General features: G+C 35.0%; 1 protein-coding gene across 1 annotated transcript; it reads right to left on the bottom strand.

Moving 5' to 3' along the window:
* Positions 1 to 43,501: 43,501 nt before the first annotated feature.
* On the bottom strand, positions 43,502 to 69,144 carry LOC145681786 (uncharacterized). Its single transcript, XM_081753396.1, has 8 exons — positions 69,112 to 69,144; positions 62,939 to 63,051; positions 62,012 to 62,078; positions 58,871 to 59,036; positions 58,169 to 58,359; positions 56,347 to 56,512; positions 53,789 to 53,928; positions 43,502 to 51,514 (listed from the first exon to the last, which is right to left on the bottom strand). Exons 1-8 carry the CDS (start codon positions 69,142 to 69,144, stop codon positions 51,179 to 51,181), a joined length of 1,212 nt encoding a protein of 403 aa, XP_081609522.1. The 3' UTR covers positions 43,502 to 51,178.
* Positions 69,145 to 72,089: the final 2,945 nt, after the last annotated feature.

Below are 72,089 nucleotides of genomic sequence, written 5' to 3'. Positions count from 1 at the left end.
CTGCCGCTGGATCTTAACAAAATATGTCACAAAACCTCATGTCGGATGTTTTTAACGAAATACAATCATATTTTTCAGTCTCTCGTGTAAAGTTTGTGGGAAAAGGTTAATAAATTCAAAAGACTACAGCGTATCGCTTCAATCAAATTATACACTAATTAGTATACTCTAGTATTTACGACAGTGATCATGTATTAGACCAGTGGTGTCCAACTTGGGCCACCATCTAAAGATGCATGTAGAACGTGCAAGGGAACCCCAAGCTATTATAGAAATAAAATGAGATTTAAAAGGTTTGCAATACGCATTAACGCTTTAGCTTTAGCAAATTCAAAACGTTATATTCCATATTTCAATTCAAGATATCTCCTTTGTTAAAAAGTAAATAATTGTGAAAATTAATTTGTTTTATAATATTATAAAAATGAGTACAAAAACATATCGATATGTGATAAATTCGACAAATATAAATATGTTCGTGTTTCTATCTTACAGTTTGAGATCAGTTCAAAACAGTCAGCAATTTATGATAGAGAGAAAATACAAATCTGTCATAAGTAAAAGAAGTATAAATTTCATTTCTCCTGCCTTCAAGGAAATTATCTCCACATCTGACTTACGCTCCTACACTCACCTTAACATATTACCTTTACAACCAACAACCAAAACATATTTTTTCCATTAACCTCTCTTCATTTACGGAAAGACAGTACACTATTATGTGACAGCACTCAGGTATGTCAGTGGAATCATCACCGTGGAGGGGAAACAATGGAGATTATTTTTACCTTTTTAATTACCTGATCTTTTAAATTTCTCTAGTACTCTAGTACGTGCAAAGATAAGTGTCATGACTGGCAGTACTATGAGTACTTGGCACTTCTTCATCGACCACAATATTCAGGAAGATGTTCGAAACTGTACAATGATTGACGTCGACAAACAAATTCAAAATCACGGTTTCATCCTAAACAAAGATTACAAATATCTATAACAACACTATCCATGGCTTTGGATTAAGTATTATAACATAAGAAACGCTGACCAAAGCTTCAAACCCACACTGTACTTTAAACTATAATGTGTTACAGTATCAGATATCTAACGTATTCTTCATCAGGCACTATATCTATATAATGTCTAGATATCAGACTCTATATCTAGATCATGTATATAGTGTCTGATAAAATATATGCTAGATATCCGAAACTGTAACACTATAATTTTAAATACTATGTGTGTTGAAGCTTTGGTTAGTGTTTCTTTCGTTGCAAAAATCCAACTTAAGTTCTAAACCTAAACTAATACTTGAAATATTTATTATGTTTACTGTGTACGTGGTGCGTTTGGCAACATTTATACTAAAGTGAAAAGGCTGTAGACTGATCCTTGGGGCGTAAAGTTGAGTAAAGTGTCGAACATGTTATGTGAGATTCTTAGATAAATAAGCTTGAAAGGCAGTCTTATTATACATAATGATTACAACCTTTCACAAATCCAAAATATGAAACATATTTTCTGTTACTTGGTTCAAATATTTTACTCACGTATCATATATTGAATCTTTTAATTCCAACTTTAAAAATACTAAATCTACTTGCGTAACAATTGTAGTCAAGTACCATTGTACAAGGTTAGCATGAAGGAATTTTATTGTGTTCTCAAGTGGTTGAAATTTAGAATATGTTCCACAATAGTCTAAAGTATTACAATAATAATGTAAACATAGCCTAAAACAAAATACATGAAATACATGAAATATTAAATATTTTTGTAGCAGTGTCTGTGCTAAGTTGTTTCCAATAATCGATGTGTATTCTAATTAGGATAATCATCATCATAATAATAATATAAATAGAAGTGGTGCTTACTTCCTATTTTCTCATTAAATATCGAAATAAAAGAAAATATGTTAATGATATGAACTTATACACACACACACACACACATATATATATATATATATATATATATATATATATATATAACTACCAAAATATAATATTATAGTCATATACTGCCCCGTTTAGAAATCGCATTAACAGAGAACAGAATGAACACACTTACGTCCTCTTTGTTTATACTTTATGAGTTCTGGATTGCTACAAATTTTGACATAGTACCATGGTAGTTCGATTTTCTTTTTCTTGACTGTCCTCTTCCACCAATTTAATTGGCAAACATCGTGTACTCCTCCGTCTGAAAAAAGTAAATTAATTGAGTACTATTCGATACAACATATGTGTACTTGTCGACTTCTGCTGCAAATATAAAGTGCTTTTCATAAAATAATTCATTAATAAATGGATAATTGATAGCTGCAAAATGGGTACATACCAATAGGTGTCTCTATTTTATAAATTTTAATAAAGTTTAATTCTTTTAAAAGGAATGAAAATATTTAGCTACTTCTGATCAGCAATTGTTTAGCTACAAATTTATAAAACTTAAGAAAATTGACAAAAATGAGGATGGATTACTTTTCCGTAAAGGAAGTCGAACAGTTTCAATATAACGTTCTTAACAAGTCCAATTTACGAAAGCTGTATTTGTTAACATTTGGTTCTAATGTGAAAGGAGTATAGAATATTCAAACTATTGGTAGTAGTAAGTTAAGCGGTAAGGTAAAACATGTGAAGAGAAACTGTCATCAAGTATAAGCCTAGAGAGTATTCCTGAGAAAACGAAATTAGTCGTAGTGCAGAGTATAACACATTGGTGTACAACAGTAACATATAATATATAGTATAGTATCGGTAAGATATATGAAGTAAAATAAAATATATTGCGTACTCAATAGAAACGAAAAAACTAGGTAGCTTTCTGATGTATGCCACATTTTTAATTGTAGTAATACGTTGTATAGCTTATCGTTACCATGACGTAGCGCCGAATGGGTCTGTTTCTCCAACACGTAACAGCTTATTGAAAGAAAGAAGATACTGTGATAATTTAGAGTGCTGCTATAGTGAATTATGGTATTGTTATTCGCAATAACCTGACCTGAAGGTAATACCTGGGCGACTTCACACAGGAACAAATCGTCGTGAAACTAGAAGAAGGACGAACTGTAACAAGTATACTTACAAACCGTTTTCCCCTTTCTGAGCAACATTTTAAGTCGCAGGCAATACTCCACGTAAGAATAGGTGGTAGGTGAGAACGATCAACTACAGAAGATGAAAGCTAATTACAAATAATGCTAGAAGGGCTGAATGTCAAGCAGGAGGTACAAGGTACAATCGTAAACGACTCTAACAGACTATTATTTGCGCAACCTCAAACTCAACATTCCCACCTCGACTAAATGTAGATGGTCTTTTGCCCGTTAGCATTTGCGTTGTAATCCTTCGACAGCCGCTCAGTTTCAATAACATGAGGACTGAATACATCAAAAGAAGAGGCTCATGTATTTCTACGATGAGGTAATTTTTTGATTCTAAATTCTGATTCTAAACTTATATTCAACGAGATATGGCAACATGCAATTAACCTAGAAATATAATCCAAGATGATAACTTTTGTTTGTCTTGGCAAGGGAAGCATAATATTATATAGGACTTCCATCGATAGATACTATCAATTGTCATCGTTGTCTTGAGAGTCTGTTTTCTTTCTAAGTATTGTCATGCGAGGCCAACTTCTTCATGAATGGTGCTGTGCCACAACACCAAACAGCGTAGGTGGTGCCGCTGTTCGAATGAGAGAGCATTCGGCGAATGACTTGCTCTACCTATTACCCATTCTTGGATCCCATCAAGTATGTGTGGAATGCTATGTGGAGACATCTTAAAGGAAATGCAACTCCAGCAATAGACATCCATTAGTTACCAAAATCCGCTGATCTAGTAATGAAACTGCATACCATAGCATCTAATTTTGAACACTGGGAACACGTTCCAGAGCATGAATCGCTGTCTTTGTAAATCATCTTTTAATTATCATCTCGCTCCTTAATGTCAGGGATTATAAGGGTTGTAGTCCTTTCAGTCTAATTTATTCCTCTGCATACAAGTATTATAATCACGCGATGCTTTTTTGTTATGTTGTTATTGTGTATCATACTGCAGCACTACGTACTATGTATGGTGTAAGTTTTGCTAGTCAATGCCATTAGCGAGAAAGTGAGGCATACTTTCGTTCTTAAGTCTTGTTGGCCAGGATAATAAAAGTGTTAGAGGTTTCGTAATTTAATATATGAGCCGTATGGCATTGTAACTTATGTAGATGTTATGTACACCGCTAGTTACTCCATCTTTCTGATTTCATTATTAATTTGCTCTTCTGAGTTGAACAGTATGCCTTCAGAAGGAAAATTAATATTTTAGTCGTTCTGTTTCTTATCAAACACATTTGCTAAAACGGTTAACTATAAACAGAAAATGAAAATTGTTCTATTGTAAGTATGGTTTCTGTACATAAAGTCAGTGTTTCTTTTTCTTTTTATTTTTGTCTGTATAACCAATTTCATGGTAGCAACCGACGGTAGTCTAGTCTACATCCTACCAACTTGAGATTCCATTGCCTCTGTTTGTCCTTTTATTTCCATGCATCTTATCGGGTAATGCTTGTTTTTTTTTTTCAATAATATTCTTCGTAGGATAAAAATATCTAATACGGGATTCGTAGTTTATCGTTGATCCTTAATTGTATTCAATTTACGATTTTTTGTGCCTTTAGTTTAAAGAAAGATGCAAATTTACTAACTATTTAAATTACGAAGAAATCACACAGATTACCATAATAAACTTGTAAACATTTAATTGAAAACGGGGAGCAATATAACCCATAATAATAAAAGAGGATATATAATAAGAGCAAATATAGATCTAAACTAACGAAATAGCATAAGAGGTCACATAAATAATTGTGTCTATATTATTTCGTCCGTCCACTTTTTGATTGCCTGTGTAAAGTGAATGCGATCATCACTGGCGTCTATAACCTATTTTTTTTACATTGTTCCAAGTATAATCAAATAAAAGGATAAATCAGTAAAAAAATATTACCCTCTTTCCTATTATGTTCATTAAACAATCATATTAAAATCTTCTAGGAAATCTTTATTCAAGTTCATTTACATTAATTATAACACTTTGCATTGCTGAAACATAATGTTGTGCAACAAGTTATAGAAAAGAAAGTATGATGTTGAAATCGATACTATATCATTAAACCATTTCAAGCTACCTAAGTAAAAAGCTATTTCGTCCATTCTTTATGTTTATATGGGTAATTTAATAGGCCCTAATTCCTTATTACAACGAAGTAATACTAATTGAAGTAGCTTCACTCGGTCTGAGAAATTAAATGATTAGAAAATCTCAACATTTATAGTTCTACCACCGGAAGTATATTATGCATAGTAACATCTTGTATCATGTTAACATGTGCTATTTTTTTAAAAAAAAAAGTCTTTAACGAATAACCGCGTTAATAACACAATTAACTGATTTTGTTGTGAATATATTGACTAAAAAGCTTCGATATTGATTCATTTATATTTTTTGTACATTTCAAGTTTCGAAGAATGTACATTCAGATTTATTTAATTCTTGTCAAGATTTGATCATTGTTTTCGAAGTTTGCATTATACTAGTTTTCACAACTGAAAATGTTAATACTGCATGTTTACTTACGACTCGTTTGATATAAACATTATAGACGTATTCTAGTATGTTAGTGTTCTACTTTTCATTTACTTATCTAACTAAACTGCTTGGGGACTAACACATCTCGGATATAATAATTCAATAGAAAAATTAGCTATGTTATAAACGTTCTGAATAGCAGAAAATTAAAATCACGAGAAACAGAAACCAACTTCAAAAATTGCACAGAAACAGAAAATGATAATATAGCAGAAAATATTAATGTTATCCATACTTTTTAAAAAAAAATCAAGCCACATCAAACAGATTAATATCCTATAAGATAACAATTAAAACAATATTATATAAGGAAATAATTTCTTCGCTTGGCAGGACTGCAACATTGAAAAACCTAATAGTAATGTACTATCTTCATATTTTAAAGTGGTTATTATGATTATTATTATTATTATTATTATTATTATTATTATTATTAATAATAATAATAATGATAATAATAATAATAATAATAATAATAATAATAATGCCTTTTAGTGCTTTTATTATTTTCTACTTTTTAACTCCTTCTTGAAGTATGTTCCATTCCTTTTTCCATATTATATACGTAAGTAATCTCAATCTCAAACAATAGCACATAATGAAAGTATGTTTGCTGCATTAACTCACTGACACATGCGTTTATAATGTTATATCCATTAACTAGAAGCATTAAGAATAATGTTTTAATGAATATAAATTACAAATCCTACTATGAAGTATTTTCTGCATTTGACTTAAGTCTATGTGAGGTTAATAACGCTGTGATACTTCAATAATCAAGAATTTTGTGGTATTTTCCAAATATTCTTCCATACGTAAAGAACCTACAGAATTTTCAAACTGTCATCTATTTTATCTTCTCTTCTTTTGTTTCTGGCACATATTAGACTGTATGGATTTTGTTGCTGAAATTGGAACAGGGAAATCACTCAATAACTTTGATTGTACTCACAAAAGATTATCTGTAAGCAATACGTCTCATGTGTATTGAGTCATGTAGTAATGTAACACTTAGTGTCTACTTTAAGCGACCTTTATTGTAAAATTCAGTACATACTTAGTCTACAAACTTATTCTAAAGTTCTACGTAATTTGCTAGTAGAAGTATTACGGACAAAGTTGTAGCGCAAAATTTCCATAAGTATGCTTTTTGTATTGTATGGGTTAAATATGTGAAAAAAATCCAGAGCCTTATAATAAAATTTATAAAATAGTAATATTAACACAGTGATCAACTCGAGTATTGGGAGCTGCGTTGGCTCAGTGGTAGAGTGTTCACCACTAGTGCATGGAGTCCATTGCGTGATCTCAGCTGGCGACAAGTGAACTTTGTGATGGACAAATATTTTATACTTGGGATTCCTCTGGACTCTCCCGTTTCCTCCCACTATCTTCATTCCACCATTTCATTCATTTCTCATTATCGCCGTCTCCTTTAAACTAACCGGCATGATCGTGGGACCTGAAACTCAAACATTTCATTTCAACTTGAGTTTTATATTGATGCTTTAAAACTGTATAATCTTAGAAATGTTAGCAGCAAAAATCAAACCAAATTGATTATATAGATATTAACAGCTTTTAATTTATGTAGCATTTATAATAACTAAATATCAATTTTATGAAATATGATAACCTCCGAATATACATTAATATCTAAACGTACAGAATATAAATTCATATTTAGTATGTAAAGTCGTTTTAATTTTGAGTAATAAAATAAGACATTGAATTCTTTGTTACTTTTCATTTCTACTTTCAGTGATTAATTACTAGGCAATCTTGAACTAAATAAAAGTATTATAATTTTGAATACAATATATACTACGTTAAATGTAAATGCAATTGAATCTGTTGTCAAAAATTAAGTTTGCTAATTTAAGATAACATTAATATTTTTAAAATAAAGTTTCATAAAAATGTGTCTATTGAAATGCCTTTATGACATTAAATATTGTTTACGGTATTTCCTTGTTGATTCTTTAACATTTTCAAATGAAAGCATTCTTTAATTGTTTCTTACCTTGGATTGTGATTGAAGTTTCCATAAGTGCTAGGTTCTATTGTTACATACTAGTTCTGTAGAGAGAAGAGGGCTCAAAATGCCAACAGAGGGAATGATATTCGAAGTGCATGACTGTATTAGTACAAACTGCTTCTATAATCAAGAGATGGTTCCTAAGGCTCATAAGTAGATTGAATTTAAATGTTGTCAAAAGCCAATTATCTAGGTCAAAGTACAAACCATTATTACCGTCATGTATTACTGTAAATAAATATACTTTCTATTGCTCACGAAATGAACAATTTTGATCAATTTTACAATGGGGAAACTTAGAACACTTCTTTGTTTACAGTGTGGTTTCTCAACCTTGGCACGGAATCGTTACGAGAGATGTCACGAGAGGAGTATAATTGGGCCTCAATGGGATATGAAAAATGCAAATATAATTAAGATCTGGTAGAAGAAAAATTGAAACGATTTCTTTCAGTTTCTTAATTTGAGACATATTTTAGGACCACAGATTTTGCAAAAGAAAGCTAGAATTTTTATCGGAAACTCTGCACTGAAATGGAAATCAAAAAGAAGGCTAGTGTAATTTTCTCGGAAGTTGATACGGTCTTAACACTAATTTGCAGTGGCTCTGCTGTTTCTTGATAATCCAAATATGAAAAACGATTGTATTTTATAACGGTTGGTTTCGTTTCAAATCCTTTTCTTTTTGTAGAGTAGTATCTGTGTATAAGGCGTAGACACATATGCGACTCTAAGCAATTAGTAGCAATAATAAGCAATTATTATTACATAAATGAAGTTATATACTGGGTCGCTGGAACGAAACTGTAATGAAAGGGGATAATGATACAAAATTAGTTGAGAAGGCCTGGGTAAATAACAGCATTGATTTTACGCACTTACTAGAGGTTTGATACTAGTCGGATATAACGCAAGACTTAATATCACTACCTCAGAATGAACTACAAAACTACTTACAAATCCAAATGTCAACTCTACAGATCTGTACATCAACTGGATATAGCGTAAAATCAAAGTCACATTTCATTACAAGGGTTCCTCTGAAAAAGAAAATGAGATCATTCAGAATTATGATATTATTACAATACAATAATGTACGGTGGAAATAATAAAGTTGTTATTTTCAAGTTTGTAAGACGTAAATTTAATCAACCAACTATTCGAATATAGAATCTATTATTAACGACATTTTAAGTTGTTATATTCTACTGTTAATAACTGTATTGAACATGACAAAATTTGTTCGTAAATTGAAGTTTATTTACTATCAAGTGAGTACCCATACTCCTAAATGTACTATATTGGGAGGCGTCAAGAAGAAAGTATAACCGGGAAAGAAGGAACGTGATGCTTTACAAGGTAAATTATTATTAAAACAGAACATGGCCAATGTCATCAAAAATATAGTAGTATTTGTGCCAGTGATTCCGTGGATCTAAAATAATTATCTCTGGTCCAGAAGTTATAGTTCAGGGGAGCGCAGAACCACCACAGGATTGCAAAGGATCACCTAGGGGTGCATAAAATCACCTTCGAAGGCAATGGATACCTTGAACAGCTCAAGTTGCTCGAATAAAACTTTTAAATCTTTCGTTGTCTATCTCGTTTCTTTTTGTGTTTATAAAATTACCAAAAGCTCAAAATTGAACCTTATCGATCATCTGTGATGATAGCTTATTAGCTTATAAACGGTATATGATCCCAGGACAGGAGTAAATTAACGCATTCTCTGAGAGGATATATAGAGCAACACTTAAAAACTTGAAAATATCCATGGTACTGTAGTATAGGACTATAGTATGTACTTCGTGGTTCATCTTGTTCCTCTTCGTGGGTATATTATTTCCAAAATAGAAGGTTTTTGGCCTCAAGAATCCTCCTCTTTAAGGGGGTTTACTATGTTATCATTGAGTATGCTGGTACTTTATAACCCCGGGAGAGTGTATCTATAGGCTTATCCTATACATACATAAAAATCGGAAATTGTCAAATTTTAAAAGTTCTTAACGTTAACGTTGGTCCAAATATGTAGTTCGTGACACATTTCATCCCCTTTTCTGGTTACGAAATTATCAAAATAAAAGGATTCTTGACATCATGGATCCTCTTTCAAATATGGTTTATTACACTGTGTCAGAGTATAAGAATCAAGGATATGGAATATATATTAACATATACTCCTCTAAAATGTCTGGAGGTCTGTATCCGTCCTACGCTTAAATTTTGAAACTTTGTAGCTAGCTATGAGTTGTATTTAGAATTACTCACATTAGAATTTAGAATGTTTTACTAATTTAATTTATTGGCGTTTGTCAATATAGTTCACTGCAATAATATACACTGATTAATATGTAATACTTCCTATACACCTGTCTCCAAAGGTAGGGCTTGATTTTGACTCTAAGAAATACTAATCCTACTGAACAATCTTTCGTGAAACGTATGCTGAGAACACAAAAAGAAACAAACAGGAAACAGAGAAAAAATCATGAAATCCACAAATATATTCAAAACGATGTGGATGTAACATTAAATACTTAGAGAAAGCCTTTAGCTTCAATACGAACTACTGTCTCTCGGAAGGTGATGTTGCATATAAGAGTTACCTCCAATAAGGTTACATTTTACGCTATTCGAAACCTTATTATTTCCTTGGCAATAACATATTTTTCTGTTCCGCACTACATTACATTTAGTCAACAATTTTTGCGTTTTGTTAAAGAATTAAATATTACAACTCTAGCAACTCATCCACGTATTTGGCTCACACGCACATTTTAACTTTCGTCATAATAACATGTATAAAAAGATTAATAAATGTTTTTGGAATAATCGTAAATATTTTCGTAGATAGGAGACAGGATGTACGAATCTTCTTAGTAAGGAGAATTCCTTGATTAAAACTTTGTTCGTTGAAAGTACTTGCTTGTGTAGGAAAAAATGTTTGTGAATATAAATTTGTAAATTATTGAGTTACTTCGCAGATTAGCGTTTCTTTAATTACGCAGATTATATGTGACGTGGATATACATTTTCTGTAAAATCCAATAAACGGAAATGCGTTCAAATAAAATTTTCCCTACCGAGAATCTAATTAGGAGCACAGTAAACGAAGACTCTCTTTGGTGTTCTTACTAAACCAAGATCAATGACGAATTATTCACTTAAGTAGAAACTGATGTAACAAATTAAGTAACAATGACATTTCGAACACAGTGCAGGAAAATAGTAATTAGTTTCGTAACGCATTGAACAACAAAAGATAGTCTTTACTGAAATGTATTATTATTATTATATTAGTGGTAGTAATAGCAGTACTAAAATTAGTAGCAGTAGAAGTAGTATTAATTTTACTTTTAATGTAATGCCCCCATTATAGTATACTTAAGTTATACCAGCATTTTTATACTCACTTTATGTTATATTTCAGTGACTTTTTTACGGTATGTAACATCAGATATCTTGTATCAGTGAGACCCCTGTTTGTTATCAATTCCTTCATGTTGATAATTCTTATGTCGGGTATCCACAGTTTTTCAAGATAAGCTGGACTCAGTGCTTGGATGAAAGTCTTATTATTGGTCTTGATGATATCAATCCTAGAGTCTGCCCAATAAAATGCAATCTCCAAATCTAATTTTAAAGTCTAGAAATAATTAAAAAAAAAGTATTAGACAGTTATTGAATACTTATATATATTTAGTACATTTCGGGAAAGTAAGTTTCTTTATTTCCTTTCAGGAAGTTAAATCTCAGCATCTACTGCCGTTTTAGGACATTTGTCTACAATGCTATGTATCGAAAGTTTATCCGAAAACCTTTATTTACCAGTGTCGTCTGTTGGATGGCCATTTGAAACGAATATATTCTAGCTAACGTTACAAGTATTTGTGATAAGTTATATTAAATGAAACGTTCGTATGTACAATGTATCTCAAAAAAATAGAAACAATCAATTGCATTTCAATTATATTCATAAGTTTCATTCATATTGGATGAGACGGTACTTAAAAGAGTTCAGTGTGCCCTCAGTGGATTTGAAGCAATGATGAGTGCAGAAGCGATTAACGAAGAATGAAATTGAGAAGATTAATAAGTGACAAATATGTCAATAATACTCAGTAAAATTTATTTTGGCAGTTCTAGGTGTCTTCCACTGAATAGGGCTGTGCAGCGAATTCGAAAAGGTACGAACCATGAATCAAGTGTTACCGTTTCTAATGGTAACCAGCTTATCACTTTCATGCGTATGTGTATTAATGAATGTAGTTGCATATAAATGTGAAACAATGCAATGCTATCACAATGAATATTTCAATATTTTCCTTTGAGGTGTTTTCTAAGATAACCAAAAAAATTAAGAAAACGAAATGATATTCTTACAAAAGGGGATCCCTTGCAATACCAAATTTAACAAAGAGAATCAAGTCAAATTTTCGTTAACTCCTCTTAGAGCATAAGAAATTATGTACAGACTTTGCAAACATTTGTTTTAACTGTGTTTTCCAAGTATTTATGCATATAGTAGAAACTACATATATTTCGGCTCACAATTTTAATAATTCGGCAACTTTTCCTTGTGCACTGAAAGACCCATTTATGTTGTTAATGGAAATGAGAATATACACTGTATATTAATCAGTATATAAGTCAAGAGGAATATATATGTAACCTTTTTAAGGTTTCGTTAATAATTTCACTTTTATATTTTCGTTTATAGAAATATGTTAAATCTACTCTTTTCTCCTGAGTTTCCAATTTGTATTTCGGTCGGTTAAACAAATTTATTTCATGGTCTAAAATAAATTATGAAAACTTTCTTCTATGATTTTGTAAAATTCACACTGCAGAACTCGACACTTTATGTGTGTAATGATGAATTATGTTCTTGAAATTGGATTTGATAAAATAAAGTTGAATACAAAGTTCCAGCCAATTGTTTCTAGAGTCCCAGTCTTAAGACGATAATGCCAAAAGTGCGTAGATTGAAGTTAGATATCAGCCAGGTGATATCAAACTAGTTCACGATGAAGATGCGAGATGACACCAGCCTGTCCTTGGTGATCACCATATCGGAAATTTTTAAATGGTTAATTAAGCATGTGATCTCTTCAGGGACTTCAAGGGTTTGAGAGAAAATGATTTGACAAACGAGTAGGAGTTGGACATGCTCCATGAACATTGCCAAAACAAACTTAGAAAACATTATTGTTTATTATTAACTTCTACAGGCTTTATACCAATTGCCCTATGTGCTTTATTATTATTATTATACACATTAAACAATTCTTGTATTTTAACTTGTTTGACCAACATGTGGGGAACGGTGGCCAATTGGCCAGAGCCATTGTTACTATTTGTGTTGATCAATTCCTAGGAGAATGGGAAACATGTTGGTACTAAATAGTAACTGGTGGCCACTGGCCAACTGGCCATAAGAACAATTTCGTTGATAATATGCAGTACAACAGAAAAGCAAACATTTACGATCAACACAAATTAATCACGTTTGCATATTAGAATACATGTCAATGAAAATAAAATTGCCACAAGGGAGGCAAGATAAATTAAGTGAATAAGATAATTTTCGTACTTGAATTGAGCTAATAAGCAAATAAAGCAATATAATTTATAATTTACAGTATAATTTTGTATATTTTCCAAGAATTCAGGATGGAATCTTTTAGACGTTGTATGTTCCCAGGCGTTGTGTATCGCGTTGTGGTTAGAGTCATACTATGACCAGGCTAGAATATTATCTTAGCCATTAGGTTAATATGGCTACCATTTACAGTAGGTATTAGCAGAGTATGCAAATAAGTATTTTTCAATGAATTAGTTAACTGGAAAGTATAATGTAAGTGCAGTACTGAATATAGTGTAGTGATCCTTCTTTAAAATAACGTTTGTCTTTCCTATTTATTGAAGTAATAATTTTAGCAATCTTCTTCTCTATACTGATGACTACTTTTCAATATTTATACCTACAATCACACCCTTTTTCAATTCAACAATTTTGCTTATGTACTCTAGCAAAACACATTTACATTTCCAAAAGCAGACGTCACTTCTAGTGGCAAAATACAATTACTTGGACGTCACGAGCGTCAACCACGAAGAAGAGCAAGGGCCCCCAAAATTTGAGTATAAAAGAAGATGGAGCACACTCAATGGTACTAGGTTTCCAATATTGATAATCCATCACCTCTCTTGGCTGCATTCAGCCCTAGTAATCTCCTAACTACTCCGTGACTGGATTGGTCCCTGGTAAGGTCCTAACTGTTCTCTTGGCTGTATTGCACCCTGACAATCTTCTAACCACTTTCTTGACTGTGTTTGGGATTGTTGTATATACTACTCTACCATTTTTGATCCACATATAGGTCTTTGGACCAACATTGAATACTGTATTATACTATATTTTGCAATAACAAGATGAGCGAGAAACTACAAAGGTTCCGTGTATTCAGTGTGCACCTACAAAACATTACAATATTCACATATATGAATCTGAGGCTGCTAGATTCCCATAATTTCATCATTCAGATGTTACTTTTTTACATACTAAATACACTTTTAACTCGTAGACCCCGATGTTTGGTCCAATTCCTTCCACAACTGTAATTGAAATCAAGTGGTTTCATTATAATAGTTCCGATTTTGATAAATTCAACTGTGTTTGAATAATTGTTATCTGAATCTTGCCACTGCGGTTACTCTCTAATATTTCTCAGCTTTTATGAGCAATATTACAAATACAATCAACATCCAGATATGACAGAAGTTCTAGAAACTGTTGAAGCTTTAAAACGCATGATTTGACATGTGTAATTATGGATTACATTTCCGATATTGGATCCCGGTGTTTGTATCTTAAGTCAAATAGAAGGTCTGTAATAGCAGGTCTACTTCTCTCGCTATGGGAGTGCGGTGGCTCAGTGGTAGAGCGTTCACCTCCGGTGCTTGGGGTCTCGAGTTCAATCTCAGCTCGCGCCGTGCGGACTTTGTGGTGGACAAACACCATGCTCGTGGTTAATAGTTGTCTCGAGGTTCTCCTGTTTCCTCCCACTTTATTCATTCCAACATTTCACTTATCTCTCATCATCACCGTCTCCTTTAGTCTAACTGGCATAAACGTGGGACGTAAAACTTAATGGTTTCATTTCATTTCATTTTTTCTCTCGATATGAATAGTGCTTACATATTTTGTAAATATATTACTAATAACAATAATTTAAAATGAAATTTTAATAATAGATTTAACCATAGTTCGCTCGTTGTTTTGTAGTTTAGCGCCCAGTTCAACACCACTGTCATATAAGAATTGGACTTACAAGTCACGTGGGATCGAAACCACACCATTTCTAACTTATAATCGAAATTGAATATCACGCGCTACAGCCTTGTACGCTACTATAGCCAAGAGATAGTTGAAAAAAGTCAAAACGTATGAACAATATTCTTACTTTTTCTAGTTATATTTATGTTAAGACATTACTATGTATTGGTACAGATTTAGTTAGTATTGTGATAACCCTTTTGCCGTAAATATATTTTGAAAAACGAAACTTAAACAACATTCTTTCAAAGTATACGTTGGAAAAACATTGTAACTTACGCTGTCCTTGTTATCAACACTTGTGACTTCTATGTCGCTTAGTTTAACCGATATGTTCAATGGTTGCCCTAAAAATAAGTAAATAGATTATAATATTAATTTCAGAGCAGGGAAAATATTAGTAACAAATATCTATATATTGCAAGAAATATACCCACACAATAGAATAAAACTAATACAACAAACCTTCACTTATTAGAAATAAAGTGGTTTGCATGTAACGCAAAAGTCCAGACGATTACAGAAATATTAGAAAAATGCATAAACTTTCAGATGAAATATCTTTAAATTCACTTTTATTTTAATTAAAAGGTGGGCCTAAGATAGGTTAAGAATGTGGTCGTTTCTAACTAGACAAAATTTTGAAATATATAAAACTCAAAAGAAATATTAATTTTAACGTGCCCTTAAATAGGATTTTTTTAACAGGAAAATATATACTCTTTTAAACTTTGAAAAGAAAACAAATCACTGTTTCCTAGATTACGAAAGTCGTCACATAATTGTTGATTTCGCACAAAATTGATTACAAGTATTCGTTACTTGTAACGTATTAAAGAGAAACGTTAGCAATTATATAAAATACAATCAATTTATAGTAACGTACAGTGTTATCTTCAAGTGCATACATTGTTGAATATTAAAAGGAAACTCCAAGAAAGAAAAATAGGAGCAACCTTAAGTGTGACAAACTTTAAAGTGAAAGTGATTATCCGTTTTACTGTGTAAGACTTTTAGTAAGCCTCGAAAACTTAACAGTACATTAATTGGTCAATATCGTTGTAGCTCTAGTAGCATTCAACGAGATGTACACCGGATATAAGATGTAATCAAAAGATGTCTCAAAATCATTCGCCTGCTACGTGCTACGCAGAATCTATTATAGCGTACGGAAATCTCTGCCGAACGAGAGGTTGTGAATTATGTAGCAAAAGGTTATCAGTTACCAAGGGATCAAAGGTATCGAGCCAAAGAAGGAATGTAACATCATATTCAACAGTTGACTGTATTACGTGGCTTAACCCGTCATTTTCTTAGAACTTTTTTTTAACAAAGGATACAATAAGGTGACGACCTAATAAAGTACTCCCTCACTGCACAATCACTAAGTCAAAGACCCTAAATTCATATTGCACTTTAGCGAATACTTAATCCAGTGGTACTTTATACTGTAACAGGCAGTGTTAAAATGGTTTTGTGATTCAGTTTTCATACTTCACCCTTTCTACGAGGGAAACCACCAGACACAGATACGACCTCTACATACTACAGAAATGAAAAGAAAATGATTGGAAAAGCTAATTTCATATATATATTTTTAATGCAATATATTTGTAGTACTGTTATAGTTTTAAATACCTATATTGTGCGATCAGAAATGCACAATTTTACTACTCATTTTAGTAATAAAATTAGTGCCTTGCCGGGATAAATGTGTTCGTAAAATACTCTTCTTTCTGGAAACAACAACAACTTCTTTCTAGTAACAACTTTATTGCCCATAATATTTTACACATTTTGGAAGGCGGAGGAAACTGAAAACTATTTAGTGCGAACATTTGTTTAATGACTAAGAGAAAATAATTCATTATCGTATATGGCAAACAGTTTTGAGCGACTACTTATTTTGCGTAAATCCATGGGCATATTTTGTAATTCATTTTTGTACTTTACATGTGGGAAGAATCAAATATCTTTAGTTTATGTTTGTTATAATATATCATACAATTATTTAATCTATGAGGTGAAAGCTCTACCGGAATTTTTTTGTTGTGTTTAGAAATGTTACCTGAAGCAGTAAGATTTTGTACCTATGCTGTAGAGTTCTCCTGATAAATTTTATCTAAATAATTTTGATATATTTCCTGGGTAGAATTTAGTACATTAATGCCATTAGTACAACTGAATATAAATATATGGAACTAGTAATAATAAATACAAATTCGTTATTCAAACGCCTTACACTACATAAGTTCAATGTAAAATACTGTGAATCTTACACTAAAACAAGTTTGAAAAGTTTAAGCGTAGGTACCTCAGGAAGTTATTGTTAATTATACGAGGTGAACACCAAGTGAACGTGGTGTTTCGTTCTAATTTCCAGGAATGAAGAAATACAGGAAGATAGCGTCCGCCAATATTATTACGCAGTTGATATCCTCAATCCATTTAGAGTAGCATATAACATAGTCATCTTTCAGAATATTTTTTATACTGGCAACTAGTACTTCCTAGCAATGAACTACTAACAAAATTGCTTCCACGAATAGAGTTCTTGAAGTTCGTGAACAACCATAAATCATTCGGGGCTAAATCTGGTGAGTAAGGTGGCTTGCAGATGTCCAGTTATGCGACAAACTAAGAATGACGTCACAACATGAACAGAATATGGTCATTCATTGGTTATGTGGAGGATTTGCTAATTGTAATCGTTTCTTAGTCAATGTAGGCACAAATTCTATTCTATTCGTCGAATCCAGCAAGAAGAAACTTTTATTAACCCAAGACCGTTTGTAATTCTCCGTTTTTCTATTCCCGTTGTTAGTCCTCCTGCATAATGACACACTCGTGTTTCTTGATGAAATTTTCAACATGGACAATATTGGCATAAGATGATTTGGTTATTTGGACGTACAAACCTTTGCACATCTTTCACAGTCAACTCACGTTCCTTTGAACTCACGCACATGCTTGTAACAGTTTTCTGCAAAACCAATACTACCAAACGCACCCTGTAATTGGCTATGAATACCGTATCGGGTGGACAACGTACAGTTGGGGTGAGGAATATCACAATTACCCGTTGCTGCTCAACTGGAAATTCCATGTCCCCTGGTAGTGTTCAGGGGAAACAAATCTTATTCATTGAGGCACCGTGACTGAACTGCTGCCACCTAATGAACAAAATTTCTACTGCGTAGAGACGAAGGATGGGAAACTCCAACTCCGCAGTTGTTCTCCTAAAATGTCAAAATGCATGGACCCCAAAACAAGATGGCACATATTCTTGCTGTGGACTTTGTATTGTTAATTATTATATGTTTTCGTTTAAAATTAGTGTCTAAATGCTGCAAGAATAATTATTTTCGAATGTAAACATAACTCAAAAACGGCTTCTATCAATCTATCATTGTTACTTGTTTTGTTGATATACTTTTACACCTCCTGCTACTACAAAATACACTTCCTTTTTCAAATAAATGACCGTTTACCAATCAATAAAGAATTGTCTTCACACTTATATTGCCGTTTTGGACTTGTTGAAAGTTAAAATATAACTTTGGTAGAGTTTCTATATGAATATCTTGTTTGTTCTCCAAATAATTGATCATGTCATCATGTACTTTCCGTATTTCGCCCATAGTCTCTAGTAATCTGAATATTATTTTTGATTTAGTGTTTCCATAGTTTCTGCAATGTCAAGTTAAAAGCAACCAATTTTAGAAGGGAAGGAACCTAAAATGATAACCGTATTACTATACTACATAGCTAAACTAATGAGCTGAAATAAAAATTGTTTACTTCTTGAATTTCACGTTGTGAGACTTAATTTTGACCCAATTTTCTTTTGAATTCACTAGATTCCTTTCTAAAAACTCCTAAATATTTCAGTGGCAAAGGGAATGAAAAATATTATTTTATTTTAGATTGTAATATTTCCTTTGTTTTTGCTTACTGGCTCTCTCAAAATCATATCTCGACTCTTTGCATATTAAAGGTAAATTAGAAGGCGAAAATGTGCCTACAAGTGTGTCGTACCTACAAATGCACAACTTTACGTCGTTCATCTATTTCAAATATTGTAACAAGGCAGGTCTATTTCTATTTTTTGATCTTACTGTACATTATGTATTAGTCTGTTTGTGTTCATCTTTATGTATAGGTAAATGTACAATTTCACTCAGTACCATCTGATTTCACGAAAGACGTTATAGTTCCAAGGTTAGGCTCCTTCTCTCTCTCAAATTATCACATACTGAACATAATACGATTAAGATTTTGCTTTGTAATTTTCTATAACCATAGCTTGGAAAGCACTAATTGGAGAAATTTGTGAGTCCCTTGCCCAACTATGGACGACAGTTGAAATAGAGAATATATATTTCATTCCCTCCATCTACTATTGAATCCTTCCGTACATTCTGTAGCTAGAAATCTTACTGGCTGTTCGAGAATTTGCGGTATTTACTGTTGGAGTTGCATTACTATATACCACATAAAGGGAATGTGAAGTTTCACACCAAATTTGATGTATCAATCGAATACCTGGTGATTAAAGCAAAACTTGATTTAGGTGTTACCTTTTCAAAACTCTCAAATATCACTTACCGTTTTCTCCAGGAGGAAATGAGAATCTATCGTAATCATGGGGAAGTTCTAAGAAGGTGTCTGCTTTTGAAACATAAGGTAGTATAAGCAGGAAAAAGAGAACATTCATTTCTTATTGCATTTCTTCAGAAATTCTATCTTAGTCCAGTTCTGAAATAGAAACGGAAAATTAATTAATATGCCTAAATAAAGAGACCAACGTACTAAACAAGTACAAAATTATAGAATTAATGTCTTTAAACGATGACTCATTATATGACAAATATAAAACTAATTTAAGCTTTTTGTGTGACATAACCTTTTTAGCTGATCTAGTAGGTGGTGCATGTGGTCATAGACTTTGTTCCAAAAAATACAATATGTGGCTTACAGTGGATTGGATTGGCTTACAGCGCATCTTCTAGAAAGCAAACTAAAGATCTCTCATATCTAACCTTGATAATGTAGACTGCGTAACATGATAAGTGTCTCCAGCCATGAATGACATTGAAAAAGACAATGTCAATTTGTTTGGAAGTTGAATATTTTGACAGCATTTGTCATGACAAATTGTATAGATATAACATATAATAACGTTCATTGAAATTTTCCAATGATGTCTTACAGAAGATATATTAGGGCATCTGTTTTAAAAATAAACTAGAAAACATTTCTTCAGTGCAAACCATCGTGTACACCAAGTTTGACTAACTATATGCCATCCCCACTAAATGATTAAGGGTCAATCCATTTCAAAACACGCAGGTAATGTTGCCGAAATTTTTCTATTTTCCTGTTTTTTTATCATGAGTTCCCTATAGGTAGATAATCACAAAACACTGTTTGAAAGAAATAGGAATCATAATTCTTTTCTGGCAGCCATTTTTAAAATGGCGGTTGGGCAAATTTTAATAAAAAACGTGGCTTCCTAACTAACTAACTTACTAGCTAACTAACTCTGTGGCCTATGGAATCCGGAGGTCAATGCCGCGTTCACAAAAGCTCTCCACTGATTTCTATCCTTAGCTAATTGCATCCAGTTTCTACTTTGTATTCCAATCTCTGCGAGATCTATCTTAATATTGCCCTCCCATCTGCGCCTAGGTCTTAATAATGGTCGTTTTCCGATCGGTCTTCCAGTCAAGACTTTGAAAGCGTTTCTACTTTCTTCCATTCTAGCTACATGATCTGCACTCCTAAACCTTCTAGACTTGACTACCCTAACAATGTTAGGTAAACCATATGAATTATGTAGTTCCTCGTTATGAAGTTTCCGCCATTCCCCATTCCCGTTCCTCTTGGGTCCAAACATTCGTCTCAGGATCTTGTTCTCAAATACTTTCAGTCTACGCTCTTCCCTCAGAGTAAGCGACCATGTTTCGCAGTCATACAGAACAAATCCCTAAAGATATTAAAATAATTTCATAATAAGTGAGTAATGTTTTCGGCATGAAATGAACGTCAGGTATGCATTATTTTTATTTTTCTTTCATACAAGAGAGTCAATCAAATTCCTTAGAGTAAGAACTCGGAAAAAATGTATAAATCGTTAATTTAGAAGAATATTAGTATCATGAAAGAAAGGAGACTCACTAACGTTATGTTCTTTCTGTGTTGAATACTTATACAACTACCTCCAGTATAAGTTTCAGTCCTCAAAATGCATTTGTTTTTTCTAGAGCTTTTCCAAAATAGCCGAAAACCTTAAAGCGACAATTTTCTCAGGTGAACATCTAAAACGGGACTGAATGAAAATAACTGAAAATTTTACAGAATGTTCTTTGCACAAATAGAAATATCTCACAGAAAAATTATGATTGGGACCCAACTGTATTTAGAGTAATAGAACAGTAAATTTCAGTAGAAACACTACCCTTCCATACGCCTAGGCAGTGCCAAGGTAGAAAACTAGGCCTTGTTTTATTCATTATTTGAAGAAATAGTTTTCTCCGAGTAATTAATATATATTTTGTTATTTAGGACTACCTTATATTTATAATTAAAACTGATTTAAAACTAGAAGTACTATACAGGGTGATCTAAAAGTGTGGAAACATCCAAATAAAATCCTAACCGTTCTAAATTGGGAATGGAGGAAGAAAGTGATGATAACAGACGACGGAAAAATCTATTGACACATATAGCACCATGGGCTGCCATCTTGAAATGGCGGAAACTTTTTAAAATGGGAAACGTATCATATGGTACATCAAATAGTACTGAAATGTCTCCAAAAGTCCAGTGGGGAAATGTTCTTAGCTCTACAAGCAACCGTTGCAAACTCGTAAATGATTTTCTTTTATTTCAGGGGTCGTAAGACTGAATGGCCCTAAGAAGGGATGATCGGATACAGACCTCGTTGATCTCACAAGAGCGCAGCAGCAGACAGAAGAAACGATTTCAACGCTTGCCATTCAGAACCGGAGCCCATTTGCCATAGTGCAATGTGAAAAGTTATTAGCGAAATTGAAGGAAACTGTGTCGGTGGAAAAGAAACCAAAAGGAGGTAGGCCTCACACAGCGACGGACGAAGGGACATTCAATACTATATTGGCATCATTGGCGAAAACCTCCACCCGCAGTACTCGTTGCCTAGCCCAAGAATGTGGTGTATCTCATTCGTCCATCCTGATAATCGTAACCGTCCGTAAGTGGCACGCATACAAGAAACAGCTATTCCAGCATCTAACCGAGGATGATCCAGACCGCCGAGTAGAATTCTGTGAGTGAGTCGCGGCACAAATCAGACAGAATACTCGATTTCAATATGACGTGCTGTTCTCGGAGGTGGCATTTGTGTGTGTGTGTGTGTCGGGCGAGGTGAACAAGCACAATCACCGATATTGGTGTGACAACAATCTACATTGATACGTTGATTCTCGGGTCATTTGCTCTGACAAAGTGATGATGTGGTGCGGGATGTAGAGTACTCGTGTGGTGGGCCATTCTTCATCGAGGGCAATTTAAATACAGTTACCCACCTTAACATGCTTGAGATTGAGATCCTGCAGTTCGTCGCATTAGAGGATGGCTCTTTCCCTTTGTTCTATCGACATGACGGGGCAACACTTCATTTCGGATTATGTGCTTGTTAGTACCTCGATGAGAAATGTCCACAGAAATGGGAAGGCCGGTGAGGAGCTGTGGAATGTTCACCATGTTCAACAGAACACATCCCGATGGAATATTTTTTGTGTGGGGCTACGTAAAATCCGTTGTGAATTCTAATTAGATGAGCGATATTAATCAAATTCGACGCAGCATTATTAACGCGTGTGCCAGCATTCCTGAGAACAGTGGGAAGGGTAATATATGATGAGCAGCAGAACATACGCTTAAGAATTCTCACAAGGGATGGCACATTGAACAATTGCTGTAACATTGATCAGTGGGCCTCTCATTGCCCCCAGTGTTATCTAGATGTAAGTGCTGAAAATCGGGTAAAAGTTTGCAAGGGGTGGTCGTAGAGAAAACAGCATTTTACCACTGGAATTCTGGAAACATTTCAGTCCTATTTGATGTATCATACGATACGTTTCCTATCCAAAAGTTTCCCCCATTTCAAAGTGGAGGCCGATGAAGCCACATGTCTCAAAAGACTTTCCACTCGTCTCTTATCATAACTTTTTTTCATTTTTTTCAATTCTGTACGGTTTGGATTTTATTCGGGTGCTTCAACACTTTAGGAGCGCCCTGTATATTATTTCTAGTTTTAATCAGTTTTAATTATAAATATAAGGTAGTCCTAAATAACAGAATATATATATTAATTACTCGGAGAAAACTATTTCTTCAAACAATGATTTAAACAAGCCGTAGTTTCTTACCCTGGCATTGCACGAACGTGTAGAAGGGTAGCGTTTCTACTGAAATTCACTGTTCTATTACTCTAAATGTAGTTGAGTCTCAGTCTGATTTCTTTTGTGAGATGTTCCTATTTGTGCAAAGAACATTCTGTAAAATTTTCAGTTATTTTCATTCAGTCCCTTTTTAGATACTCACCTGAGAAAATTGACGCTTAAAGTTTTTCAGCCATTTTGGAAAAGCTCTAGAAAAAACGAATGCATTTTTAGCACTGAAACTTATACTGGAGGGAGTTATGTAAGTATTCAATACAGAAAGAACATATCGTTAGTGAGTCTCCTTTCCTTCATGAAACTAATATTCTTCAAAATTAACGATTTATACATTTTCCAGAGTTTTTACAGTAAAGAATTTGACTTACTCTCTTGCATGATAGAAAAATAAAAAAATAATGCATACCTGAAGTTCATTTCGTGCCGAACACACTACACACTGATTTTGGAATTATTTTGATATCTTTAAAGACAGCTTGAGAATTAAAGTTTTCATTGTTTTTATTAAAATTTACCTAACCGCCATTTTAAAAATGGCTGCCAGGAAAAAAAACTAGGGCAGAAATTTATTTCAAGCAGTGTTTTGTGACTATCTAATTATAGGGATCTCATGATTAAAAAAATCAGAAAAATAAAAAAAATGTTGGGCAACAAGTTTGTTTAAAATTGGGAGATTTGAAATGGATTGACCCTTAAACTAGGAATAATTTAATAGCACAGTGTGCGTTCAATGATGTCTTTCAAGTAGTGCATACAATGAATGTCTCTTATTCTCACATACAAATTATGTAGAATTCCGAAAGAGAGGGAACAAACAAATTTGAAACCAATATACAATCAGAGGATAAGAAAAATAAATACCTGAAGTCCTGACTAAATATAACTTGATTAAACAAACCATTGTATAAAAAATCACCAAAAATTAATTTCGAAAAGTAACAAATTACATTAATATTTTACAAAAGAACAATGCATCGACAGTGCAATAAAAATATTAGATCTTATAGAAGGGAAATTAGGAGAAAAAGTTCAAATATTGGTGGTACCTTTGCAAGGGCGCCGATTTGTCTGTATAAAGGGGAGGGGGCACTCAGACAGAGAATGTATATATATGAGGATGTTAATTCAAATTATGTCAAATATTGTATATTCATAAATATACTAGGGGGATCCACATGAGCTTTGAGGGAGGCCCGCCCCCAGGATCGGCGCCCTTGTTACCCTTGAGAACCTATGCTAGCTCGCACTTATGAGAGACCTTAAGATTAGTAAAACACTTAATAATATAATTTTGGAATACTGTACGATAGAGAAATTAAATATTTAATTATAAAAGGAATGACACTCTCAAATGATGTTGACATCCCATATGTCCGCTTATTAGTAATGTGAAATTTAAATAAAGATTTTCATCTTTCTTTTTTTTAAAACAATTATCACATTCCCCATTTCCTTACCCTCTTAAGAATACGATATTTAAGCAAAGTAGTGAATCAAACTTCGCTTGAGGTAGATATCAACTATTTCCAAAATGAATTTCAAATCCAATTCACCGTGATGCGATCCCAATCAACAAATAATAGTACTTGCAATATAGGATATAAAAATTAACACCTATTTCTTTATCAACGATTCTTTTAAACATTGCATGCTATTTATGTAGTAGGTAATTCTGGACAAAACTTTTGATTCATCGTTTCACCTTTGCCTTTCTTGTCGTACCTATTTTTTAAAAAATTCAATTTTTATTGGTTGCTATGGTAATAAACGTAGTAATCTATATAAATCTCACATTTCTATAATTATTAACGTCCCCCACAATTTTCAATGAATTGCTTCTACTCTTCCATATTATTGTCCTCTTTCACCTTTCACAAGTGGAATCTTCGTGAAAAATGGAAAACGTGTTTCCATTATTTTAAATAAGAGTTCATATAATGGATTTCGTATCTCGAATTTAATCAGATATTTCCGTTAAGCATTTTCTGAATTAATAATAGCAAATTATTATAGACAGCATTGTTGGAATTGTCCCCATTACCTATTTTCTCAGATCCTGAAATGTGCATTTAATTACTTTTATTTAAGAGTTTATATATTAATTTACGCATCTCCAACTTAAGAACATTCCCACAATAGGTATTTTCTCAATAAAGAGAGGGTAATTTTGATGTTTCAATAATGAAAACCTTTGCCCTAAAAATCGAAATTTTCCAAAATTTTGAAACTAATGTAGGATTATTTGTATTTAAGAGTTTATGTACAAAATTTCAGGTCTCTGACTTAAGAGAACACTGCATATGACATTTTGTAAATGAGAAACGGAATTTTCAATATTATAAAAATTGCTCTTCCTTTCTATTCCCAGAGTCGGGAAAGTGACACTTCGTCTCCCAGCATTGTGTTTTAATAGATTCTGGTCATCTAGGTTCCAGGTATGTGTTGGTAGAATCCCACTTCACGTAGAATTGTATCTTGCAGCATAGAATCTTTCTTGTTACAAATAATGTTTCGAATTCGGACTAATTTACACTCTTAAAAATTCATTCAGTATCAAGGAAATTTCCCACATTTGAACATTAATAACTTCTAAACTGAGCAGAATAGGAAAAAAAATTACACCACTAAATTCCTGAGCTCAAGCTAGTGTTATTTGATGTGTCATACACCCCGTTCCCATTTAAAAATGACTTGAATCCAAAATGGCGGATTTCAAGATGGCGGTCATGAATAACATATCCTCAAAAAGTTGCGGCCCCTCATCAAACCTCTGTTCCCATCATCACTTTTTACTTTTCCCGTCGATTTTCAAACTTATGCAGGTGTCCAAGGACTTTTGACTCACCCTGTATTTGTGCCTCATAACAACTTAGTAAATAACAATAAATCGTTCCTATCTCAAGTGTTTCCAGATAGGCATAATATTGCGGAAATCCATTATAAGCAACATTTTGGTATATTTCAAAATAATAAATAGGAACATGTTATTGAATATGCCCTTAGAGAGTATCCAAATAATACTTTATTATAAAGAAAATTACTTCACTTTATTATGATTTTTTCCTTGATGGTAGAATATGTAGTATGTTGTTGTATATCACATTGATTGTTACATAATAAGGAGAAGTGCTGTGATTTCTACTTAATACCTTGCATAGAATTAAACACCTTCTAAAAATCAATCTGTTTAAATGTTTATATTAGTACTGAACTACTACATATGCGAGTACTGTCGTACACCGAACTTCGTTTATGTAATCCATTCTGTCGATACCAGGCGATATTAAACGTGAATTTTTCAATACAGTGCATACTAGTTTCTCTGAAACTTCTTGTGCCACACGCTATAGGTCTTATTAGTTTCAAACCAGGATGGTTTGAAACTTGACCTTTTGCATTTTCGGCTGTTTATATCTCTGAAATTAGGAGCGTTTACCTCATATTTAGTAAAAAATTTCTTGATATAAAGAATCACCACCCGGAGTTTAGTCATGCAATTTCCAAACATTCATTGTGTGTGTGTGTACTTGCGTATAATTCATGATTTAGATCTAGCTAATACTAATTTAATATATAGTTTTTCATAATATATATATACACACAGCTTGCATGAAAATATATTAGATACATACCCTAAAATAAGTTTAACGTATCATTGCAATAAGATTCAATCCTGTCTCTTCTCATGATTGTAAGAAATAAACCTGTCCATTAAATCTGTTTACGTAATAGTCGTGTAATATACCACATAAAGCCTACTATATTACTGCATCAAATAGCTTATTTCGATTGACCTATGAAATAGGAAAAATACAGTATACTAATTATATAGAAAAGAGTTCTCGTGAAAACTATTATGATTGTGTAGTCCACCAGCATAATAATTTATTCATGATTGTTTAGCATGAAATGCTATTGTTGGTAGAATATAATTATAACATTACGACTATATAACGAAGTTGTCAAAGGAAAAATAGACTCAAAACAACACGATATGTGCAGTAGTTCGTACATTGAAAATCCATTTCTGGAAAGATAAACATCAGTCTGCTATTTGTTGTGTTTCTGAATAATGTTGGTTTATAATACAGACTGTTGGTAAAGTCTTACAACATAACATAACAATCTAATATGGCGCATAGACGAGCATATTTTGCGTCGGCTAGCATATCATACAATTATATAGGGTGTTTCAAAAAAATACTGACAACTTTTGGGTGGTGATTCCTGATACCAACATAGATCAAAAAGTATACAACAACCTGGGCGCACAAAAGCTTCCTTTCAACCCTATAATCAGCCAAATAATTACAGAAAAAATGCAAAACACAGTCGGGTGAAAGGAAAAGTCCATTATTTGTAGTCGTAGATTCCATTAATGCAGAATTTGATATGACGGAGAGGCGGTGCAAAGTTGGGATGTTTTACTAAAAATTGGCTGAAGGAAATTGATTAGAATGAAGTCTATTACGTCATCGAACAAATGAAATGAAATTAAATTTTTGAGTTTTACGTCCCACGGTTATGCCGGTTAGGCTAAAGAGACGGTGATGATGAGTAATGAATGAAATGGTGGAATGAAGAAAGTGGGAGGAAACGGGAGAACCCCGAGAAAACCCACGCACACGGTGTTTGTCCACCACAAAGTCCACTTGGCGGGGGCTGGGATCGAACCCGGGACCCCAAGCACCAGAGGTGAACGCTCTACCACTGAGCCACCGCGGCCCCACTCGTCATCGAACAAAATCGTATTCTATTGACCAAGTTAGAAGAACATTGTTAGAAGTTATAAACAGAAGAGATACACACATTTGATTGACTCACTACGCCTCAGTGCAGAATTGGATATCAGGGAAAAATATGAAATAATATGAAGTCCATAACATTCAATTTTTATGCCTTCTAGGTTAATGAAGGCAGAAAAATCACTCATGGGTTTGATTTAGGATATGGGTATGGGTGTGGATAAGTATAGATCCTAGCTGCATTCACGGTAGAACTGCATTTGGTTCGGATCTCACGTTAATTCTTAGCTTCACGTTTCATATAACCTCGTTACCGAAGAAATGATATGTTAAACTCAAAACCAACTTAATAAACGAGACAAATAATAGACAGTAGCTAATTATTGCAAAATAATTCGTGAAATAAGAATAGAGGCAAAAGCAGAATACACACGAAAGAACTCACGAATACGATGTTATCCACCACGAACTTCTATTGTTCGGCATCGAACGAGGTTCCCTCGCAACAGAATTGAGCGCTCTATCACTAATCCACTGGGCTCTCATTTTGGCGGAAGTAGTATGATTCGACAGATACACCAGTCTAGTAAAAATAGTGGAGGATAAATCAATATACAAAAAAGTGCAGACTGTCAGAATATGGAATTCGTAGAGTTTCGTTCCTCACAGACGGTAATTACGTTTCTTAAAATCAATTATTCTTAGTTTATGAGGCACGTCTCTCTAGGGATTACGGAGCTACGGTTGTGCAGTGGTAGAGAGCTTACCTCTGGCATGTGAGGTCCCAGGTTCGATCCCTGGCTAAGTAAGGTTTTAGTGGACTCTATAGTGCCTGTGGTTTTTTTCAGCATACTCCCGTATTCTCCCACATTCTTATTTCACAAATTCCTCCATTGTCATTCACTTGCTTTAATCATCGTCTTGCTTAGCCTAAGTGGCATAACCGTGGGATATTATCCTGAGGCATTTCATTTTCGAAGTGTTGCTGACAACTTGTGAATCGGTTACCTTTAAGGTAGATTTACTAAGTTGTATTATTGTTGCTATTATTTGAAAGGATGAAGAAGCTGTCGTATGGGGTTCGCAAAGTTGGGGTAAAAATTTTCAAGAGACTGATAACTACTGTTGTAGGTTTATTGTAATAAATGCTAAAGCCACGAACTAGATTCGGTTTGTGAATCTTTCAGTATTACTAATCGTATTATGGAAAACAGGTGGATCAGACAAACTTCTGTTGATGGATGGACGGAGAAAATAATTCTACAATGACCAAGTAAAGAGGCTAATGGTCACGTAACAAAAATGTAGTAGCAAGATACTGCATTGAAAAATAACACAATTAACTTGAATTTATGTCTGATGTCTAGACATAATTACGTGAGGATATTTGTTGATCGTTCCTCGCATTAACATATTTCGCATTATGATTTATGAAGCGTTTGGTGATCATTTAATCTATGTAGTTAACACCCAAGAAAGTAGTATGATCGAAGTTGAATCGATTGCTTCATTGAGTCAGTAACTACGTCTTAACCAAAAAGATATTCATTGAAGACTATTTTAAATTCAGAAGAAATTGATGCAGGGACTTTCTTAAAGATTCTTACAGGTAACGACGCCAGTTTTAATTTAGGATTCAGGGTTGAGATTTCGAGGCTTTCAGCATTTAAGGCCATTTAGCCCGTTACGTTTTGAGGGATGACGTCCCTCGGAGATCACACTATCCGGGGAAAGGGAAGGAAGCTGCCTGAGACCTGTAAGTTAGTTACCAGCCCGGCATTTGACTGGTGTGAATGAGGAAAACCTCATTCGTGGTGACCTGCCTGAAAAAGCGTTTTACATTTTCTCGACTGAATGTCCTCGCCGGGAATCAAATTCGGGACCGCTCGCATCGAAGGCAAGAGCGTTAGTGTTTACGCTACGCGGGGCCACCAGGTTTAATTTCTTGAGTGGGGAAAACAAAAGAATAAAAATTTTGTGAGACATCAAATTTTTGTTTACGAAAAGGATATTTTTATTACTTCACCTATATCAACATACAATATATCTGCGGGTGTAATCGTCGGCCATGCGGCGGACGCTTGTCAAATTTCCCTCCGGTATTGTCACTAATTCTTAAGATAATTAAGATATCGGATAAATATTAGGGTATGAAAAGCGGAAGGAAACCGATACATGTGTACCAAACGTCTTCTAATTAAACCTTATAAGAATAAAACATAATGGACAGAAAGGAAACATAATTTATGTGCTTAAGAAAGTGAAATTTTCGTATGGTAATTAGTAAAATAGTGAATTAGTTCCTTAATGTAAACACACTAATGATATATTTTAGCATTTAAGAAATGAAAGGAAGAGAAAAAAAGAAAGAGAAGAAATATATTAAAGTTGTAGATTGTTCGTAAAATACAAGACATTCTTAATTATTACTTTCACAAAAGCTGCGCTTTCGCATGCAACATACATAATTTTCCGTAAATGACACCATACACTAAAATAATATGTATATCGGAGGGGCTGTTTCTCCTTGGATTCTGCTCTGTGAAACTAGATGAATCTTAATGTGTATCTCTCCTTCTTTTTCTAACACTGTTCTTCTAACTTGGACAATCCAAACCGAATTGAAGATTATTTGAATCTACGACTAAAGATAATGTACTTTGTCTTTTAGGAGACTTCGATCTGACATCTTGTTCTCGGGTTTTGGAATATTTTGGAAAAATCACTTTATTTCTTCATAATTTAGCGTTTAGAGTCCTTCTGAATTCCAAAGACAATACATAACTCATGAAATACGAAGGAGAATCAGAAACTAAATTTGAGAGTCCGATATTTCTAGAGTTTTGTTTATTATAGAGGAATTACGAGTGAGTGGTAATTGTGATACATGGAGTTGGCAACTGTGTAGAGTTTCCTGCTACTAGCTACCTGCAGTCTAACTGTAGATAAACACAAATGGCAACTCCATTGAAAAAGCATTCTTGCGTTGAAGTCAGCTCAGTTATTCGATTTCTGTGGGAAGAACATGTAACAGCGGCTGAATTCACCAGCAGCTAGTAGAGGTTTTCGGAGAGAGAGACTGTAATGACTCTTCAGCATGTCACGGAATGGTGTGGAAAGTGTGCGGCTGGTAAAAGATCCTGACCACAGTGACCGACCCAGCAGGGCATCAACAGATTTGGACATAGCTTGCATGAAGAAGGTGATTCAGGACAACAGGAGTATCACGTTGCGACATGTGATGACAATTGAGAATGTCATTTGGAAGCATTCGTCACATTGTGCATAATATTGTGCTATACCAGAAAGTTTGATGTCGAAGGGTTTCACATATTTTATACAAACAAAACAAGAAGAAACGCATGGCGACAAATCTGCAACTTTAGTAACAGCTATTCACGGAAAGGAGTTGTCTTCTTCACCAAATTGTGACGGAACGAAACATGGATCCGTCATTACGGCAGCAGCAGTAAGCGTTCATCAAGCGCCTCAGTGTTCTCGGACAGCGTAGGTATCATACTCATAGAGATTTTTCTTTCTTTTTTTTTGGAAAGAACGCGCATAGCGACTGCTGACTGATACTGCGAGACTTTGACATAAACGTGCTAAGCAATCAGGAGGAAATGGAGAGGAATTTTTACCGAGGGCGCCATTTTCCTTCACAACAAAAGAACACCACACTGTTGAAGCAGTTTGGCTGAGGCATCATCGACTATATCCCTACAACCAAGATCTTAGACTCCACTTCCTTCAACGTTGTTTCATAAAGATAGAAATTCTGTTTCATACATACACCTAAAATATTCCTAAAATATTAAGCGCAGGTATCAACTAGTATTTTTTCCCGGAGTGAAATATAAAATAAATATATAACATTTTTAACATGTAAAAGGAAAATAATGCTCAAATAAAAGAAATATATATCAATTACAAGAGCGTACTGAACGAAATGATATGCTTGAGCGTGAAGACAAATACGTACTATTCGCCAAAATAAAGTAATAACTTTTTCTGTATACTTGAAAATGGATTTTGTCTGACAACCGTGCCACTTTCTGACACGAAACAGAAACTGAAAATTACGCTTATTAAATTGTTCGTTATTGCGATACCTGGATGGCGATATGGATCAAATAGTAAGATACAATCTAAAAATATAATTAACTTCTAATTTTTATTTTTGTATAAGGCCAATATTATCCTAAGATAGCACATACATCACAGTTAGAACATACACAGCTGCACAAAATAACATGCTTGTTGTTAACTTTAATACGTAATTTCCGTAACTACCTGTAATAATTAATTATATGTGACGTTAACATATATTGTAATATCCTATGTGATGTTGTAAACAAACAATTCCACGCATCAGTGCTTACAAACACCACCACGTGGATTGGAAAGAGGATGTTCCACCAGATGGATCTACAGTCACATGCAGACGACGGCGTCTGGCCCCTCCCACTGAGCAGAAAACGACATCGGAGCAGCAGCGGCACCGCCACTCAAAGGACTCTATAAATTGGATGGACGAAGACAGCTCGATACCAGTTTTGTGGTGACCCTCCTTTAGTCTGCTTCGGGACTACGCCTATCCTTTCTCCTGGCTTAGCCTGCTTTGGGGCTCCGACTGGGAATCCTAACCTCAGCCGCTTAGCCTGCTTCGGGGCTCTGTTGTCCATCTAATCTACCCACTGCTTGCTTCGGAGCTTTGGGCACCCAATTCCACTCCTCTTAGCCTGGTACGGGGCTCTGTTGGAGATCCTGTCTGCGACCCTACGGTCAAAGACCACCTATAACTAACCTATGATTCTAGAGAGATTAATGTTTACAGTATTTTGTGAAAATACATTTATAGTGGAAGATTCTATAATAAAACTGGGAGTGGGAGTCGATTCCGGACGCTCTTTTTATTAAATGATTTACCCACGAAAGCTATATTAGACAAAGATTTACATGGTAGACGTTTTGACCGGCTCAGTATCAATTTGAATACTCCTCTACCGGACAGTATTTTTATTAACTATTTTTAAGGTATGTGTTTTTTTAAGTGTACAATTAGTGAATCAGACTTGACTTTGTTTTAGTGCATGCCTCGAACTAGAACTGGAACGAACATTTTCCAGGAGGACGGTACAAATATGGAGCAGAATTCGCGCCCTTCGTTTAATATACCACACGTCACAAACTATTCGGGACACGTTACGGAGGATCCCGATATATTTTTTATGCTTTTCGACCATCTGGCATTATTGCATTCGTGGAATGAACCGGAAAAGAAAGAACTATTACCTATGTACTTACAAGACGTAGTACTTGATTTAGTCTTTTAGTTAAAGGTCCAGAACCAGTTAGATGCCCTTAATTATGAACAATTAAAAGATAAATTTGGGGACCTGAGTAGACCAAAATTACCGGCATATCGGGCGGAATTTGAAATTGTTCAAATCCAACAAGGTGAAAACGAGCCAATAGATGCGTATTTTCTCAGAAAATTGAGGGCCATTAGACAAGTTGTGCCTCAGGATACCGAGGAGCAGAAAATAAATTATTTGTCCTTAGGTTTAAAGAAAAAAATGCAAAAGATAGCGTTAGAAACATTTACAACAGTTCACGCCTTACAAACGCACTTACACAATCTGGAGAAAGCAAATGACGTAATGGAGAAAAGTGATTACGTGGAATTACAACAGGCAATTTATTCACTTTGCGATCAGAATTCACCAGTCAGCAATTTACACTCATCAGCAATCGCTGGCGCTTCCTTCCCTGTGCATCAACAACAACTGACTTATCCATTATGTAATCCAACAGCTAGTTGGAATCAATACCAGCAACCATCACCAATTTTTCCTACACCTTCAGCACCACAGTAACAGGGTGCATCACAAAATCAGATAACTCCAAATCCTTCCTCAAATGTTGCTAATCCGAATCCCCCACCCAAACCTCCCGCGCCTAGCACATCTAGTAATTCCTGTGCAAATAATTCATTAGATTTCACTAAGTTAGCAAATCAAATGGCTGAACTATCTCTTCTTCTAGCTCAAAAAGTTATAAGGAACTCACAATTTTAGAGGGGTGGCCGTAACAATTCTAGGTCGAAAAATACAAATAATGAAAATTAAAATCGGCAGAGAAATGGAAATAGGAACAGATCTAAAATAATAAAAAAACAATAATAGTAATCCTAGGCCGGAAACGATTACAGTATGTTATTAAAAAAGGTCATTCTTACAGTACATGCTATAAGAACAATCAGCAGGTAAACGCCTAGGGGGGGCGGGAAAATCCCTCTCAAGAACATGTTCTGAGGGCCGAGAATCAGCAAAGAAGTGAACAACAAAAATTGGAAAATACATCATTTTATGCAGTGGCTCCGTTATCACATAGGAGGGGGAACATTAAAATGTTAAATCAGGAACATAAATTAATAATTAATGTAATAATTAATAAGGAAAAATATCCTGTAATCATTGACACTGGCAGTTCAGTGAGTCTATGGCCTAAAATTGGCTTCCCCCAAACACAAAATTGATTCCTTTTAGCACTAATCTACAAGGAATTGAGAATTCCATCGCAAATTTATGCTATATAGCTTTGATTAAGTTCAGGATTGGCTCAACAACGTTTTATCATTATTTCAGAATTTTAGAGCATGGAGATTTTTTGCCTTTATTCGGTGAAGTCATTCTAAATCGATTACAGAGCAAAATTGACTTAGAAAATAACACGTCGGTATACAAGAAACCACGGCCTCCGCAGTATCCAATTGAAATTGATACTCAGGAAAAATTATCTGCTAGCGCTACGCATACAATAAAACAGCACAAGTCGGCTGATGTTTTTACAACTCGAAAGGTTACCATACCAGCCAGGTCACATTTCTTTTTACCAATTAATGTCAAGAATCGGCAAAAGAATAATGAATATTTTTTTATCTCTCCATTAGAAAATTTGCTGGACAAATACGGACTACAAACGTTGCCTACTATAGTACCTAAGAATAATTTCACTTTATTGATATCAAATCCTACTAGTAGGCCGGTTACGTCAGTAAAGAACACCTCAATTGCATATGTTGAAAAGAATGTTCAAGAAGTATATTTACAGGGTGGTTACCAACAAGATGAACAAAATGACGAAACATTTTATAGAACGGAAAGAGAAATTCAGAATAGGATACACGAGATCAAGTCACTTTTTGATGTTGAGTTATTTGACATCAATCCAAATTTGATGTTGAGTTATTTGACATCAATCCAAACAACAGAAAAAAGCGGTACATGATCTACTTTTTAGAAACAGGGATGTTTTTTCTTATGCACCAACTGACATTGGGTACTTTCGTGGTTATGTACATAAGATAAGGATAGATAAAGGAGCCTCTTTTCATCAAAGATCACCTCCTATTCCATTGGCAGTAAGACCACAAATTGATTTACAAATTAAACAACTTTTAGACGCCAATATTATTAAAGAGACTAGTGACAGTTCCTTTTACTCGCCACTTCTCATAGTGAAGAAACCAAATAGTTCAGAGTTCCGCCTAGTTCTGAATTTAGAGGCTTGCAATTAATTTACACAATATTTGAGCATTCCGTTCCAGTGCACAGAAGACATTTTACATGTACTTAGAGGCAAATCTTCTATTTCAACTGTTGACATAAAATCCAGTTATTTCGAGCTATTATTGCATTCCAAAAGTCAAAAATATATGCCTTTTGAGCTTAATCATACTAGAAAGGCGTATAAATTTCAACGTTGCGCAATGGGACACACCTCGTCCACCGCTGCCCTAAGTATAGTCGTACGCATGCTTTTAGAGGGTCTACCACCGCGCGTAACAACCTTTGAGGATGATCTCGTTAGAGGGATCAAAAATTTGAAACAACAATTGTCGAACTTGTAATTTCTCTTTAAAAGGTTAAGGAAACACGATTTTAGAGCAACCTCGAACAAGACCCATCTATTATACTCGGAACTAGAAGTTTTAGGATTCACAGGTAGTGGAAAAGTGATCAAAATATCACCTCAAATATCGAACAAGATACGAAATTTTAAGAAACCAACCTTTAAACAGACCTTGAAGAGTTTCTCCGGACTATGCTCTTATTTGAGAGCACATATTAAAGATTTCACGGAAAAGGTAGAACCATTTCAAATTCTTTTAGAGAAAAATTCAAAATTTAAGTTCACAACACAGCACGATGAACTATTTGAAAAACTTAAAACGGATATTATACAAGCTACATCTTTGTTTCATTTTGATGCATCATTGGAAATCCGAGCATATTCAGAAGCATCGCCAACCTCCGCAGGCGGCATATTGGCTTGTTATGATAATAAAAGCAACCAGGAACGTGTTATTTCCTATTGTAGTCGGGATCGTCCAGGATAATTTAATCGAAAGTTATAATAAACAGAAAATATATTTTGACCGCAGACATCAACAAACTAATTTTGATAAGGGTCAGAAAGTACTAGTATTTTTCCCAATCGTCAAATTGGGATATCAGATTCGTTTTCATCCAAATATGTAGGACCTCTAGAAATTATCGAAAGAGTTAATCCTAATCTTTATAACATCAAAAATTTCCAAACTCATGTCGTCAAACAATACAGGAGATTTCAGTAGACCGAATTAAACCGTTTTATGAAGATACATAAAACATAGAACAAGAATAAATAAGTTCCTTTTATTTTCTACACGAGCGAAGACATCTAAATAAAGTATATAATATCCAGGGAAGAGCGCAAGATATGTAATATGATCTGGAATATCTAATCTTTTGCATAATTCTCTTCTTTCAATTGGCAGCATAAAAAGGAAAGAATAATATAACGAAACAAATACATCTAAGTTATTTAACTAAATTGGCAAAGAACATTGAATAGAATAAAAACATTTTTTATCGTTGTTGCTTTAAAGAAATAAAGCACTAACCACTAGGAAGAAGGAAATACAAAGACAAGACTTCAGACAGATAACGAAAAACACTTTTCATAGCGATACAAGCATTTCCTCTTTGTTTTATAAAAAAAGCTGACTAATAATTCTACAACTGAATGAAAGAATGCTGAGATCTGCATTTCCGCATTTGAAAGGCAACTGATCTTTACAAGGACAGCTAACCTATAATTTTACATTTTCATCGATATTTTTTTCTTCCTTTCCGCTGTGAACTACATATTGTCACCGACATTATGCAACTTTAATATTATACAGGATGTTCCAAAAGTCAGCATCAGTCTTATCTTATACAGGATGACCAGGAATCCAGGACTATCATTATCATCATCATTGGCATTTAGAATTAGATTATTTTATTGAAATACATATCTTTAACGCATATATTTTAGAAATTTTACACCTTATACACAGTGACCAAGAAATCATGCCGTTCGAATCAGAACTTTCCAATATAAATTATCTTTATATCTCTGTGTTACTAGCCATTTTTTAGTATTCGAAACACTTACTTTTTATACATATTATATCACGGTCTTCTCTTGATACCAAAAATATGCAAAATGCCTCGCTTAGAAATATCTCCTCCAATTCCGACGGACACATTTAATAACAATACTATGACTAAGGTGCAACCAACATTACAGACACCAACGCCACTCACTATAAGTGAATTAATATATGTGTATTAAGCCAAAGCTTAAACCAGCCCTACCTTGAGGGAAATGAAGTGACATTAAAATGCAACGATTCTGGCTGTGATTAGGGACTAACTGTTTAGTGCTTTCTTCCGCTATCTTATTACTGGTCCGGTAAGTGTTTTTTCACTGTTGCAGGTGCTATTAAGGGTTCAGTGACTTTTTGTGTGATACCTAAGTGTTGTCAAGCCTCATATAAAGAAAAATAACCCTTCGGCTTATTTTGTAAACAAGCCAGGGGGTGTAATATCCTATGTGATGTTGTAAACAAGCAATTCCACGCATCAGTGTTTACAAACACCACCACGTGGTTTGGCAAGAGGATATTACACAAGATGGTTCTACAGTCACATGCAGACGACGGCTTCTTGCCCCTCCCACGGAGCAAAAGACGATATCCCAGCACCAGCGCCACCGCCACCCAAATGACCCTATAAATTGGATGGACGAAGACAACTCGATACCAGTTTTCTGGTGACTTTCCTCTAGTGTGTTTCGGGACTTAAAGTGTAACCTAACCCCAGGGCCTCTAGTCTGCTTCAGGACTATGCCTATCCTATCTCCCGGCATAGCCTGCTTCGGGGCTCTGACTGGGTATCCTAACCTCAGCAGCTTAGCCGCCTTCGGGGCTCTGTTGGCCATTTAACCTACCCACTGCTTGCTTCGGAGCTTTGGGCACCTAATTCCACTCCTCTTAGCCTGATACGGGGCTCTGTTGGAGATCCTGTCTGCTACCTTAAGGCCAAAGACCACCTATAGAAAGATTAATTTTTACAGTATTTTGTGAAAACACTTTTATAGTGGAAGATTCTATAATAAAACTGGGTGTGGGAGTCGATTCCGGACTCTCTTTTTATTAAATGCTCTACCCACAACACCTATATGAGACAAAGGTTTACAATATATTGTCCGTTGCATATAATAGCTGTAATTTTTATGCCTCAAAGTAGTGCTGTGTCTTTAACAAATTACGCAGTTAATTAAAACTACTAGTTCTTCAACTTCCGCTAAGCGATCAGCTGATAGCTATCGTCTTGGACACAGAAACCTCTTATAAAGATCTCAGTAACAACTACCCATTCGAAGACAAGTTGCGGCTGTATTACGCACTTTCTGCAGAACAATCAAATTACATTATTTAGGGCGCACTTGGAAGTCGCTTCAATTTCACTCTGTGTTTCAAAACATGTTACTGTACACTCCGCATAAAAAAATTGCGACTACTAACGCCGTGCAGGTAGACCACTCAATATACACCTTCTTATCCCATAATCGTGTCGGGTAAAGAGACCCTCTCATTCCTCTCCTTTCTTCCCTCCCATAAAATTAGTTAACAACATGAGCGCAATTCTGATTCCAAACCACATATGTATGAGTATCGGTAAAATGAAATAACCAAACCGAGACGAAATGAGATTCATAAATTGATGTAATATAATGTCAAAAGTTTAACACACATGCTATGTTTCCGCGTAGTTCGGTTGCAAATTTGGTACTGTTCATTGGACGTACTGATCGAAAATACATTTTAATATACCAATAGATAGCGCTGATCATATCCTACATTTCAGACTACTAATGCAAATTGAACCAAAAAGGAAAAAAACGAAACAAAAAAAAAAAAAAAAAAGAAATGAACACAATCGTAATGAAAAGTTACAAATGTTCGAAAGGAAAAGTTTATGTTCCTCATCGACACAGCATGTTTCAAATTTCAAGGTGAATAAAACACATTGAATTATAGGATGAAATGAAATTTGTATCGAAGTAGTATAAATAAAATTTTGTTTTCAAATATTCAAAGAGGTTATCATTTTCTAGTCTTTTCCGAATATGTATCTGTTCCGAGCGTCCAGCATTGATTTCATCTCTTCCAGATAAAACGTAATTTGCACAGATAGAATGAACACGCTAAGAACTCAAACTGATCACCGTGTCAGTCGGATGATGTTCGTTAGGTTATAGACCACCACTGGGTCAAGGACTCAAATCCGTAGTGACCCAGTAATTCGACTGAGACTCAGTAACCCAGAGAACAAAAAAAGAGATTTTACTTATTCCCTTGCGTTTAAACATTATTTCTATCAGAGATGACCATTACAAGTGATGTTACCGCCAGAGCACGAAAAACACGACGCCGAAGTTCACACTAATTAGTTTCTCCAGACCAGGTATATCGCACTCTTGCTTCGTTATTACTTTATAACATGAAGTACGTGTGTGTGTGTGTGAAAGAGAGAGAGGGGAAAAGTGAAAAGACATGATAGTGAAATGTCAAGAAAGAAAGAAAGAAAGAGAGGGAGAGGGAGAGAGAAGGGGATACGAATATAAATATGAAACACACTTATCATTACAGTGTATGATGTAGAACGCACACACTGTTTACTAGAATTACCTGCCGTTATGCCTTGTAAGTTCTCCATCAGAAGATGAATGTCTGTTTGCAGCCATTATTTTATGCGAAAAAAATCGTATTACCTGATGTGGCAATGGAACCAAGATTTTCCATTTGGAATTGTAGCACGCTACCATTACACCACAGATTGCTTTAGCCAAACTTTGTTTAACTGTATTCTTTCTTAGAACGATAACACAAAAAGTGTGTGCTGCAGATCAATGATGTGTGTGGAATGTCCTGGTAATTCCCTTGACCTTTCCCAACCCACATTCGTAAATCGTTTCTATAGTTTTCTATAGCGCGCTGAAACATGTTATGTGAAATTTTCCCACCAGAGAAGAATGATAACATATGTCTGAGTAAAAGTCCATATCTCTCCCCAATTCTATCACATTTCAGTCCAGCGCACTGTAATGGAAAACCAGCACAAGGGGCGAGAGTATACGAAGGCGCCTCCGTACTTATGAATGAGGTCGACAGCCGCGAAGCGTCACCATGTTTGTCGCAAATCGTACAAAAATTTTGAAAATCATCCTCTGCCTTTTCTTAAATATGAGCGCTATTTATTACTTTTATCCGGTCTATGTGCACATGCATTTTTCTAACATGAGTAATATTATATGGCCACTTTCAAAAGCAGCAACAGGATTTAAGTCCGCACTATTAAGTACAAATTAAATATTAAATTGAAAAATACTGCTGTTGATCTAAAATATTTCAAGTATCTTTCCTCTCCTTGTTTTCATTCCTCCTTTTTCCTTTTTTCCTCCCGAAATTTGAGGCCCCCTACTTCGGCGCCTTGGACCATCGCCCCGCTTATTACCCTCAAGGCTTTGCACTTTTTCTGTCTCTCACGACTATCGATTCTGTTTGGAGAGCGATAATTTATAGTGCCATTGAAATACTTACACTCCTGTTCAGAAACAGAGTTCGTAAGTTGAGTAGGACGGGAGAGAGAAGAATGAAATGAATGATGAAATAGTAAAATATGTAACGTGCGGTAAAAAGTTAATTGGTTCTATACTAGATAAACAACTGTTTCCTTCTTAAAAATAGTTTTATAAAAATACTGTGGATAACCTTTCAATATATATATAGGGTGTTTCAAAGCAACAGCGACAACGTTCGCGAGGTGATTCCTAACACCAAGGTAAAACAAACACTATATACCAAGCTGTAAAGTTGTGTCCACAAATGCTTCTTTTCGAAGTTATAGGCTCCCGAAAATAAAGTTAGAACAATGAACTTCAAATTTCCATAGCTTCAAAACTATGGAACGTACACCCTAAAAAATGGTATAGTTGGCATAACCATTAAATGGTTAATAATACCAGAATAGTATTGCTTATATAGGGACAGCTATGCTTATGGCCAGTAATAGCATACAGGTATGGCTATTAAATCCGGGTTATTGTTACCATACATATGTGCAATAGTATCATATTTCTGTATTGTAAATTTAACTATAATCGGAGTTAATAGTCAATATTACCATGCAGATTACAATACAGCTACATCCCAACTATACCTTTATAGCTCTGCCTACAATACCATATTCGTTCGAATACTATACCGTATAGGTATTGCAAAGATACTAGATGGTTGGACAACAGGTGGACAACCATACCGTATAGTCATTGTAACCATTATATATTGTTGTATTTGCAAGACTAAATTACAGTACCTACAATACCCTATGGCTATTTTAACAATACTGTCTTATTGAGACAACCATATAGCAGGGTAGGTGCACCAAATTTTATACTTGATGTAACCATACTATATTGCTGTAGTTGCAATATGATATGACTATATCTACAATACGGTATGGCTATGTGAACAAGAACGTCTTGTTGAAGCAGCCATGTAAGATGGTAGATGGAACAACCTGCATAGGTACTATAACCATATTATATTGCTATGGTAGCCATGCCGTATTGTAATATTGAAGATAAAGTATGTTTGCTGTTACCATGCTAGATTGTTGACAGAACAATCTAGCATAGTGTGTGGAACAATTTCGGAATTGTTATAGAAACAACACGCATAAACACACCACCTTGATTCTGCTTCATATTAAACTTCACAGAAGATAAGACAAAGGTATTATTAGAAACAGTTCCAGTAACCATTTCAATACTTCTTTAAATGAATAATGGAAATGTTTCTAATAATACTTTTGTCTTATCTTCTGTGAAGTTTGATATGAAAGCAGAATCAAGGTGGTGTGTTTATAGCTATCGTAACCATGCAGTGTTGTTTCTATAACAATGGAACTGAGGTGGTATGCAATGTAGATCAGAAATTACACAGCATTTATAACAACTACTTTTATTTTCCTTTAATCAAGTATACATTACAGAAAAATTAGAAATGCAGCACAGTAATACCAGAAAAGGAACTTTACAATAATGCAGTTATGAAAGTATATAAATCTTTTAATCAATGCAATGAAAATATACCACATACTTTTGATTTACATTTCTTTCTTAATATTTTTACACGTATTTTATAAAATGTGGATGTTACTAAATAACAGTTATTCCAAGTAACTGAACACGGAAGACACATATTGATGATGTGTCCAAATTAGAATTATTTTTCATCTTACACAGTTTCAGTGTACATCTGACACCATCTTCAGAGAGAGGAAATAAGATGGCAAATAACGGGTAAGGAAATTGAGAAGAACTCGAAGTATTCAATTTTGTAATCCATTCTTTTCCCATCCTATTTTTCTCTATCTGAAGATGCTGTCAGGTGTACAACCAGACTGTAAGATATAATTCTAATTTGGATACTAAGAATTGCCCCAATTACATAAACTAGAAGTTTTGAAGAATCAAGATTCACTTAATACAATACACATATATACACGGTGATTCAGAACTCGAATTCGCAGGAAAATGAACTTTGAATACCCTGGTCCTCGTAAAGTCCTTAAAACTACAAAGAAAAACGTTCTTCGCAGGACAATCCGCCTCCACCATATCCGTTACGTTTCAACACAAAACTATGAAATATTCAAATTTGAAAGTTTTACTCCCTTGAGCGGAATATGGTACATCAACTCTGTCAATCATAGTAGAGGAGTTAGTGTTCTAAAGTTCATTTCCTTACGACTTCGGTATGCATACAAGCAAGAAATATATTGATTCTAGTAAGGAGCATGTAAATGAATATCAAATGAAATTAAATGCTGATTCATTTCACATTCTAAATTCAAACTTGAAAATTAAGTGGCAAGTATTTGTGCTTAAACTGATTCACACAGAACAGGAATCAGAAGAAAACAAATATATATATGTATTATTCCATTAGACGCAGACTTACTGTTTTACTGATAATGAATATATTATAATACGATTTATGGCTGATTCGTTTTATTATTAATGAATTTAACACTAATGCTTTATTGTTGTAAGATCATATTGCACTTATTTTTAATTTATTTTCCACATTCCTAATACTGATACAATAAATCATTTTTCAACCAAAACTGCTAAGTTTTATCTTAGACAGAAAACCAAGAAGAAAAAAAAATGAGTACAACTTAACAAATATACAGAATTCTTTTGAAACTTGGTAACCGTTTGCATTAAAAATGTAAATAATATGAAAAAAATACAAAACATGTTACAAGACTGCTTTTTTAAATGGAAAATTTTGTAACTACCATGTAGTTCTTTAGGGTCAATACCTACATCATAATAAATGTGTTTCTTCCTACGCTTGATAAATAATACGGAAACATGCATAAAATAAAGCTTAGAAGATTGAACTGAATTAGTGTTTCGCTATGTTAACTGAATTTTCCTTATCATTTTATTATTACTTATTTTTCAAAAAGCTTTTTGGAGTTGGTAGTGCGTATTTCTAATGTCATTTAATCTCTCAATTTTTTTTTCTTTCTTTCTAAAGTGTACCGTATATAACGGAGTACTGAAAAGTTTTCAGAATAGTTTTGCAGCTCGTGAAGTTTAAGCTAGAATGATTAAACACCACCAAGCAATTCCTCGTACATCCTTTGAGAGTCAGTGCCCTAAGCGGCTTTGTCCTAGGAAGTCGCATTTAGTTTTTAAGCGTATCTTCCCCCAGTTATGCGCTGAGTAACAGCGAAATTGAAGGTGACGAAATTTATGAAACTAGGTAAAGCTAGAAAATCTGCTTCAGAAACTCATGAAATGTTGAAGTCAACATTTGGAAAAGATGCTTTAGGCCATGGTCAAACGTAAGAGCATGTTAAAAGTGACAGAACATCGGTTGAAAATAATGTCCGTTCAGGATACCCGTCAATCGGCATAGGATTTTGTACCACGAAGAGAACATGGGAGGATTACTGTAAAGGCTGTGTAGAGACTTGCTGTAAAGACTGTGAAAAAAATTATACTACTAACTTTCCATCGGATTTACCCAACTCTGCACCGTGTAACATTTTCTTCTTCTTCAGAATGGAAATCAACTTCAAGGGCCGAGGATTTAACAGTATACAACACTCAAGCGAAACTGCCATCACGAAACACACGAGTGGAAATATATGCAAAAATTAAACGTGATCTTCTAGCACAAAGTCGCTTAAGCATTGACCACCAAGTGATGCACGAGGAGCCATCTGCCGGAATTTTACTGTACAGACACTGTGGAAACTGAGTACCCCATCATACACATGACATTATTTAACATGATAAACGCAAACAAAAATTTACATTAAATGCCCACACAGACTGGATTACAAACGACACAATTTCACGACGAATATTTTCGTTAGAAGTAATTATTATTATTTTACATTTTCTGAAATTATTTTCTTGGTACAATATGCATTATTTGCATCTAACAATAATACGAAAGTATTTGCTAAGCAGTAATAAGACTTGTAAGAAAAGGCATAAGGACAAATAAAATACTTAAATACAAGGGACAATAATTAGAACCATCGTTAGCGTAACGTTTCGTAACACATAATATAAACGTTACAATACGAAAGAATATCTACTGATTCATGTTCTATCATAGGTTCGCTACATGTTTCCGTACCTATCTCTTTTTAAGAGTTAATGGCATTTGATTTTCGCGACGTCACGCCTGTGGTTTTCATTCCTTAATAGTATTCGATTTCTCCTAGAACCTTTCCTTATTTTTATAAGTTTAAAATAAAATGAGGAGACAAAATGTATAACAAAGAAATTGGAGCAGCTCCTGCAAGTATCTACATTTTAAGGAGTAAAAATTTTGTTAGTGCACCAAGGATCAGAACAGGAATCGTCAGGCTGACGTCCTGGATTCAATCTTACGTCCAATAGCATATTTTCAACTCTAAAATTAGAACAAAGTATAGTTTGAACTCAGTAAAGGTTATAGTAAATGGTTATGTAATTCAGTGAGATTTTGAATAAAGAAATATTATGACCACTAGCAATGTATTTGTAATCAATAAAAGCTATTCTTTTCGACGTACGACACATCATACTACCACATAATCGGAATTTAATGGCATCATATGTTTTTTCTTAAGACGGACACCTTCCCAAGATACGGTTCTTGACTTTGACACATTTATATTAGAATTGCAGAAACCCATTAAAAACTGCTTTCATAAATATATTTTTAGTAGTTTAAACTTAGTGTCACATGACATCAGGGTTGAATTCAGGGGGTAGCCCGGGGGGGAATCTCCCCCCCGAAGAAAATCCTTTCCCCCCCGGAGAAACAAAAAATTTCAGTCACAAAATGTAGAAATTACTTCACCCAATTATTTGCTTTCTTTCTGTGCACGTGCAGACGAAATCCGATCTCTCAATATACATATAAATGACGCAGACCCATTCTATATAAATATTAAACATGTAACATCTAAGATAGAATACTAAATAGTCAATAAAACTTGTATTTCTTAACGCTATGACCGAGTTTGGCAGAACATGAAATTGTTAACTATTGAAGAAAGGTTTGTATTTTAGTAGGTACTATACTCTCGCCCGATATTATATATTAGTAGGTAGCACTAGCACAGATTGAGATAGGAAAGGAAAGATAGGGAAGATCTTTCGATCATTCCATATGATCTCTGATTCAGCAGACTTCAGTTCTTGAAAATGTACAGTTCTTGCATTATTTGAAATAGGGCGCCTAAATCCCATTTCTCGCATCGGAAGTAACAGACGTAAATGTGTTTTACGATTGTTAAAGTAAACACACCTTTCTTTAATCAAAAATAATTCAGTTAAAGGGTGAGGTTCAGAGGGCGTTATTTAGAGGGATCAGGGAGGAAGTTATCCCTCCTGGGTTAGAGATTTATATAGATTTATCAATATAATAGTAGTATATAAGTGAAAGATTGCTATTGAAGGTGATGAAGATCCTGCTCAGTGCCGTGCCATGGGGGAGGGGCAAGCGGGGCGACGGCCCCGAGAGAGGAAGTAAGAGGTGCAAAATTCGGGAGGGAAAAAGAAAAGAAAAGAAAAGGTAAGAAAAACAGAGGAATGAAACACATGTGGATATGTGCACATATATAAAATGAAAGCACAAAAGTAATGAAAAGTGCTCAAAATCAAGGAAAAGCATGGTTTACTTTTTAAAATTTTCTCACCTTTCGCGGCTGGTCTGTCGACCTCACTCATATATACGGGGGTGCCGTCGTATACTCTCGCGCCAAGCGCTGATTTTCCACGACACGGCACTAATCTACTGAAGATTACGTAAACTAAACTATTGATGTGTATGCAGTGAAGAAACCAAGGCTAATATGCTTGATTTAGAATCAGTAGTTTGAGAAAGAATGATAACTTTTTGTTAAGATATTCCTATGTATGTTTGTTTTAGGACAAAAAATATTTGAGTTAATTTAAATCTTTTTAAAAACTTCTACATTAGTAACAAACATTAACTACTGAATATAGGAAATAATAACAAAAATAGATACTGTAAATAGCAGTTAAAGTTCAGTGTAAAATATTTTGCCAGTCTTTATTTAATGTTTTAGATAAAATTAAACGATTGTTTTTTTTTTTAATTATAATCTCACATTGAATATTTATCAGCAATTAGTCTCAATATTAGGTAAGATGTGGATGTGAATGGAATTGTTAAATATTCTGTTTTCTTGCAAAAATACAGAAAAACAACTCTCCCCCCCGAGGAGTTCACATTCCCCCCCGGGTGAAAATGTCTGAATTCAACACTGCATGACATCCTTCCCAATTAAAAAAAATACTTAGAAATAAAAATGGCAGACAACGATTTACCTTTCTTTCACGCAATATTGTTTAACTTTTGTTTTAAACCCATTTCGGTAACACTAAATCCTTTTCATTAGCAAATCCAAGTTACATTCTTATAAAGGAACCGAACCCATACAAACTTTTGCGACTGGGTACACGGATTCCTTTTCCAAAGCGGTTTTATATATATCGGGTGTAAGGAAAAGGTAGTACAGGCAGACAGACTTGATTCTACAGCTAAAACGATACGAAAATGTCTTTATAAAGTTGTCCTTTAAGGCCCCCTTTTGGAAGGGAGAGACCGGTAAACTTTGGTCGATATGGCAATATCGCACGGGTTGTCCGTAACAACACTTGACAGCAGCGACTTTGGAATGGTGTTTATCGTGGAGTAGAGGAAAGTGCCGTACTTCAAACGAAGGTACCTAACTTCAAAGCTCTTTGTCATTTTTCTTTTTCTTCTTCTTTTTTTTAAATAAAAGTATGGAATATGGGATGCAGCAAAAGGTCTGAAATGTGGCGGGAAAATGTGAAGAGATGAAAACGTAAATTTAAAATGTCAAATTGAATAAATGTCGTACAAAAAGAAGCTTTCTGTGCCCAGATCATGACAAAACATGCCGTTTCAAATCTAGCCATTTTGTTGTTAAAATAAAAAAACTGATTTAAAAAAACCTTAGATAACGAAGAAGTTTAAACTAAACAAAACTATCACGTGTTTCTACAGAGTACTGCAAGGTGTTACCTCATAGTCCAAATTTTACCCGTCTGTCACTTCAAAAGGGAACCTCGGAGGACAAAATATCGTAAGACATTTTCGTTTCATTTCAGCTGTAGAGTCAGATTCTGTCCAAGCTGTGCGATCTTTTCCTTACACTCGATATGTAACCTTTTTCTATTCCGAACAAAAAATCTGTATAAAATTTACATAGAACCAACCATGTTTTTTAAAAGTTTAGTTCCTACTTCGGTGGCCATAGGACCATGCAGGCAAAACATCTAGTAGTACAGGAATGTATGCTTCATTGCAAATGCTTTGCTAGTGGATATAATATTGTTTGACTGAAAATCACATGGATTAAGAAACATTTTCTTATGCTCGATCCCTATTACGATTATGTTAGAAAACACTGCCCCACATGCAACACAAAATCATACCGAAACAGAAACATATATGTTGTCATTATCGATTATCTTATAATACGTAGGAGGCCCTGCAAAATTCAAATTTACTGGTATGCAGATCCACTCTTGCGTGAAAGACAAATGATATGCACAGTAGTGACTGTCATAGCCAACTGTTTTCATTTTCTTACATAGAAGGAAAATGTGCGACTCTTCGTCTAACAAAATTTTTTTTATATTATAAAAGTTTAAACCATCTTCATGAATTTCGAACGCTACCATGCAACACTTGAACACAAATCCGTTGTATATGCACCAAGCTACTGACCGACAAAGTTTCAACAACGAAGGAGGTAAACACATTGAAAACAATGGAAAATTCTGATCTTGTGAAAGGTATATCTTTGCTCCAGGTCCAATTTCTTGTTGAATATGAAAACCGTTTTTCTGAAAGAACTTATAACATATCTGCAATTGGTGTTTCAAACCTATAGTTTCTAGAACATTCTTTCGACAATAAGCAATACGGGCAGCAATCTTGGACGGTTGGTGTTTGGATTCATACCTCATACACCATGTGAAAACAAGTGGTCCTATATGTCGCATTAAACGTGGATAGTGAACCATATGATGATGCTTAGGTTTTAATGTATCCTGAAAAAAAGATTTGTATATCTCATGATGTTCTTCAATTAAGGTACAAAGTAATTCAGAAGTGTTTACGTGAATAACTTTTGATGTTAATATGACTGTTATTTCTCTTAGCAGAATATAAAATTTCCAAACGATATTTTCCTCGGGGATTAAGTCACCCATTATCAAACCAAAGTACCTTATGAGAAATAACATTTCAGCAGCAGACAAGTTTAATTTATTCTTTTCAAGATTTTCAGAAGATAAAGGTGCCGGCTTATTTACGTCATCTGACATGCTTGCAAAGGCCGAAATCCTACTGTTTAAAATATCCATTGTGAAAAGACGTGTTTCGTTGATGTACTTCAAAATATGCATCATATCATAGTTCCCCACCCCTTCCAAAAGATCATGCATCACGTCCACACTGTAATTTTTGGTAACATGAAAACTCGGCAACATGTTCCAAGTGCTATTCTCTTTTACTCCTGTCTGTGAAGCATCTCCGAGAATTACATGTAGTTCATAATTCTCAACGTCCCGCAAATTCCGGACGTTTTCTCTTGACTGCGCCTGTAAATCTGTTTTTGATGTAAGGCAAAACCTGCAAGGGTACTTAGCAGAAAATGACTCTGTAAAGCCAAGAACGGAATTCAATCCAAGATTGTCACCTGTAATAACACACAACTTAAAATAAATCTGTACTTCTAAACCATTATACATTACACATATACCTTCACATTCTAGGAAACGCAACTCTTCAATAAGAATTGAAAAGGTTGCTTTATTACCGAAAGTTTGAATGAAAGAGTAAGGCGAGAAATATGTTCTCTAGTTTCGCGAAAAACTCCGGTGGAATACATGCAATTGTATAATAAACTACCCCTATCTTTTTTGTACCAGCATGCCCACTTAAAGGATTGTTAATTTCATAATCGTCAAAGTAAAGAAATAAAGGTAATATCAAACGATCATCAGAAAACGTTACCTCGTTTCTCCAATGCAGTCCTTGCACACTACTGAAAAGTACTTCAGTCTCTTGTTCTGCACTGTTCTTGAAGTGGAGTAACGTTGACAGAACATTCGGTAACTCCAAAAATCGTTTAAGCATTTTTCGCATAGGCACAAACTTTCCAAGCACTTGTAATGTTTCCATCGAAACCTCGCCTTTCTTTCTCTTTTAAGATAATTTCTGTCCAATAACATAATCAATTGGTTTTATCAAACTGCCCATTGTCTCTAACATGCCAAATCGCCTATATTCGGTTTCCAAGCTATAAAATGGACTGGACATTATACTAAACATGTTCATTACTTCAGTTACTGTATTATCATCAACATGATTTCCTCGAAGCGTTTGTAAAATTTTCTCTCTTAGCAGTTGCATCACACTACCGCCCATAAACCCGTGTACCCAGTCGCAAAGGTTTTGTATATGAGTTCTGGTTAAGTTACATTGACTATACAGTTTAGTAATAAAAAGAAGGGCTTCCTCCTTTACAGCCTCACGGTAATCTTCAAGAGAAAGGCTTTCCACAGAAGTTTCAATTGGTATATCACCATTATCAGTCAACTGTCTCTCAACATTGATGTGACACACCTCATTTTGGTATCCTCGAAAAGGCTGGTTCCCATCACCACCCGTACTTGTTCTTTCGTGTTTCAGCAAGTGTTTGCGGAATGAATTGGCGTTATCAAATTCGCGTCCACACAATGATTCCCCACAACGAAAGGGGCTCATGGCACCTAATTTGTGACAAAATTTTAAATGAAGTAACAGAGACTGACTCGTTCTTAAGTCACTATGACAAACAAAACACTTAGGCATCTTCTTACAAACTAAAAAGAACGTATATACATGAAAAAACTATTTTACAAACTAAATGATTAACGGAAAACAACCTTTCCCGCCATTACACCTTTGATATTTCAGAGATAAGCGTGTTCACTGAAGGAAAATTCTTGTCGCAGTCATTTTCAATTTTGTACATATGTTTCTGCACAAATGTCCACACCTGTTCCGATTCCTTCGGATATTCTGCATCCAGTACTTGAAACGACTTGAATGTGCTATCGATTGCTTTCAGTGGAGTTTCAACTCTGTAGAGATTATCCTCAATACTCACGTAGAAGGCTTGAGGTTCATCTATTTTTGAAGCGACAACGACGGGCATGGGCTGCACACTACATCCAAAGCGCTGCATCTTTAGATGATGCCTTTCTAACTCTGTTTGAAGATCGGACGCTTCCTGTAAGTCATGTACACAGAATTATTATCACGTTACACACCTATTAACACGTTATCAAATTCCAAAAACTACAAATACACGTATAATTAAAATGAGCTTGTATTTTAAATACGAGGTGCACCAATAATATATATAGCAATCCAATTAAACTGGTACCAACTGTTTTCAGGCATTCTTCTTTACTAGAAATGTAATGTAATGAGGTCATAATTGACGCGAGTCACTTCTACGCGATATGAAATGTCTTGAAAACTAATATAGGTTAATATGACAGTATTTCGAATGTATTATTATACCCCTTGAGTTGTACATTTTTAATACCGTTCATTGTGTTTGTATTATCCGATGCAATTAAGAAAAGTTCTGGAAAAATTAAGTAAAGTTCCTTAGAGGAATCTACCTTTTAGTATAAGGTTTGAAAATAATCACAAAGAAAACAATCTGAATTATTGCACTTATAAACTTGACAGTAGTTACGTGAATAGATAACTGCGACATCAATAAAATTGTCCTAAGCTTACACTTAATGGTTTACATTTACAGTAATAAATATTTCAATTAAATGTGGCAAACTTGGAATCACATCCAGACATAAAGTAAGCACGGATATTTTAAAGATAAAATAAATTTAGATCCTGTACGTCAATGACCGCAATTCTTGACGTTACAAATCTCCAGGAAGAAGAAAGAAAAACCTCTGCGGAAATTTGAAAAGTAAGGATGCTACAATATCAATGAATTAGTTTTTAAAATAATGATCGCGAAAAGGTTGGTGCCGTTCCCCTACGTGCTGTTTAGTATTTTTATAAGATTGATATTACACACATATCATTACCTCGAGTATAAACACTTCTTACTTATTTATGCCATAAAATGAAGAAAGGAGTGCTATCATAGTTCCAATATTTGAAGGGTTGAATGAAGAACATTTTTAAAGACACTGGGAAAAAGCTGTTTTGAGCCAAGTAAACATTTTATCCATGACCATAAACATATTTAACCTCTACTTATGTTTCAGAAAGTTTACATAGCATTCACCGAAAGTTTTACAGCATTTTTACGTTTACTATTGTTATTGGAATATAGGGTTTCATCACGGGAACTTCATAAGGCATAAACCTACAGTGGAACCGAAAATACGAATAACATCCTAAAATCCCCTCCCCCTTCCTCCCGGGAAATCGAACGCAGTCGCCCAACAAAGGAGATAAGTGTACTAGCAACGAAGGAGTAACTTTTAGGTCGGCCTTAAGTTCGTCACGTTTGAGGGATGTCGTCCCTCGGAGAGCACACAATCCGAGAGAGGGGAAGCAAGAAAGGAATGGATGGGGAAGGAAGCGGTCTGGGACCTGTGTGTTAGGTACCATCCCGGCATTTTTAGCATCATTCACTGTGTTTATATTAAAAAAAAACTCACTCAACCCAGGAAAAAACACTCAGGATGATTGGCCTGAAAAAGCTGTTACACTTCTTTGATCGAGTGATCCCACCGGGAATCGAACCCAGAACCGCTCGCACCAAAGGCGAGGGCGTTAGCGACTAATAAATATTGTGTTTTCCTATTTTATGCATATTCCTTTCTATCTACACAACTTAGGTTCACGATATCTTCGTAAGATACAAATCGCGTCACATACACCGATACATGCTTTACTAATTGCATGAAGAAGAGTCATGTATATTGCAAAATATGGTTGATAGCTCACTCCACCAAGGGCGTGCTGTCCCGAGGGGGCCTTTTCTTAAACTTTTTTGTTTCCATGTACCACCAATATGATCCTCTTGATATGGTATGGTAATCATATCAATCGAGTGCACATCAAAGATGGAGCGGGTCAGTGGCTATGGATCACGTGGGGATAATTTTGAGTATACTTTAGTGGATCTTGGGTTACATTTACATGTTCCACTGTTACGTATGACTACCCTAACCCAACAATAACAACTGACTCATTGTAGTCCTCAATATAACACATTCCACTTTGATCCACTCTCGACATATTCGGTCAGTAGGTCGAAGTAGATCAGTAGATCATGGTGACACGTGGTGAGTCAGAGTGGATCGTGGTTTGATGAAAATGGTGTTTGCTTACACAATATTTTTGTTTGAGCATAGCAGTTTTTCCAGAAAAGATGATTTTTTTGTTTGTTTGTTTGTTCGATAAGGTTTCGTGCAATGTTCTCCATTCTCCAATCACTAATTAAATGTTAATGACATATTTCGTGGTAATCAAGTGTAGATATTAATACATTATATTACATAATGGTACATACTCTGACATGAAAAAGGAATCCTTGCTGTGCCTCGTATTTGGAAGGTTTCCATAATCCACCTCCGTCTTTCCTTTTGATACACGTGGTCACAGATGGGAAATATCTTCCAAGAAGTATTAATATTACGACTGTTCTGGCATCTGGAAAAGAATGAAATATCAAGAACATTTGTAGGTAATTAATTTACGCTTATACAGCGAGGTCCGGAAGTGGGCGTACCTCTTAATTGGTGTTTTCTGACGGTTTTTGGTTTTACCTACATTTGTTTGGTAACACTGCTTGGCATTGTCTGGAAACATTGCTATCCATTTGTTTTCTGCTTGGTAACAGTTATCAGATCAGTTCCTGGCCGCTGGATTGGAAGAGGTTGTGCATCCAGCTCTTTGCCAGGCCTCCAAGAAGTCCCGATCTGACGATATCAGACAATGCTCCCTGGGCTTTCATGAAGCAACACGTAAGAAACACTCGATATCACACAACGCAGGAATTACGAGCAGCTGTGGAACACGCCTTCATCCTCGTTGACTCCGGAGTATCTCCGCAAAACATCTGCCAGAACTTTGTGCAGAATTCAGTTGTGTTATGACATGGATGGTGATCATACCTTTGTTTACGACTCTTACGACTTTAAGGTAGCTGTGTACAGACATTCTACCATAACTAACACTATACTGTTGAAACTAAAGGGGGGTACGCCCACTTTTGGACCACTTTATACTAATTTATTTGAATGTAAGTGCTAACTTTCTGACTGCATTCATTCTCATACCTGCAGAGGTTTGCTCTGTGATACGCAATGAATACTGTATATTACTTTAAGTCAATAATCAAAGAAAAAAGGAAATTACGTTTTGTAAGCAATGGACAGCAGTCTGAAAAAAAACACACACAAAAAGTATCATCTTTTGTAACTACACCCAGATTCGGCAAAGGGATAATGCGATGTTTCTTATATGCAAATATTGGGTCCAAATAATGGTGAAAACTAATCTTAATACGATACTTATCTATCGCCTATAAGTACGTGTATAAAAGCTGTACATGAAGTATATTATTTCAAGAACCAAAGGTTAAAGTCAACGTATGTATTTCTCTTTGGGAAGTTGCAACAGATACGGATAAAAAGAGAGAAATTGAACAGCTTAATGAATCAAAATAGACAATTAACAACAAGTTAAAGACTATACGCTGCGGAAAAGTTCTTTCGTCACAAATTCTAAACATTAGTTTCATTCATTGCTACAAAAGGGATTTCATATCTGCTTATTAACCCTACTGAATCTATCTTCTTCATATACTGTTATTCAAGTAATTACTGATTTCAGGGATGTAAACTGGTCACTGAACTCAGTATTTCAGACTCTTTGGGAGATTAAACGAAAAATGTTCAATTACTACACAGCAGTTGAAATATTTCTCGTGATCTGAGCTCAATAATGAAACAAAAGAATAACAGAGCTTTTTTAAGTGCTCGATATGTTGTCGATTTACAATTATCATTTATTTTTCTTCTAGATTTTGATTTATTCTGCTCGGACTTACGACTAAAAGGAGACAAGGGAAAATTGCCGGAGCACCTGTAATTGATCTTTTCTTTGCTTACGGGAGTAGGCTGAACAGTGTTGCGTTTTAATAATTATAGTGAACAATACTTAATGAAATAATAAACAATGTGTACACCATTTCTCCACAGTCAAAACTTACTTCCATGCACTTCGATAAATTTTATTATAATTAGCAATTTTTAAAAAAGGGGGCAGGAAGGACTCGTAAACCTTATTCGCCTTCTGTGCAGATGGTATGGTAAAAATCAATACTGGATAATGAAAGTGTAAGTGTAAAGGCTAATATGAAACAGAGAAACAAAAGAGAACTTCTTCAGAAGGGAATTGGGAGGGGAGGGGATGAGAGTACAATGCTGTGACACTTAAAATGCGTCTTGATTTGTATACTTCAACAAACTTTTCTTATTAGATTACGCAATTTCTAGTTTCTTACTCCGATTATTCAAAGTATTCAAATGTTCTCGGAGGGAGTGACCGCCCCTCCCTTTAATCCGTCCGTGGTGTCATTCGTTTGGCTTTTCGCTACTAATTCAAAATGCTTTCCGAAACAAGTTGTCTTCTTGTGACAGCAGGGGGTGGAAGAAACAAACAAACCGTGAAAGGAAGAAAGAAGTGGTTTTGGGCTCTTCCAGTCCAGACCATTCTAACCACTGAGAAGTGAGAATCACAACGTGATTTTTCTGGTAAGAGCGTCCTTTTTAAAGCAGCTAACAAGCAAACAGATGGTCAGCCCTCTTCCCTCTGCAGCATACTTTTTATTCTCTGTTGCCAAACTTACTGAAGAATATATTGCAATTAATCTAACGCATGTAACGTAAATTGGAGACCGTGGTTGGATTTATATGGGTCTTGTCTATTTGTATTAAAAATTTCAAGTCATTACCTACAATACTTTGTTAGAAATTACCATATTAAAATTTACATGTTTTCAAATGGGAAGTTAGAAACATAAGCGAAGAGGTAGAAGATCCCCTTAATAAGAAAAATAATTACCTTCCCTGATGTTCTCCTGCAGCAAAAGTTCTACTAATGTGGCTCCGTCATTTGTTGTTTGTTTGGTCGTGGTAAGTATATGCTGAATCTTCTTTAAGTCTGCATTCCACGTTGAAAAAAATGTTATATCTTTCCCAGGATATAACTGGCCAAAATCAATGTCGATCTGAAAAGTAAAAGAAATTGTTGTCACATATACCTAACGCTGTTTGATGATATAATGTTCTATGCTTTCTTCTCTTTATACAAATGTTTGGTAGTATAGTTTCCTTTGAAGTTCATTAAATAATCTTTGTTTCAACAGAGCGTTTTTAATCAAGTTATGAACATCAATGGCATTCACCCCACTATAGTATCCATTTTCAGAAAATACTATGTCTGATTGAAAAAGAAATCCCAAAGTAGGCATGTAAAAAACAATTACTTAGAGTGGAACTGATAAAATACACGCAAATATAAAACAAACTTCCAAGCGCTTTCGCATTTATGGAGTCGTCATACAGGGACGCAAAGACGAAAGTGGAATAAGAAATAGAGAAAGACACAAGGACCGCACCTATACCAACAGTGATTTCTCCACAAGGTTCTCTACTTTCTCGTATGAGTACTTGACAGCAGTCACGTGATCACATGACCACCATAGCACCTAGCAGAAATATGGCAAAATGAAATGAAATCTTTGAGTTTTACGTCTCACGGTTACGCCGGTTAGGCTAAAGGAGACGGTGATGATGAGAGATGAATGAAATGGTGGAATGAAGAAAGTGGGAGAACCCGAGAAAACCCACGAGCACGGTGTTTCTACACCACAAAGTCCACACGGCGGGAGCAGGGTTTGAACCCGGGACCCCAAGCACCGGAGGTGAACGCTCTACCACTGAGCCACCGCGCCCCCCCAGAAATATGGCGTAACTCGTCTTACTCTGTATCTTTCTTCTTCCACTTTCGTCTTTCTCTTCCTGCCTAACAAAGCCATAAAAGGTGAAAACTCTTACAAGCTTTTTTTTCTTTCTTAAATCTTTGCGCGCATGTACTGCACGTGTATTTTATCTAATTTCTGGTAACTGTTTTATACATTGGTTGGTTTTTAATTACACAAAAACGCGTCTTTAACGTAAGCTTACATAATTCTGAACCTTCTGCCGCTGATGCTGGTATATTTGTAAATTAAAATAAACTATTAAATGTTTTCATAGGAACATTATCAACAAGAGTGAGGATGTGGGGCTGATCGGGGAGCGGGCTGGGTAGCGTAGAGGTTAACTTATTGGCATTGTACGTCGAAGACAAAAGATCTATTTTCGGCCCACTCGCACTTTTTCACTCTGATTTTTCATTATTTCTGAATCTATACAGGTTTTGGTGTACTGAAAATCCGGTTGATTTTCTCAGAATTACTAAACGTTCTACCTGCTACAAGATGCACCATCTCGTCCATCAGCTTACTCACAGGAAAAAATTAGAACCGAAAAACTCCGAAACATAGTGCAAGACAGGGTACAACTTCATACACCGAAAAACATTTATAAACTCTCTCGCCTCATGCTAGGTGCTTTTTTTGCAAAGAAAAACTGCCGTGTTCGCAATTTATATATAGCATCAACATAAGACCCTTATGTTCATGATTTTTTTTTTAACTCATTAAATTTTGTTACTCGTTTTTTTTTTTTTTTTTCATTTTCCTTTAAGTACAGTTAAGTACAGAAGTGTGATACGGAATTACACTTCTATAAAATAATATAAAGGTATTTTCTTTCTTCGGTTACATTCATAAAATAATAATAGAAAGATGTAAACTTCTTAGCAATATCACTACACTTACAAGTGTGTATCCAAGAGGCTGTTTTAAAGCAGGAAATTCCTTGAAGTAGGAGCTGATATCCTTCTTTGACTGAATGTAATTTGCTCTCCGATTTAATGTCGTTTGTTTCCACAGATCACACACTTTCTCCCATGGCTCTATATTATTTCTCAACCACGTGAGAGCTTCCTCGGCAAATTCATCAGTGGACTCTGAAAATAAAGGACACCATCTACATAATTCAGTGTGAAAGAAACGTACATACTCAGTATACGTAAATACATATGTATTAATTTCTAGGACAGAAGTACAAGAAATAATATTTCAATAAACATGTGAAACAGACAGTATTATACTTCTGAACACAAATGTCATATGAGGTGTTCGGAACATGTATTTACAAAACGTCCCGTTAATATATGAAAGCAGTGATAGAGTTTTACACACAGATGAACAGCAGATATACTGATTGCACAAATTCACGGAAATTTGTTGATTTATAATGAAGGTAGTGCCCTTGAACTGTGAATCTGTTGATTGACCATAATACGTGAATATGTTTAACCATGTAAAAAATCGGCACGCATCTCTTTTAGGAAGTTTTGTACCCTTGTCTGAATATAAGATAGCATAAAACACTATGCATCGTGATTTACTGATAAAATTATAATACAGAATTTATGAACATGAAAGCAAATAAATGAAAAAGAACTATGAACGTACCATCTAAATCGACTTCGGTAGAAGTTGTAGCTGCACACCGGTTTCTCAAAGGCAAAACACCACTTTGCCGCAAATACCTTCTTGTGTTGCAATATCTGTCCCAAAGTTTCCCTCTTGCCAAAACCTTCTTCCCTTGAGCAACTTTATAGGGGACGTAGTAAGTATGCTATTTGAAAAACAAATCACTGTTATAATATACAGTCCTGATATCCTATTGCACAACACAAAATTACAATTAAACTATATTATTTCCACAGAGAAACAAAATACATGGAAACCTGTTTAAAACGAAACTTATATAAACCGGAAATTTGCCGAAGATGAATAGTTTTTAGTCCCGGCAACTCTGTCTGATTTGCCATATGGTAAAGATTTTTCTCTTAACTGATTGCCAGCTCGAAACGTAGGGGCACTGTAGTCTGTCTGTCTCTGCGTTGGCGTTACTACTGAACTTCTGTTTTCAATAGTTAAGATCTTTCGACCGTGAACAAGAATGGAGATAATGTTTCTGTTATTTAAGTTACCTGTTTCCTGTTTTTGTTGATACACACATAAGCACTTTTCTACTGTCAAAACTTTCTTTATAAATTAAAGACTTACTGCTTGCTACTCCGTCATTACACATGCATTTCCAAGAATTCGGTCATTTTTGAAAAAAAAATGGTAGAAATTTAGACCAGTTGTTGAAAATTTCCATTGTTTCTGCTGCAGAAAATGTGGTTTCAGTGTGGCGTGTTTGTGTGCCCAGTGTTGTGTACAAATACGGCAAAAACAAATGTTATTGTTACTTTGGAGGACACAATACGATTATTGAAGAGAGAAAAAGAGACAATGTTTGTAAAATATAAAGTTCATTTCAAATGTTGCAAACGCAAATTTCCAACACTGAAACCCAGAAAATGAAAACAATCCTTAAAAGGCGGTGAAAATGTAAAGAGGAATGTGAGAGGAAATACATAATAAAATAATACATACTTGTAGTTTCTACTTTAAGCGTCTGTCTTATTCAAATAAGTTCACTTTGTAAATTGAGTTTATGTTGTAAAAACATTTTTGTGTTAATTAATCTTTCACCTCAACCATTTTAACCTAGGTATAGTACTACGAGATTATTTTTACCAGCAGTTATTGTTACAGAACTTAACTTTTCGAATTTGCACACAACGGAAAATTATTTTGTTCCTTGACGTTCCGTCTTATACAAGTTTCACTGTATATATATGCTGTAAATTAGACATATTGGAATTTCTTTTTTTTTTCTGGATTCCTTTAGTACTTCAATAAAATGAGCATTGAAAAATGTATTCTGATAAGTTATGGAAAACGTTCACTTGTAAGTTAAATTGTAAATTTCTCCTTGTTCTGAAGACAATGATAAAATAAATATTAATACAATTAAGTCTAATTTTCAATGGGTGTTCAGAAACTATACCGGCGAAATCGGAAGATGATAGTTAATATAATTCTAAGCAAAAAAGCTTCTACACATATCCGATTCTCAGCGGCCTGACACCTACAGGTTGGTAACAATTCTGTACATTTTTCCAAAACAAAAATGTATTACTCATCCTGTATTTTTTCTAAAGGTCATCTATGATGCATTTGAATGGTGACAGAATGGCCTTTCCAAGGGTATATGGCACGTGACGATAGTTGCGTTGGAAGGAGCCTCATGAAGCTAATTTTCAGAACAAAATATCTTTCTTCCAAGAGCTTCAAGAAACACGGTTGCCAACACTGTCGCCAAATAGGAACGACAAAAAATTACGCATCAACTTCAATTTTTATGCTGAATAATGTCGCAAATTTATATTATATATATATATATATATATATATATATATATATATATATATATATATATATATATATATATATATATATAGGATGGTGCATTTAAAATTTGCCACCCCTATATCTTCGAAACGACTGCGAATATGAGAAAACGCTAAAACACGTCCATCATTATTTTAAGGGGCTTGAATTTTCAGCTATAAAAGATCCCCCTAAACACCCCATATAGCGGTATCTGGAGTCAACTTGAAAATTTTAAATAGCAAAGGGGGTCGAGTGATATATCGTTGGAAAGGTCTCGACAAGAGAAATATTTTACCTAGAGTTTCAAGTCCCTATGTTGACTCCATCTAAAATGGCTCGGGTTCACATTCTTTCCAACGATATATCACTCGACCCTCTTTGCTATTTAAAAATTTGAAGCTGACCCCATGTACCCCCATATGGGGGTACCTGGAGTGGACCGTTTATAGCTCAAGATTCAAGCTCCTTAAAATAGTGATGGACATGTTTTTGTGTTTTCTCATATTTACAGTCGTTTCGAAGATACACTGGGTGCCAACGGACTTTATGGACACAAAATGGGAACCCCCGCCATTTAGGATAGGGTCAACATTGGGACTTGAAACTTTTGGCAAAATATTTCTCTTGTCTAGACCTTTCCAACGATGTATCACTCGACCCCCTTTGCCATTTAAAATTTTCAAGTTGACCCACGTACCTCAATAGGGGGGTACCTGGGGTGGACTTTTTATAGCTCAAAATTCAAGCCCCTTAAAATAATGATAGACGTGTTTTTGCCTTTTCTCATATTCGCAGTCGTTTCAAAGATATAGAGGGTGGCAAATTTTAAATGCACCACCCTGTATATATATATATATACTACAGTATCAGAAAGAAAAATAAAATTGTCCTTATACAATCGAACTACTTTTATTAAAATGAAGAAAGTTTTTTTCTTCCTCCACAACTTCCCTTCCAACTCCACTATCGTCATATATACATCAGTGGAAAGGTACTTCCATTGCCGTTCAAATACGCCATGCGTCATCTCTTTAAAGTACATACAGGATGAGTAATAAAATTTTGTCCTGAACAAATTTGTATAAAATATTTACCAACCTGTAACTATCAGACCGTTGAAAATTGAACATATTCTTATGGGATCATTTTTGCTTAGAAGTACATCAGCTATTATCTCCAAAAGTTGTCAGTATGATTTCCGAACAATCTTCAAAGAATCATAAAATACTCCACGACTTTTAAATTTTTTCCAGTGAACGCAAAGAAAAACGAAAAATTAGCAATATACAAGAATTCCCTCACCTAACTGAATTTTACACAAACCTTGTTTTCAGACGGAAACAATCGTACAATCGCCTCACTTATTGAAATGAATGACTGTCTACTGATCCTGTAAGACAGAAAATGAAATTTCACAAAGCAATTCCCATAGAAGCTTGAATAAATATTAAGAGACGACGCTCCATTGGGGAGGAAAAAAAAAAACACTTGTTTATAAATTTTAAACTGACACACAATCATAGTATTCGTCTTGCGAATAAAATCAGAAAAACACACTGCTGAACAAGACTGTACTTTTAATATAAAAATATATTTACACGTGACGTTTCGATCTTCTAGCCAAGATCCTCATCAGAGTGTACGTCTGATGAGGATCTTGGCTAGAAGATCGAAACGTCACGTGTAAATATGTTTTTATATTAAAAGTACAGTCTTGTTCAGCAGTGTGTTTTTCTGTTTCTTATAAATTTTGTAACACTGGCACTAAAGAAAGAAGTGAATGTTTAGTTTCATTAAGTCAGGCAAATAAATGAACTGTAATATTTAATACAACTCAACGTGTTCCAAGTTACTGCAAACAGTTATTAATCAATCCAAAGGGTGCTATGCAGTCATCAGAACACTTTCAAATTCCAACTGATCCATATTGTTGTGTACCACAATGAGCAACTAACGAATTAATGTGTTTGAACTTTTGCTTTGATAATTTCAATGCATTTTGAGACCAAATTAATCCTAAAAACACAACTACAAACATACTTGTAATATAGATCATAAGTGAAAAATACTGTCACGGTGATAAACGCAATCAATACCGTCGAATATGTGCCATGTGAAAACGAGATTCTACTCGGAATTCTTAGTGAAGACGATAAATGTATAGGACAGCAATTACTTAATATTTAAGACTATTGCATTTACATTATCTTTAACATACGATACCACAAAATTTAACGAAACGATCTGTACCTTTTATCTGCGCCAATATATCGAACGATGACATCTGTTAATAAACTGCGAGCTCTGCTATTAAGATTCCCAAATTCTTGTGCGTAGATAATACTTCTTTTCCTTGCAGTGAACTATTCAGAATCTTCTGCAAGTCCTAGAACAAGGTACTTGTGATCATAGAATTTGAAATAAAACAAAACTTAAACAACAAAAGCAAAACTATAAAATAATTTGATATCACTTATGTTAAGATCACATAAACGTGAATACGTATAACCAGACGTATTTTATTTCAAAAATTTACAAAAAGAAACTCTTGTTTTCTACGAAAAACAAAAACGAGCATGAGCATGTATGTGTAAAAGTACACATATGTCCCAAATTTCGTCGAAATGGGTGCAGTTTTTTTTTTTTTTTTTTTTTTTTTTTTTTTTTTTTTTGATATCTGGTGATTACCTGAAGAAGAATTTCATTTTCAACGCATCACAACTTTGACAATTTTTCACATGGAAATTTTATTTTGATGTCACTTGCAATCTTTTCTACCAGAAAACAAATGTTTTAAATTTCATTCATATCTGTTTCGTAGTTGTCGTAAACGAACAACGCCGAAATGCCATTTTTTGTATTCTAGAAGCGTAAGCACTAGTCGATCTACTTTTTAAAGCCTTGCTTGCAGGGCGACCGTCCTGCCTGATAACGTAGAGTTGGTTTTTAGTTTAGCGTCCCTTTCAGCAGCGAGGCTATATGAGACGTGGACCTACTGATTAACGTGGATTCTGTATATTTTTCTCTGAAGGCTATATGTATGCCAAGTTTCAACTTTCCACGTCAACTGCCAGTTCCATTATTTTGTCAGTTAATGGCACGATGAAAAGTTTGAAACTTCCGGCTTTTATCCTAACTTAACGTACGCTCTAATGCAACGTGTGAACCAGATAATTGCTAAGGAGAAGTTCTATAACACAGGTTCCCCATATAAATTAGCAAGGTTGGTTCCTTTCTGTACCAAAATTTAAATTTTATTTCACAGAATATTGCTAGCGAGCGTCAGCAAGTGAAAGCGGGTTAGAAGACCGCAGGATACGTTGTTTTCTGTTTTTATTACAGCTAAATGGGAAGTGGGACATGTGTTCTAGAACCTTGTAATTTCTATGACGTTTATATTTTCTTCTCGCTTATTACAAAGCTAAGGCATTACTGCCGCATCGCCGGACCAGTATTAGAATCGAAAAAAAGTACCAAAATGTACTGTATACGGATATATTTCGTTGGACTACATTAACTTACATTAGATTACCTCACATTAGGATAAGGGCATAAAAAACTACAGTGCAAAAAACACAAACCAACTTGTGCTAGGTGGCCACTAAGTGCACGAATGCTATCTAACCGAGCCAAGGTAGGGCGGAGCTAGCGGACCAGCGCGGTAGTGCCCCCGAAGGGAGCAGGCGCGTCAGCGACGATGTGTACACGCGTAAGCGAGGGTACTGAAAACATCTGGTTTCCGCAATCATATACATTTCAATAGCACTTGCCATACTCCTCTTCGCGCCACTACATCATAACAACTATATCTCTCCGCGAAATGGTCCATCCGCCTCCACATACAGTGTCGCTTACAACATCAAAAATAACCAATTTCTTCATTTTTACTATTCCCCTTACATGACTTTCACTCATTCTTGCTCATAAACAAACAAACAAACAAACAAAAAAAAATTTAACTGACCCGGCAAATTTTCTAAAACTGTTCCGGTGATACACCAGTTAACCCCAAAGCTAAATAAGCTCCATTTCGTGGGAACAATCACATACAAAATTATTATGAATACTTGACTAATTTCAGTAAACTGTGAGATCAACTAAGCTTATATATTAGTTTCATTAGATCATGGTCCCTTGTACGAAGGTACTGAATGTTTAAACTTAGGTCAAGCTTCAGTACTGCTGAATGGGCTGACTGGTAAATAATTTGTGAACTACTGGTACATCATTTGAGGAATTAGTTGACCTCTGACCGAGTCTGATCGGGTTAGATCACTTCTTGAGGTCAAAACCGAGCACTCAATCCAATCAGCGCCCCACCTTTACTTAGTTTTAAATAGGGACTTTGTTTACTCCACTTTAATTTAACCTAAATATATTTAAAAAAATGAACTGGTTCAAACAAAATATCGGATTTAAAAAGAAAATGGTTTCTGCAAAACCTGTTATTTATGTGCTTTGAAGTTTGACATCACCATCATGAATTAAATTAAAAGTGCAAAGGTGGTGTCACTTAGTGTAACACAAAGAGAAAGGCCTTCTGTAATAATTTGAAAGCGACAGAAGCACACTTAAAAAGCATTAAATCGTAACCTATCGTGTTTTCTTTTTGCTACACATACCTAAACTAGCCTATATAACCATACTTTCGCTCGCTGTCGCTTGTTCAGCATTAATTAGTAAAAATTAAGGGTGAATTATTATTAAAATTCTTGATCCCATCTGTACTGTTTGTAGAAAGTAATAAGGGCACAAAGTATAACAATTAAGGGGTTAAATTCCAAAGTTGGACGTCCGTTTTCAGCAAAATTTTGAAACTTGCACGGAAGATACGTATAATTTGATCGTTTGTGTGCTTGATAATATATAAAGATAATACAACAACACTCTCTCTATTTGTTATATATAATTGGTTATAAACATGGGACTACTAAGCGAGCGAAGAGAACTACCTCGCGCAAGGTAACCGAATAGTTGCATTGTGGGAAAGTAACGAGCATTCATAATATCAATATTGCGGGTAATATACCGAATCGCTGTACGGGATGTGAACTGACAGTGTTGAATTTCGTGAAGCTCCCGTCGAAGGGTACTTCTATTATAGATCCTAACGTAACCTAACCTAACCTACACTTTCTCCCAACTCGCGAAATTGAAAAATTATACATTTTAATAGCTTTTACGCAATTTTGGTAGAAAAGTATCGGACGTCCAACTTCGGAATAAATGCCCAATTAAGTAAAACTCAACGTAGAAATATCAACATAGGACCACTATGATCCTCAAGCATCGAATCGTTCTGCAAAAGCTTAAGCCTCTTCCAAATAGTACGAACTCTCATATTAATAATAACCTTTCTCTCAACTTTTCACACAAACATCTTACAAGAAGTCTTAAATCATTATTATACCTTATATAATTTCATCTGTACATTTTCGGGCTTAAGTTTAGATTTGCCCCTCCAGTTTCCAACCTACGAAAATGCAGTTAAAACATTAAAAATTGTTAGGTTAGGTTAGATTAGGTTACCTGGTAAGACTTTAGTTAGACTAGAACAGTGACTGAAACAGGTTCTAATATCGTAATTCCGAGTAAAAACGGGCTAGAATCTCTAAACTTACCCTCAATTGCGTGAACACATCGTGTCTCTATTTTGAAGTATTTTGATTTGGTGATAATAAAAATAATATTTTGGAAGCGTCATAAATGCTTAATAATACACTATTTCGTACAAGGGACTTTCGTTGCTTGTGCGCAATACAATTCAAATAAACATTTACAAATACATATCTTCAATTTACATATTGAAACTTACTGACTATCCACTTACCTTGAAATTTCATTATTAGGGTTTCTAAACCCCACTCTTTTAAGATATTTTCGTAATTCATATTAACTATAGAATCCATTATGGCGGCTACATGACAACTCGTAAAAGGCGGGATTTCGCATAGTTGCCATAACAAGAGTTTTATATTGTAATAGCCATTCTAACCATAATGCTATCGCTATTTTAGCAATACTAAATAATCTGGTTATATAAACAATATGCATGATATTATTAACCATACTAATATTAGCAATATTTTTTTCTTACAACAGCCATACTAAAAAAATAGGTGTTGTATAAATAACAAATCAGTATTTATACATCAACTATACTATAGTCAATATTAATTTACCAATTAGCAATACTCATCAACAATGCTTTTATTGTCAATTCAGCTATACCATTTTTTAGAGTGTACGTATATCAGATACATTACTATGACAATTACTCGCTTTTAGTACCTTAGTCACTCCTTTATTGGAACATAAACATTCATTTGCGTTCCTCTGCACTTTCGAGAGCTCAAAACTGCATACTAAGATTATCTTATTTACGCACATACAAACTTCTATATAAAAACAGAAATCAATTTCCTTCATTCTAGAACACATCTGACCTAAACATGCGTTCTTTATCAGATTTTAGTATTCATGAGAACTGGTTTACGCTCATTGACTTTGAATGTTTGTATACCAATTATTAGTAAGAATTCCATTCAACAAAACATGGGAACAATATTGGACTTTGCAACAATGCGCTATATTAGCATTCGTATGTTTTGTTCTCTACGAAGAGCGTGTATGCTGTACGAGTTCAAACTGGGATCAAACGCCGCTCCTGCGGAACAGAAGATATACCAGGCGTCTGGTGAAGAAGTGGTGACTACGCGAACAATGCAACAGTGGTTTAACAAGTTTAAGAACGGTGACAAAACACTAGAAGACGCACCATGTGGCGGAAGACCAATACATGTATCTTCAGGCAGCAATTGAGGCGAACAATGGCCAGACATGTAAGAAACTCGGACTGCAATTCAGTGTGACTGGAAAAACCATTCTGCGGCACGTCCATCAATTTGAGAGTCACTACAAGTAAGGTCGATGGCTCCCATATGATTTGACTCTGGGCCAGAAGAGAACGCGATCAGACACCTGTGTTTCTTTCCTTTTCCGTCTGAAGAATAAGCCATTTCTGGACAGGGTGTTTCTAAACAACTGAAACCAGCACTGCACCAGATGAAGCTCCTTCTGGGATTTTGGTGGACAGCTCGCAGCATCGTGCATCGGGAACTGCTACCAGCTGGTCAGAGCATCGATGCAACTGTGTACTGTCAGCAGTACAGCCGTTTTCAAGAAAAACGCAAAACTCTGGATCCAGCACTTCTGTATCACAAATGTGTCCTCCTATTTCAGGACAACGCTAAGCCCCATGAGGCTAGATGACTCGGAACACCATTCTACGCCTTAGATGGGAAACACTATTGCGTACACCATACTTCCCAGACATGGTACTGTTCTATTATCACCGGTTTCATTCCTCGGAGAATCACCATAAAGGCCGTTAGTTCAAATCCCTAGTAGAGGTGTAAAATGCAATTCATACCTTCTTCGTTTCACTGCCGATCAATGTCTACCTCAATGGAATCTATGGCTTTTCAGAACGTTGGCAGAAGGTCGTCGATACTATTGGGAGCAAGTTTTGATCTTGCTGGTACGTCTTAGTGGACGTATCGATTTCCGAAGCTGGTCAGTGAAAAGGCGACAGAACTTTCTTGGTTAACTTATAAATCGGTTTATTTTATTTGCTAAAATATAATATTATTTTAGGAAATAAGGTAATTTCTGGTCGTTTTTAATCCTTTCCAGTCAATTTTCTTTCATATTTTTGGCTTTGGGGATCTTCGAAAGAATTCAAAATTTTTATTTCAAAAATCTTCTTTAAAATTTTATATTTGTAAAGTCAGCCATAGTAGCTTCTTGGAGCATCCCTTTGTTTAATCTAAATTATCTGTGATTGGATCTTCCGCAATCACAGGTGTGGTTGAGATTTTTCGGCTTCTTTGATCTTGATAGATACACCTATCATCGTATAGTTACGTCACAATGAACCTCCAATTAGGGATCTTCTTCCCATTGTCATTGTCTTTTACCGGAAGCAGTGTTAAGTTATGGACGTACGATAATCTCCGTCCATAAAAAAACGTGAAAACAGAAGTATTTAAAGGTTACGACACAAAATAATTGATACCTTTGATGTCTTTGGGCAGTCTGTGTATACAGAGAGTGTTTTGCTGTGCTCAATGGACGATGAAGCTACAGTTGTGAGAGCAAAATTCATACGTCAGGGTGTGAGTGGTTGACGTAAGCCATCTTGGTGGTGCAGCTCAGTCGCCCGGATTCGAAGGAGGATTCCCATACTTTTTTGAACACCGAGAAACCGCTCAGTTATAGCGGTGGTGTAATTTATTTCTTCAAAATTACCAAAACCGGACTAATCAGGTAGGAGAGGAACTAGTATTCTATTTTCCATGGAGGGAACTGACCAATAAGTGTGTAAGCAGAAAATCCAAGTAGTTGTTTTCGGACGTACTAACCTGCAAAATTTCTATATTATCGGATTTCGTCATGGCTTATTCTTTTAGTGTTGTGATGTTTTATATTATGTGCTAAACGCTGCGTAGTTTTCCCTAAGTTGTACAATATACAGACTCTGCGATGTAACATAAATCACTCGTTCAATGGAGGGGGGGAGGATTGTTCTTTTGGAGTTTCAGTGTGGATGTTTGTTACCAACAGTCCATGAAATGTGTATACTTTCGAGTATATACATTTCACCCCAAAATTATGTTTTGGATATGTAATTTCGTATATTCTTTTTTCTGTTATTTATTATTTTCCGTACTGCTATATTACAAAATTAATCCATTCTCTGGTTTGTGCTTACCTTCACTGTAGTTTGAATACGATGAGACAAAATGTATACAAAGTTTCGGCTCACATTGATAATAAGGGTGCTTGCGTAGCTATTGGTAATGGGAGATACTCGTCAGTGACAACACGTTCGTTATGTATTTTAAATTCCTTTCACCAGAAACCAGAAATTCGAATTTTTAAGCACATAGTTTAAGACTTTTTTTTTTTGTTTTAACAACATACAAAAGTAGAGCTGAATGGTCGACGTCCCATACGTCCTCGGTAAGAAGCAGGGTGTGTGCTATATTATTAATCTGTTGAATAAAGTGATGTTATATGTTTTAGTTTAAGTTAGTTAGATAGTTAGGCTAGGGACTAGGTTAAGTGTACTTTCTTTTCATGTAGATGTATCTAGTGTATGTGTTATCTCAAAGGAAAATGTTTTTGTTGTGGGAATCAAAGTGGATTAGGTCTGAGCTCATACAAGGGAGGTCACCTTGTCGGTATAAATCCTCCGCGCTGACCCCACCTCCACAACGGTATCTGAAGAGAGAATACTAAGAAAAGAAAGTAAAGCATGTAGCACACAGCCGTAATAAGTGATACCTGTGTAGTACAAGGCTCATGTGGTTATAGTAGTAAATGTCTTTATTTTCAAATTGTTTTTGACTAAACTAAACGTATGTAGAATTGTTCATGATATGTGCAGAGAGTATGTAATGCAATGATGGACTTACCCATTCAGCTATGTCTAGAATTTTCCTCAATTTCCAACCTTTACGACATTTTTTTTTTTAAATGTATTCTCCTGTTATCTCTTATCATACAGAAAGTTAGTGTAAATAAAGCGTGCGAGTCGAAACAAAATCTTTCATTGTCCAGTGCAGAGCTAATTATTTTAAAAAAACGATGTAGTATAGTAACTTCAATAGTATTGTTGGTACTCAGAAAGTGAAGTGTTTAAAGCAGTACGTAACGAAAGTAAATATAGCGTCTTGAAAACTCACAGAATCGATTTCACTTAGTGTGACCGGGGTTGGAATCACAGACCTGCCAGAAAATTTCACTTCGTTAATAAGATCAGCTAAATTCACTTTGGCATTCAGTTTTTTTTTCCGAAATTCCATCCCGTTGCGCGATTTAGATTTGATTCGAGAATTTTTTTTTTATCTGGGTTAGTAAACACAAACATTTAGATTTTCGAAGCATTCACCGTCAGTTTCACTCTTGGGTCAGTGTCTTGTTCTGTCGGGTTGTGGTTTGTAATCTTATCTCTTGATGGGATGCAGGCTATGACCTGCGGATCGGGATGCTGGACTGCGAGTGAGAATGAGGGAGGCTTAGAAATCTTCACATTTTGGGACGATTTGAGTTCTACTTTCCGGAGATGATTGGTGTAGTGGATGGGTCAGTGAGTGTTGACAGCTTGCCCGTCTGGGCCCGGTGGGTTCGCGTTCAGCAATCAGTGACACATTCACGCAATCATAGTCTTAAGGAAAGTGAACGTCATACAGAAACACAATATCAGTATCATCATCATTATTTTATTTTATTTATTTACATTTTTATTTTTTTTACATTTTTATTTTACATTTTTATTTACTTTTATATGACTTTTTTTTTTTTTGTAAAATTGGCGTTCCACAGCCAGGATCTGTTATTTCAATCTTTCGCGAGTGCTAAGTGAATCGTATTGAAAGACCAGTGTAATGTAATGGGGACTGTTGTGACAAACGACTCCTTGAACGATGTGTAGTCACTCTTGAGTTTGTATATGTGTAACTTGGGGAAAACAATTTATATGAAATGGAGATGTCTGCTGGTAGCAGGTCGAGTACTGAATCCCGTAGTCCGGATGAATATGTATGTTGTAGTGAAGAAATACAGGGCTTTAGTGTTTATTGTGACGGTTGCTCTGGATGGGTGCATGCACAGTGCTATGGTATAACCGACGAGCAGGTAGAAGAATTGAATAAGTGTAGTGAGCCCTGGTTTTGTAAAACATGTGTGGCCAAACAGCTGACTGTGCAATCGCTTTCCAAGTCACAGGAAAGTGGAAGTGAACGGAACACCGCGACGCACGACACGGGAGAGAAACTCTTACACAACGGTGGAGAGAGTGTCGGAACTGCAGGTTCCCCTGCATCCGTGACAGACCTTGCAAAAATGTTAGAACGTTTTAGTCAAACTTTAACTTTAACTTTGGACCAAAAATTTGAAAAGGTTGACAGTATTATGGACCAAAAATTTGAAAAGGTTGACAGTATTATGAACCAAAGATTTGAAAAGGTAGATAATAATTTGTACGCGATGAATCAAAAATTTGATTTGTTAAAGTCGGAAATGATGCAAATTGTAAACGAAAAAGTCGATAATGTAAACAAGGACGTATCGGACCTCCGTAACGAAGTTCGCGATTTATACACTTCGGTGGGGGAATTTCAGGATACGATAACAACGCGGGTAGACACCGTTGAGGAGAATCTCCGGTTGTCAGTAGAAAAGCAAAATCGCAGATGTGATCAGCTCGCAAAAGAACTATCGCATCTCGAGTCGAGCACCCAGAAATCTTATGACGTACTCGAGGCTAAGATCCAAACTTTGGTGAAGGATCAGGAGCAAAGTAAACCAGGTCGTGTCGGTCGCAAGCGGTCACGTG

The sequence above is a fragment of the Thermobia domestica genome, chromosome 3 (genome assembly GCF_964235325.1).
Source record: "Thermobia domestica chromosome 3, izTheDome1.hap1.1, whole genome shotgun sequence".
Lineage (NCBI taxonomy): Eukaryota > Metazoa > Arthropoda > Insecta > Zygentoma > Lepismatidae > Thermobia > Thermobia domestica.
The sequence above is the reverse complement of the archived record's forward strand: the minus strand, read 5'-3'. Positions and strand labels throughout refer to the sequence as shown.

Bases quoted from the DNA above. Each gene is read 5' to 3' on its own strand.
- LOC145681786 (XM_081753396.1), bottom strand. From the start codon at position 69,144: ATGACGAAATCCGATAATATAGAAATTTTGCAG. The intron at 63,052-69,111 runs GTTAGTACGTCC...GATTCTGAATAG, and splicing joins ATAATATAGAAATTTTGCAG to TTCACTGCAAGGAAAAGAAG. The intron at 58,360-58,870 runs GTACGTTCATAG...CTTTATTTTCAG, and splicing joins TACCGAAGTCGATTTAGATG to AGTCCACTGATGAATTTGCC.